Here is a 72,089-nt window from a genome sequence, read left to right as displayed (position 1 = left end):
ATGGCCTCTACCGTTTATTCGACCTCTTTAAGGAGGTCGAATCCGACGAAAACGGGCAGCTTATGCTCATCCAAGTAAGTAACCGCCTCCCTGAATCTCTCACCCACTTCTAGAAGATAGATCCTAACAATCCTATGATAAAGAAACGGTTATCTACCATCAGAAGTGGAACTATTCCAACGGTGGTTATTGGCTCATCTCCTATAAGTACCCTGACACACTCAGAACATTTAAGTTCCAATACACAAAAAACCTGCTAAAACCCTTGCTGACTTAGGCATCGGAATGTTTTACAGGTACCAGTCCCCGCTTTCTCACGAACAACTCGGACAACAGTCACAGGACATGAGACAAGTCGGAACACATTCTATTGAGGATTTGGGCCTCACTTACAAGCCCAAAGACAACTCCATTTCAAGTAACCCTCGGAACAAGGTACCAAAACGAATAAAGTGCTTTACTATTCTCTTGTACTTGGTTAGCTAACAGCAACCCCAAAATCCAAAATTAAAATGTTTCTATGCAATCATACACTATCCTATGCAAAACTCAAATTGAAGATGCTTACATAGAATCGCAACAAAATTTTGAAACAAATTTAATGATTATAATTATTTGTTTCCATCAAGTAATCACATAATTCACATTGACATGGGAAGTACATATCAAATATCCGAGCCTTATATCAGTCTCACCAATAAGGTACTGGATAAGGGTATTTTAGCCTTTTTATAAATAAATTCTAAATATTTTAGTCTTTTTAAATTGAATTCATATTTTATTTCAAATACAATTAAACAACCTTAAATCTAAAATTATATATTTATTTTTTCGAAACAATATTAAGCTTTGATTTTGAATTTCATGCTTATTTATATATTATATATTATGCTTTTATAATTGTAAAATATTCAAATTGTTTCAATTATGATATTTTAAGTGTAACTATGTAATACTAAAAGATTTCAATAAAGAAAACTTTTTACGGAAAAGTTTTAAAATATGAGAGGGTTAGTGCACATTTTATTTCCTAAAATATATATATATATATATATATATAATATATATATAACTCCAAGAGCTAAATCCATAATCTTTTTAATTTTAATATAAAATAATTACTATTTTGCCCAAGTCAAATTTGTTATTAACCACAATTCATAAAAAAAAGTAGATTAAATACACTACTGGCTATTAATACATGAAATGATACCAATACATGAGTTTCATTGGATATAATATCATGTAAAAATAATATAATAGACTCAATAATATAATTAATAATATATTTTAATAAGTAAATCGTTTTTTCAAATGTGATCAACAGAAATAATAAGAAGACCCTTGCATCCTAAAAATAAGTTTATGCTTACTACACCTTTATCGTACCATCGTTGCGCATTAGGCCTAACTTGAAAGTTGTCTCTACAATCAATTTTTAAAGTCAAACAAAGAATAAATTATTATTTCTAATCATAAAATTTTAAAACAGACAATTTAACTACATATAAATAAAATTAATTTTGTACTCACAAAAATAATTTTTATGTGATAAAAATACTCAATTATTAATTTTATTTAATGATAAATTTATTAAAATTTCAAATTTTTATAGGTAAAAATGACAAATCTTTTTCATCTTTTGTGAATACAGAATTTTTTTTATTTATGAATAAATTTGTCAATATTTTTTATTTTTTTTGTATTGGTCAATATTTTAAACTTTAATAGATAAAAATAGTAGTTCACTCTACCTCAATACAATCATTACGATACCAAGGCATATATCTTCCAAATAAAAACATGGCCTGCTTACAACAGATTTATCTTCGATTTGGATGCCTCTAGTTCAACGCTTGAAATCTATTTTCGAAATGAATGTAATAGTGCCTAAACATCCCCGAAAACCGAAACCCCAGAACTCTTGAACGCTTAGAAATAACGATAATTCGGGAAGTCAGGACATGTCTACTTTCAATAAAAACTGGAAGCAAATTACTCAGCAGCTCTCTTTACAAAATATTTTATCAAGGGATTACAACCTCACTCCAATCCAACGCAACCCAACAATCTCCTCAAGTACATTATTACTTTTGTTTACTACTAATGTGTAGGCAACCTTCCTGATCCTTTTTCCTCTAGGAACCATTTGAAGGCCTGAATACAGTATAGCCATTGACACCACTCGTGTTTGAGTAATCTTGATAGTATGAGTAACCATCATTTTGCGTATTTCTCATTCCTAAATAAGACAGATCGGATCCAGCCACCCCCCACTGGTTTGGCATCATCCTATCTACCTTGCCATTTCCATATGGTAGTGTACTCACCTGGGGAAGATAATCCCTCAGTGAGTCAAAATGCCCACCAGATGAGCTATAACCTTGCTGAAACCCAGGATCATGGTAACTATGTGACCGCTCAAACCTACAACTGCTTGACGACCCCAAATCATTTGTACCTAAGTCTCCAGGAAAAGTGAACTGCCGATTTAGCAACTGCGGTCCATCATTGGGTGACTGGAAGACAGAACTTGCACTGGTTGTCTCCCCGAAACTTTGTTCATCATCAAGCAGATCATTTATGATATCAAGATGTGGGAACTCATCCACGAGCAATCCTTGGCTCTGACACCCCGATGTGCAGGCTAGGATCTCACTGGGTATATTTCCCAGAGATCTACTGTGTACCGACCTGTAGAAGTCAAGGTTTTGAACTTCATTAAGTCGTGAAGGTGGTTCATAGTGCATACTCCTGCTGGCTTCCCTTTGTGAGCCGTCAAGCCACTGCAGGCCATTCTGTAAAATATCCTGTGTAATCATGCCAAAGGGAAGAGCAGACTGGCCAGCATTAGAATCCATTTTGTCCGAGCTATGCGACACATATACTGGTGATGATGCCAGGGGGGGTGGTTGTGAGTAACCAGGAGTTTGGTTTACGCCTGAATTGGAGCTGGAATGACTGAGACTAGCAGAGGCCACAGGGTTTCCTATTATTGCATTCCTGTAAGACTGAGGAACATAATTATGAGTTGCAGAAGAGGGATCAGGACCTAAGCAACCAGTTGCACTCACTGAGCGTGCAACTAGTGGAGTTGTTTGCACCATGGAAATAACAGGGGCAGTTGGTCTGGGACCAGGAACTAGAGGAGCACTTGAAGGCCGTGACATCATAGGCAATTGGGACATTGATCTCTCGGTTAATCTAGGGGGTGAAGTCTTCTGGAATTCTCTCTTGGACACAATTGTTACTTGGGATACCGTAGTTAAATATGCATCTTTGTCAGTGTGCTGTGAACCACTTAAAGATGTTTTCCTGACATGAACAGGATCTACAGTAGCACTAGCGTGGTGTTCTGACTTCATTTTAACAGATGAGAGTAAGCTCCCTTGAGGACTGCTTGGTGAGGATGGCACCACTGATGTCTTCTCTTTCTGTAGGCTTTCTATTTCAACAGATCTTTCAACATCAATACATTCTTCAGTGCTCTGCTCGTCTTCCTATCAATTAGAAAAGTAGGAGGGAGTAATATCAGGCTCAAACTGCAACAGTACTATGAAAAGATACTTCAATATAAGATTGGACACATTAAAATCATCTATTAAAAATGAGACTAGTTTGTAGCAGGAAAAAAAAAGATTAAAAAAGCATGGGATGATTACAAAAATTAAGGAAAAGAATTCACCTATCCATTTTTACTACCATTTCAAATCAAGTTTCCTGCTATTTCAACATAAAGCATCTAGGGCATTGCTACATAGATACAAAGGGATTTATCTAAAATTATGGTTTGGAAGCAGTATAAAAAACTATTGTAAAATCACATCTGAATGATGGGAGGGAAAAAAAAATATAAGCATCATTGTTGAGCGTTCAATTCCTGTGTAGATCATTCTCTAGATATGAAAGCTATATTGAAACATCATCAACTTCTTTTGGCCCTAGAGTATCAAATTACTTTGCCAGACTTGGAGCAAAATAAGGCAAACAAGATCAGCAGTCATCTCATATCCAAGATCTTTTAAAATGTCTTTTGAAGTGATTCTCAATGAAGAAACCAATCTGGCTCTCCAAGTAGGAAGTGAGACATCTTGAAAACAATGGGCAAAAACATGACATATCCAGTAATTATAGCAAATTGTACAAGATATCTCGAAACTAAGACCACCTTGCTATCATGCTTCTCAAGCCACTTTAATCGATCCTGCAAGCAAAGAACACCACTCTCGGGCTCAAATTGACCAACTTTACCACTTCCTGATGCATTATTAATGTCCCCAACCTCTGCAGTGGAACCAGATAGCTGACTATCCATTTCAGTTGTCCAACTACCTCCACCGCATGATGTTTTACCTTGGTTCTTACTTCTACAGATACATAGTGCCAAATCAATAACATGCATAAATCATTGAAAATCAAAATCCATCCACATGAAACACACCATGAGCTATATGGTTACCTGCTAGGGGACTTTTGGACTTTGTAATTTGAAAATGAGTTCCGGTCATTCATCACTGCAGATGGCAACGAATCAGTGGAGCATGTTGAAGAACTGTCATCCATCACTAAACTGCTTCTCTTCTCAGCAATTCCATTTTGCATAGATGAAAGGCTGCCTACGCCATTGCTACTAGCCTCAGTTGTAGGATGAATTTCTGATGCATCAGTATCCCAATTAGCAGGACTAGCATCTCTGTCTTCTGAGTCAAGCTGAAGCACTTCACCAACTCCATCAATGGAGTCTGAAGCATCAGACACAACATCCAGGGCTTCAAACTTTTCATCCTGAGTATGAACTTCCTCCATGTTAGAATCCTTTTTCTCATCAGCAGCATTTTCATGGTGCTTGTCAAGTACAGCCATGGTTGGCCTCTCCTCCCTCCCTTTATCCTTTCCTTTTCGATTGTTCCGTTTCTGTTTGGCCTGAAGTGAAAGAACTATTTTCAGAAAACCCAACCAACACAAAAACATGCACATCAGGAAAGCAAGCAATTCAAAAGAATGTGAACATCTGGAAAAATATCATTAGAGTATACTAAAACGGCTTATAAGGTATTAAGGTTGCGTTTAGAAGAGAGACTGAGACTGAGAGACAGAGACTAGGAGACAGAGACTAGAAGACAGAGACAGAGAGACAGAGACTTAATAAGTCTTTATAGCATTTGGTGTAAAGTGTATAGGACTGAGTTATGTCTCAATATCTTGTTTGGTTTAAGATAAAAATAGAGACTTAAATAAGTGAAATTACTAAAATACCCTTATTAATTAAAACCCTAACCCTACCCATGCAGCCACCCACCAAACCCTTTCCCGTTTTCCCATCTCTGTTTTCTTGCTCTCTCTCTCTCTCTCATCTCTTTCTACTATTCCCCTTGAAGCACCCCACATCTTCACCATAACCTACATCCACAAAACCTTTGGAGGAACCCTAAGTTGAACCCAAATCGAAAACACCACTGGAAGACGAAGACGAAGTTGATGAAGAACACAGAAGAAGGATCATACACCAAACCCTTCTTCCTTAAGATCTTTGAATCCTTTTCGGGATCTTTTTCCTCCCTGGATGATAAATTGGAAGTGTTGACGAGATCATTGAAAACGGTGATATTGTTGCCCTCAGCTTCTTGTGGCTGTTCCTCTTCTTCGGATTGGAGAGGTTCCTTCTTTTCGTTGAGCTTCTTTGGTGAAGATTTCTTCTTCCTCAGATCTCCAATTCCGCCCCTTGTTCTTCTCTTTCATTTCTTGATTTTGAAATCCTCTTGTTTATGATTGTTGAATCTGATTTTGACATATGTTTATGAGATTGTTGTTGTTCTTGGTCTTATTGCTGTTGGTGGTGGTGGAATTCGGTAATGGCAGAGATACGGTGGTGGGGGTGAGAGGTGTGCTGAGGTTGGGGGGTGAGAGGTGAGGGATATGAAGTGTTGGCAGTGGGGTGGCAATGGAAGGACTATGAGGGGCAGACTTGGAATATAAAATTCCGAATGAGGGCATTTTAGCAAAGAAATATCAATAAAGTTTCAATCTCCATCCCCAAAAGTTTCAATCCCTTGTGTCCCCACTTTCTAGAGGTACCGAAGGGACTGAGTGTTCCAAGACTGAAATTTTATTTCCAGTCTCTGACCACCAAACATGATATTGAGTTTCAATCCCCTCAGTCTTAGTCTCGGTACCTCAAAACAAACACAGCCTAGTGGCGAAAATAATCCAAGTTTCCAAATCATTATCCCGAAAAAAGATATGTAGAAAAGAATCAAAAGATCTAAGACACGTAGAAAATACATTAATAAAGTTGAATCATGCAAGCCAAGAAATGAACTCATTACAAACCAATATTCAAAGCATGGGATTTAAGATAGAAACTCAATATAATGTCAAAAAATAGTAATGTATTTTGCTGCTGTTCATTACAAATAACAGGATAATGTGATTATTTTATAATACTTGTTATTTATGATTCATTTTCTAAGAAAGATTTAATCTTGACTCGAGTTTTAAAATAAATTATTAACTGGAAATATCAGATGATTGCATATGAATCTCAATCAGATATTCTAGTATAACCAATTTTGTTAAGATGACACAGGATGTAGCATCAGTAAAATCAAATTTATGATATCTGAAGATGAGTGCCAAACCTGTTTCTTCTTATTTTTCTTTTCCCTATCATTAAGTCCACGTTTTGCTTTCTGCTCACTTTCTGCTAACCATGCTGCCTCTTCGCGGATGAGTTCCTCTTGTCTCTTCAGGGCAACAGCTTCCTGGTATGAAACCTCAATCTTATTGCTGCACCAATGAAATAGTTAATTAGTACATCATAATCCATTCGTCTCTTAAAGATACAAGTCAACATAAAACTAAATTATATCAATGAAATGAATGAGCAATACAAACATTGTAAACAGATTATATATTACCAAAACCAGGTGTATACAATCCACACTTCATACATGAAGAACACAAAGCATGCGCTGCCAAATATTTTGACAAGCACTTGCTCACTATTGCATTGATAATTATATTAGACTACAAGACTGTGGACAAGCTTCCACTGAACTCAAGCTTATTGCGAATCATCATATATGAGACTTTAAATATAATGCTAGCTGCGCATCATTTCTTATTGTCTCAAATGGAAGATATAATCAAGTTCCACATACATGTCCCATGGTTATCCATTATCATCAAGTCATAGAGTCATTACTCAATACGGTTCAGAAGATTAGATAGTACACACTTAGTTACAGAGTATCATGTCATCTACTGGAAACAAGGTCAAAAGCCCTCACTTCACAGTTCACATCCTCTGAAATATAATAGATAAGAATTCTCTACTCTGTAGAAGAAACATTCCAGAAGTCTTTGCAGACAACCCTAAACTGCAAATCTGAGGTTATGAATAGACAAACTTATTGGTAATTATAATTGCCATTGTATAGGATCAATAATAGTCTTGGAATTTCCAAAAGATGCCCAAGACAAGTTCTGGCCATTACATCTGAAATAACATAGGAGGCAAGCCATGTACTCTACTTCTCAGAAAAGAAAGTTACTGAACTCTCATAAGAAACTCTAATCCTCTTCAAAAACACAAAATTGTAAAGAACTTTTAAATTTTAAAATGAAAGTAAAACTTGAAAATATATGAAATATGAAATTGGTTAGCATCATAGCTGAGTGATGTCAATTTAAACAGGCCCCTTCAGAATGATCAACAAACCCCTACATGCGGAGCCCTAAAATTTAATTCAGGAGGTAACAGAGCTAAAATAAAGAATAGTAGAGAAACAGTTAATAAAGAATAATTGAAGAATCAATAACTAAGGAAGACACTCCTCCACAACAAATTTCTCTGTAAAGTGAAAACATGAGTATGTATTCACTCTTAATTCAACAGAATGTGCCATGATCATTGCCCATTAAATGATCTTAAGTGTGAATACTCCCTTAAGCTTACTTTAAATATATAAGTAAATTTTAGAGTATCTTTTCTAAGATATAATTGCATTACTACCTGAATATATGAGCAAGGACAAAAATTTCCAAAGTCCTACGACCCAATTCTGTAAGGCGCCTTTCATCACGCTCAATAGAATCTTTATTGAAGTCCTCCCCAGTGTTTCCATCCTGCCAAAAGAGGTGATCCAGGTTTCTTAACACTCAAGAATTACTAAAGTATCAATTGCCCTTTAGGCATTTGGTGCACCTGATGATATAAAACTTCAATAAAGGAATAGGACAACTAATTGTATAAAATACTACCTCCAGTCAAACATAACTATCCTGTTTGGTTAATCTTTTCTGCACATAAATAACAGTCCTGCTGATAAGATCTAGAGAAGATAAATTATTTTTTTCTTATCATATCCCTATTATTATCGAGAAGAAAGAATAGTTGAAAGAAGTAATAAAGACATGAAGATTTGTCAAGTTAGATAATACTGTAAAATGCATCAAAATTACGCAAATCCACATACATAATTAATCATTTATTTAATCTCTCTTCACATTTATAACAGGACAGTTACTTTTACTGGAGGGAATAGCTGATAAGATCTTATACTGTCAATGTTGATAAATACTGCAATGGTAAACTGCTCTATGCAAACATATTTGTCATGAAAAACCAGCAATCTAGCAAAAATCATAAATCCTAAGACCAAGAATACCAAACCAGCAACCTATACACAACACTATAAACAGTGTCTTTGATCAAGATGACAAACTCATAAACAATGGCTGAAATCCAGTCTTTGACATTTTGGATGGTCAATATCTAAAAAGATATCTAGGGTCATAACAGAGAGAATCAGATTATTATACTAACAAAATCAGATCCAGTGCACTTGCTAATTGCTACTATCACCAGCCATCAGCATACTTCCTCAATCACATTTTACAAAAACAAATTATTATTCACCTTTGTACGATTTTGAGGACCCTTCTCATCTTTTGGAGGAAGAGGTTCTATAGCCGCCCTCTCAAGTAGAAGAAGAACATCATCCACCAGAACAAACATATCTTTCTCAACGCGAACAATTGGTGCTGGCAGTTCCTCAACATCCAACAATTTTGCCGTACCTTTCTTTGACGTAGTATGGCCTTCAAGAGCCTTCAGTCCACTATATAAGGAGTCCATTACTAAAGTAGAAGTCACTTCTTTCTCTATAAAGAAATGCTTTACAACTACTTTCAAAATTACATCTGTCTTTTCCTGAGACATGCGGCACCTAGAAGCTTGGTCAATTTCCCGCCAGAATGTACAGAAGCTGCAAATGCAAATTACCATTAGATTCAATAAATCAAAGATATGAAGTTGGATTTGGGTCCTCTAAAGTGAGTTTCTGCTTAATGTGGGAAGTCATTTACCAACTTTGAATCATTAAGGAGGACCCACCATACAATTGAAGTTATTAATCTAACATTGATTACCCCATTACCTTCTCCTTTTCACATTTGCTCAGTTTAGAGGGTCTGAATCCTAGTATGTTATAACTTATATATGATTGAATGGTTCGAGTATTAACTTACAGATGGTCATGGGCTACATAGTTTGATATGCCACCTTTTCAGGAAAAATTTTGGAGCATGATAATAATTACAGGTAAACATAACCAGTTAATAGTTCTAGAGAAGAGCATAGAATACCTCAACCACCTAGCTTTATCCTCTATCAACTTCCCAAGTTTGCCTCTTCTCTCCTCCACAAAACGACGGCAAATCTGTTCCACATTTGTCAAATACACCCTTACAAGTTCTCTCCTATACTGACAATCAAGGCAACGAAAAGGCCTGTCAGCTTTCTCCCTGTGCATAAATAACAAAAAAAATATGGTCACACATCTGAAGCAAAAATTCCAAGGAGCACTGCACCACTGCAGCAAAAGTGCAAAACGACAACATCCAACCTGACGCCAGCATAAGCATTACTTAAAACTCAGTTTAAAACAAACACAAGACAGGACAACCAACATACAAACAAGCAGCAATCAATTTACTTTGCACTTCTGTTAGTACATTATTTCCCAGATTGTCCAGAACAATGCACAGATAGATTCTAGAGATTCATTTGCTACATGTCAATTTGGATTACCATTTTTCAACAAATTCATTCGCTACAGCTAATGCTTCTATACACTCATCCTTCCTCCTATTTTCATGTAAAGATATTCCCTATCTTTATCTCTATGGAATTCTTCATCAATCCAAAAGAGATAATGTAGTAACAAGGTGAAGAACACCCTGGGATCCCCAACCATTAAAGTTCAACTTTGAATTCAAAATAAAAATAAAATATAAAAAATAAAAAATAAAAAAACAATATGAATGTTGCAAAGTTTGGATTCAAGGAAACCAGAATGGTGAAGGAAGCTGAGTCCTGTTAAAATATAACAAGAACTCCATCGAACTTGAAGCAGATTGTAGTTAAATCCAGCCATAAGAACCAAATAGAAAATAACACTGTACTAACATAGAAAAAACAGTTATCCTCTACCTTCAACAGAAAATTCAGAGTTTAACTTAGGTGAAATCAGAAATAATCATTGAAGATATTAAAGGATTAGAAAAGGCAACAAATGCAGTCCATGGGTTACAACCTACTTCAAAAATGATAAGAGAATAAGAATGAAGTTTTTATAGAACCAACTTGACCAAAACTTTTCTTGCCAGCTTTTCATCAATCCAAATAAAACCTATATTTGACAACAACAACAACAACAACAACAACAAAAAGATGACAAGAAGAAGACAATAACAAATCTTGCCGGCTTTCTCATATCCTGTAGTAGGTATTGGAAAGGACCAATCACTGTCACTAGCAGAATTACATTCATTATCTTTTATATTAGATAAGTAAATAAATGGAGTCAAGATTATGCACTATATAATATACATTTATACATAATGATGTATGGCTGTGTGGATCTTTGTAAGATTAGTAAAATAGATCATATGTACCTAATGACTTGAACTTGAGCTTTTATAATCAGATTGTCAGAAGTGTCAACAAATCCATCATACACCTTCGAGAGCTCCATGAATTTTTTCCATCCCCAGTCATGCTCCTTCTTCCAAAATCGGTGCAACGTATCTAGAAAACTCGAGAGAAAACCACTTAACAATGACGTTAGACTAATTGTGAACTCCGACAGCTAAGCCTACTATTAGCAAACATACCAGAATACTTTGATTTCTTTGGGTCTTTATTGACCACAGCTATGGTGAATTGAGCAAAATGACTCCATCCTGTATTACAAATAAAAAAGTGAGAAAGTTTTTTAAAAAAATGCAAAACGAAATCAATTACTATCAGATCGATAGATGATGGTAAAATTAACAATCATCAAAGAAATCAGAAGAGTCTAGAAGACTCCAACCTGGAAGAAGTTTGTCATGATTTGCAACACAAAGAAACAGAGAGAGATGATTGCAGACATCACAACCTTGTGGGTAAATTAAAATATACCTGTCACACCACATCATGATTAGGTTAAAAACTAAACTGATATGTACGCCATACACAGCGACGGCAAGCTTTTTCACGTTATAAGGACTGCCTAAGGAAACAATACATTGCGATCGTAACATGAAAAGGATGAAGAATCAGTAATTGTGAGACATGGAGGCTCTAAGCAGCAAGCAACTTGGTTTTTAATTAATCTATTAATTTACTACGAAAAATATCAGTCATCAACTTATAGGTAAAAAGCAGCGCAAACTAGTATAGTTTTCTTTTCAACGTAGACCTTCCATCAGTGAGGCATGAACTTTCCTGTAGCCTTCTCAACACATGCAGTTGAAATCCCTAGTGCTATACGGGTAGTTCATATCTTTGATTACCTTGTTATAAATATTCGTAGATAGATTTAAATTAAAATGATGTCAAAAAATTTAGATACTTAAGCGCTAAAGCACATTGAGACCAGTAAGTTTATTGAAAGCACCATACCACTTGTAGCCGCCAACCTCAAATGCATTACTGCGAAGTTCCCGTTTGGTAATCTGAGAAAATTTTTCTATCTTCCATGTATATTTTCCATATAACTCAGACGGTTTTGGTCCTGTAAAGAAGGAAAATTTTAAACTTAAATTTCATCAACAATAGAAAAGTAACATTTTTGACAATTATAGATTCACCACCATCGTCATCGTCATCAGTGTCCCAATAAGGGGGTGAAGTCGAGGGGATTCCATTCTCCACCTGCTCAGAAGACCGCCACTCAGCCAGTGCTTCCCCAGTTTGACATCGCTGCCCACTTAACATTCCCTCCACGGACTTCCCAACTCCAGGTTCCTCAATAGCAATCCCAGCCATCCCTATCAAGCACTATTGCCTTAACACTCCTCTTATAACAGCTGTCAGATAAGAACACAAATAATGCATCAAACCTAGCCCCTCAAACCCCAAATCGCATTACAACACAGTGAACCATTCATACATCATTCCGCAATAATTAAATCACTCAAACACGTAAGGCTAATATTTTCAACCACATCAGAGAAAGTCCTACTATATATTAAACGATTATTAAATAACAAATACAGAAGCAAGGCACATTGTCACGATAAACTGAAAGAAGCGTAAAAATTCTAAAACAAAAAAAAATCAAATTCCAATAGTTCATCAATTGACACCAAAGATAAACATCAGTTAATGAAAGGAGTGGTACCTTCCCCCTCATGTCTCAAAGTCCAAAACATAATAATTAAAACTTACATTTCTAATAAACCCAAAAACCCACCTCTAAAAAATTAAACTAAAAAAGAAAAAAAAAAACCCATGAACAAAACCCTAAAACAGAAATTAAAAAGTTGACAATAACTAAAGCGAAAACCAATGAAGAAAAAATAGAAACATGCCCAAAATAAATCGAAAAAACGAACATGACGGCAAGAGCCAGCTCGATGACGCAAATTGCATGAAAAAGCAGAACCCAAATCCCGCAGAGAAAAAATTCGATGTCCGAAATCAAAACCAAGATCTCAGGCAACGGTTTCCCGCGGAGAAACACTGATCGAAATCGAAGAAATGGCTCAGATGAAATGCTCCGAGAACAAACGCAAAATAGATTATTAGGGAAAAAACGGCGTCGTATTAGATGGTTACAAATTAGGGTACACGAACCTGGAACCAAAGAAGGAGATAATAATTAATAGGGCTATGGTGCGTGAAAGGGAGCAATTCGGAGTTCTGAGATTTTAGAGAGAGAAAGGCGAAGAGAGAGATGGAGGTGAGGAGCAACGGAGAGCAAAGGCATAACCCAGAAAATGAATATAGAATTTAATTTTTTTAAAAAGAGTAAAAAACTGAAAAATAAAAAAATACTTGATAAAAACGGAACAAAAACCGAACAAAAATATTCGATATTAAATATGAATTTTTCAAATAATATTTTAGAATTTAAATTTTTATACGATTTTTTATAAATTTGATTAAAAATTAAAACATTTTTATTTTTAAAAATTAGTAATTTTTTATTAATTATATATTTTTTTGTAATTTTTAAAAATATTATTAGTTATAGACAAAAGAATCACAAAAATATATATATTTAGTAAAAAATTACTAAATTTTAAGAATAAAAATATATTATTTTTCTGATCATTCTTAAAAAAAATTGTATCAAAATTCAATTTCTAAAATATTTTATGAGAATACATATTTAATATTGAGTATTTTTGTCACATTTTTAAATTATTTAAAAATATTTTTTGATAAATTTGGGTATATTTTTTTTAACAACAAAATTATTCGGATGTATTTTTTATTTTTTCAAAAATAAAATAAAAAATAATAAGGATTTTCCTCACTATTTAAAGTTTGAAAATAACCAATGTTATTAAGTTTTTAGTTTTTTATCCATTCCAAAAGTAAAATTTTAATATATATTAAGAATTTAATTTTAATTATCTCCCATCACATAATGTCACGAAAATAAAAGAATAAACTAACAAAAATATATTTAAATTATTTAAAAATATAATAAAAATATTCAAAAAAATTATTATTTTATAAATGAAAAATAACTTTTGTATTTGATAAATTGTTTATGTATTTAATCTAAAATTTTATAAGAATATTTAGTTAATTATTTAAAAAATGCACACGAAAAATTTGATAAAATTTTGATCTCTAAAATTTCACTCATTTTTCAAAAATATTATTGGTTGTTAATAAAAAAATTACAAAAAATTATATACTTAACGAAAAATTATCAAATATTAAAGATAAAAATATTTCATTTTTCTAATCATATTTGCGAAAAAAATGCATTAAAATTTAATTTTTAAAACATTTTTTGAGAATACATATTTAATATTAGACATTTTTATCTTGTATTTAAATCATTTGAAGATATTTTTGTTGATAACAAAATTCAGGAGCATTTTTGTTAGCACCAAAATAATTATTGTATTAATAATTATTTAAAAATAGATATAATTAGATAATTATATAAAATATTTTACTCTTTTAATACATCAAAATTAAACTCATATATTTATTTAAAGATAAAATGACATTTTAATTACTCTATTGATTGTTATAGTTTTACTAAATTTATATCTCTATATTTTTTCATTTTAATTGAATTTTTACATTGCTTTTAATTTTGTAATTAGATCATTTTCGTATCAAAAATATTAAATTTAATAGAATATTATTTTCAAAAAATATATACTAAAAGATCTAATTACGTTTTTAATTGTAGGTATCTTCAATTTGTTAAAAAAAAATTCTGTTAATGTTAATATTTTTACACTAAAAAAAATCTAATTATAAAATTAAAAGTGGTATAAAAATTCAATTGAAAAAAATAGTACGAGAATCTAATTACAAATTGAAAAAAAATAAAAGAACTAATTGACTAATCAAACTCAAAATGATATTTTTTTACAATATTTATAAAAAATATGCTAGATATTTTTTAAGATTAAAATAATATATTTTAATTTATTTGAACAAATAATGATCATTAATTATAATTATATACATAAATTAATAATAATTAGGTGAGTTCAAATAAAAATAATGGTAGTAATATAAAATATATATATTATTATTATTGTAATAAATTTTATTTTGTTTTCAATGTTTTAATAGATAATATAAAATATTTCAACTTGTTACAAAAATATTTATTTTATAGTTTTTATATATTTCATGATTTCTAATGTAATAAATTATATTTATTAGTGTTGAAATAAATTTTTTTTATATTTTAATATTTATTATTAATTATGAAATAAATAAAATATTTTAACTTGAATATTTTATAATAAATTAAAATATTTAATATTTTGTGACAAAGTATTGAAAATAATAAAAATTTATTACTAATAAATATATGTTTAATATTATTATTTAAATTAACAAAATAATTATTACTAATTTATATATATAATTATAATTATTATAATTGTTGATAGTTATTTTGATAAAATAGACTACCGTATACTTTTATTTTATATATATATATGAAATGTATTAGATGGAAATGACATTTTTATATGAGAATGTGAGAATGTATTTATAGCTATTAGATTGATTTTAATGATTAAGATTAAACTTATCTAATAAATGGTACTATAAATACATTTAAAACTGTTGTATTTATGGTTATTATGGTTAATGGTTCATCCAACCTAAACAAGTGGTCGTTGAGCCTCGCGAGATAGGCCATACTAGTCATCTACAAGTACGGCATGATTCTATTATCTAACGGCACATCATGCTGCCTCCTCATACTCGTTATACAGCGATGGGCTGCATGATATTGAAAAAATTCTCTTAGAATCATAACACTTTACAAAATAACAATCACCAAAAACAAATAATTTTAATTGAAAAATACTTTAACTAGAATTCCATTAAACTCTAACAGAACATAGTTAACCTAATATTTACGCATAAAACTAAACCTTTTAGTATATACATACAATTGCAGTGCATTGTTAATTTAACAATTAATAATTCAATTTTTTAAATAAATTAAATCATTTTATCCTTCTTTTTTTAGGAATATTTAATAATATCCAAATTTTAAATCAAATTTAGAAAAAATATTAGCATTACTTATTCTTTTAATTAAGTCATTCTTATTTGGTAAAGGATATCTTATCTATTTTTTGGCTTTATTTAGAGGCTTGTAATTAATTATTAACCTGGGAGCTCTTTTTTCTATTTCGAAAGCTTTCATTACATAAAAATCATATATTGCTCTAAAGAGATTTTGATGAACTAATTCAGCCTATTTCTAAGTATTCTTGGATTTCTTTCTTGCAGTAGTCCAAATGTAACATCCTACCACACAAAACCTTATGCTATAGTCGTAAATCAGATGTGGTAAGGCATTACAACATCTAGAAACAAAAATACATACATATAGTTGAAAGATATAAATATATCTAGGAGCCTATAAAGGAAGATGACAGAAAAAAAAGGCGCATCGCACTTAAAACGTAAAAGGTAGAAAGCGTAGGTTATAGAAACAGAGGAGACTATATATATATATATATGATGGTTTTTCAGTGGCTAAGAGAAAGGGGGTTGAATCTTATTCCCTTTTTCGCTTAGTAACACTTGCTGATCTTTGAAACAATTTCTGGAGACTTTTTTATTTTTGTCTCGTACCCAGCCACGAGACTTTTTCTTTTTATCTCGTAACCCGGCACGAGATATTGTCCAGTTTTATCTCCTATGTAGCAGAAACAGAAATGGAGTAGAAGAGAGATAGTAAATCACACCACGAAGTATCCTAGTTCAGCTGCCAAGTGCAATGCAGCCTACATCCAGTCTCCATCACAACAATGATGGAATTTCACTATAATCATCATGATTACATACACCAATTCTCCCTAGGAACTACCCTTCCTATCCGGGACAAGTCCAGAATCTAAACCCCAATCCTGAACTTGACTTGGTTACTGCCAAGCTTTCAACTACTAAGTGCTAACCCAACTTGCAAGAGATTTCCACAGAATCATGAAACACAACACAGATGTACAAAGGACCTCTAAGGACATCTATGGCTTTTTCTTTTAATTTTTCACTCTCTGCCTTTTTCCGCTCTATGACTTTTTCTTACAAACCTCACTGTTTGCCTTTTTCCATGAGACTCAAGACAGACAAAATTAAACAGAAAATTACAAAATAGAAAATATTGAAGGAGAAGAACTTCTTTTAGCTTGGGGAGCTATAGGAACTCTGTGCTCACTCTTTTCCTTGCCTCAAGCCCTGGCTTTTCACCCTTATTTATAGATGGGGAAGCCTCCACGGTTGAAACCAAATGAACTAAGCTAAACTTCTTCTTCTTCATGCAAAACCGGTTCGGCCAGAGAGAGGAGAGATAACCGAATGCTAAAACCAACATGCAATTACCTCTGAGTCTTTCCTTTACACCAAGCTTCATCAATCCGAGCCATCCATCTTGACTTGCACTCCAAGAAGGATTCCTAGCCCTTGATGCTTCTTGATGCATGACAGCTCCTCCTGCTCCAGTTTTGCTTCCTCCTTCACGTAGCCTCTCTAGCTAACTTCTGTGATGAGTGAACACAAAGCAGAGTCGAGCCATCCTCTGAGATCTTCTTCCTCTGACCGAAATATTCTTCAACCATTTTTGGTATGAAGAGCATGAGCTTACTTCACCAAATCTTACCTTATTTTGGTGAAGATCTTAGCCACAACATACTTTTTGTTTTTTTTTCTTGCCTTCATTACAATGGTCTTGTTACTTGCTTCTTCTTCTCTTTGGTAGCTTGCCAATAGCTTCCAAGCTTTCTCTGTAAAGTGACCGAATGAAGAAGAGAAATGAGAGAGAAGAGAGATTAGAAAGAAAGGCATGTAATGGATTTGAGCAAATTAAATCAAGCTGAATTAATTCCTACTCCCCTTTCTTTCTTAGTGGCGTGTAACATTAATGAGGCCATCAAATCAATTGCATATTCTCTCTCATGTTTCCAATGCAAGTTAATTCAAGTTAATTAAATTTGAAATCCACCACATGATGGAAATGAGATCCGTTGGAAGCATGAAGCAAAACATTTGCTTTCTCTCAACATTGGTTTCGGACCAAGCCTTGGATTTCCAACTAAAATTTGAATTGGGCTAATAATAATGTTAATAGAATCTGGCCCATTAACAAAATATTGATTCAGCCAAACAATTTAACCAATGCTAAAAGTAAAATTCATATTTGGGCTTGCAACAATTTTTCTTTTCTTTTCGGCCCAATCAAAACCTGCACAACAAAATTATTTTAATTAACATATATGAATTGAAATCAAATTAATAATTTTACAATTAATTATATTAATAATGTTTGATCATCACTAATTTAATTTGGAGTTTTCCAAACTCATCAATCTCTCCCTTGATGACAAACATTATTAAAAAAAATTGAAATAGAAAGAAATCAAAGATTATAGTACTCCCTTTGAATACTTGGATTCCTTCCTTTCCAATTGTTACATGGCTCCCCCTTAATGTATGCTATTTTACCAAGGGAAGCTTTACCTGTAACTTTTGAAATCAAGCTTATGGCAACTATATTATTCAACATATAAAATTCTGCAATGTTGAATGGCTTAATTTATGAGCAGAGTTGAGGATAAACAAATACTTAATTTGTTATCAAAAAATTTCTGCTCAATCAAAACAATCAAAAAGTAAAGCATGCTTGAGTACTTTCAGAATACTTTTCAACATATATTAAAAACTTAACATACTTTAGATCAAACTAATTCTTGTAAAAAGCAGTTTCTTGTCAAAAGGATTTGCCAAACAATAATTTACAGTCTATGAAACTATTTCAGGTCATCATTCAAAATGAGTAAGATTTGCAGATTATCAAACTAAAATTATCAGAGCTTAAACAAACTTATCACAGACAAAAAAATAGATTATGATAACCATAAACCTGCAAAATTAGTATAAAAAAATAAACATAAATCAGAGCAACACAATCAGAACAACACATGTACAGGGATAATTATAAATCAACTTGATTTCAGCCCCTGTTTTTAGTTCTAGCCACTTTTCTCAAGCAAACTTTTTTCAATTTTTCAGCTTTCCTCCCCCTTTTGTCATCAAAGGGGACACCTGCAAGAAAACACAATGGTATGCAACATATCCAAAATATAACTAGTACCAAAATACTAAGTATCACAGTTCTAAAGTATCCATAATATCTTACAAAGTATCAAAATAAACAAAGCCAGAAATCAATAATAAACATAGTGATCAATCATCAGAGAAATTGTACTCAGAGCCATCTGCATCATCATCATTGGCACCCCCATCTCTTCTTCGAAATTTTGCAGCATTAGGCCAACCCTTTCTTGGCACTTCATCCAAGCCCTTTCATTTTCAAATGCTTGTTTACGAGCAGCCTTGTACGAATCCACCATTAGTTTAGACATATTCGAAAACTAAGTGAGTACTTTTCTGATTGACTCTGTCACTTTGGATGGCTCGGCTGGTCGGCTCTCTAGGTCACTGTCAGAGGGCATTGAGTTTTTTCCTTTGGTGCCTTTCATTATACTTGAAACTCCTCCTCCCTTAATGATTGAGACCTTATTCTCTACAGCTTCATTTGTTAGATCAACTTTAAAATATTCAAAAATATTGGTGAGAAATATGCCATAGGGAAGATTGGTCAAGCAACTTTAATCAGAGGAATGTTCTAGTTGAGCTACGCAGAAATTGAGTTGATATTTGCAGAAACATAAATGGCAGGAAAGTAAATAACAGAAAGTGTAAAGGCTGGAAATAAAGAGCAAAATGTAAATGGCGGAAAGTAAATTGCAGAATCTTAAATGGGGATTTGGGGAAATGAACAGAAAAGTAAATGGCAGGAAGTAAAGAGAATGGGTAAGATAAAAAATGGGGGATTCATTTGGCTCAGGAGATGTTGTATTCTCCGGATCAAGTTCATTCTCATCTCTTCCTCAATCAATGCATTCATTGATCTCCTTGGCAATCATAAGTGATTGGATTCCAATTCCTTGGTAATTCAATCTCTCAAATCTTGATCAATAACCAATTCCTTGGTCTAATTGCTCATGAGAAGAGATGAAATATGGTCACTGATTATACCACATGTATTCCCAAATCAAAGTGTTGGTAGGATTATATGTCACTATATCCATCCAAACCCCAATTTGGTCCAACATGAGAAAGCATTTCTAGCATGATCTCTTCATTCCTCTTCCAAGGTTCCGAAGAGATCCAAGTATGAATAGCTTCTTTTCCAAGACAACTACCCAATTGGATGAAGATTGAAAGCTTTCTAGTAAAATCAAGAGAAAAGAAAGAAGAAGAATAATGAAAACTATTATTGATCCATCAAATTACAACAGAGCTCCCTAACCCAATGAAAGGGGTTTAGTTGTTCATAGCTCTGGGAATGGAAAGCGTAAATGAAAAGTACATTTTGAAAACTAAAACTAGAAGTTACAGAGAAAGTAAAATATACAGAGTGTAGTTCTTCCAAATGCCAAAAGCTCCCTCACTAGTTCAAAACTACTCCTATATATACTACTCTTCTGATCTTCTAGTTGGCTCTTCAAGTCTTGGATATGGGCCTTTGGATCTTTAGTTGAAGCAGTTACAGTCTTCAGTGGGCTCAGCTTTGCTTGCAGAAAAAGTGAGTTAGGCATGGACGTTAGTTAGGACGTTAGTGGTGTTAACGTTAAGTGAAAATGTGGGTTCGAGAATGTTAGTGACGATTATCTTTTTTACTAACGTTCCAAGCCAAAAATGGTCCACGTTAACTTCAACATTAGTGGCACTAACGTGACCACTAACGTTGCCTCTTGGTCCTTCGCAAACGTTATTGGTATTCACCTTTTCCAATAACGTTGCTTATTGCCCCTTTTCCCCACGTTAGAGTTCACGTTAGTATAACTAACGTGACCCTTAACGTGGGCATGCCTAAACTTCGAGAGCGTTAGTAACACTTACCTTTGTCACTAACGCTCCAAACGCCCCTTTTTCCCACATTAGAGTTCACGTTAGTTAGATTAACGTGACCACTAACGTGGTGGTGATTGCCATCTCCAACGTTAGTGACAAAGGTGAGTGTCACTAACATTGGTCCATCAATTCTTCCTCCACGTTAGCTTCCACGTTAATGTAATTAATGTGGCAACTAATGTGGGCAATAGTGGCTTAATCCAACGTTAGTGACAAAGGTGAGTGTCACTAACGTTGGCGATTCCTTGTTCCTTTCACGTTAGTGTTCACGTTAATGTACTTAACGTGACTCTTAACGTGGCCAAGTGTGCCCTTTTTCCAACGTTAGTGGTATTCACTTTTACCACTAACGTTGGAGCTTCCTTTCTCCTCCACGTTAGCTTCCACGTTAATGTAATTAACGTGGCAACTAACATGAGCTATAATGGCTTTCGAAGGCGTTATTGGCGATCACTTTTCTCATTAACGTTGCAAGCTTATGCCCATTCCACGTTAGTGGTCACGTTAATTAGACTAACGTGGCTACTAACATGGTTCTTCCTTGCTTCCTTTGTCCTGAAATCAAGCAATTAAAGTGTATCAAAGCTCTATTCCAAGTCATGAGATCATGCATTATCTAATTTGTCATTCAATTCATGCATAATTCTCATGAAATCATGTAAAGTTCACAATGTTTGCTTGAATCAAGATGTAAGTGAATATCTACCCAAAACTTGCTTATTTACTAGAAAAATGCAAGAAACTACCCTAAAACAGTAAAGAAAAGGTCAGTGAAACTGGCCAAAATGCCCTGGCATCACAACACCAAACTTAAAGCTTGCTTGTCCCTAAGCAAGTACAGAAACATAAGAATGATGAATGAAAGAACAAGAGAAATAAGTTCTTATTATAGAAGTAAAGCTCTTAGTTTATGGGGTTTCATGCATAGCAACTTAGGTTCATTCCTTTACTGGTTTTCAGGTCCTTATCATGCTTTTGAATACTTGCTTGATTGCATCCTATGAAATCCTTATTCTTTGATCCTCCCTTTTTTTTTTCTCGGGGTTTATTGCATCCTTAGGCTAAGTGCTCTGTGAGGGGGCGACTCTTTAAAATAAGCTTTCAGCAACACTCCCGAACCAGTTGGTTCAAGGTGCTAGGTGTTGAAACACCCCTAAGGACTTACTCCCTCAAGTCTCTTTCCCCCATATGGCTTGTTATTTTCCTTCCTTGAGGCCTTGGTGTCCAGCACCTCTTTGGGTTACTAAATGTTCTGTAGCAAGATTGCTCTTGATAGTGGATTTTCAGTTGATAATTCCGGGTTAGTTAACCCAAGTTACCAAGTGATGAAGCACTCCTAAGAACTTATTCATCCAAGCAGATCCTTGGTACAAGAGCACCACAGACACATCCCTCAAGATTCAAGCCCTTGGTGCCCAGCCTTATTTCTTATTACTTTTCTTTCTTTTTCAACTCTTATTGTTCTTTTTCTTTTTCATATTAGGATCTTGTTATTTAGCTGGTCTCATAGAATGTGCTTCAAGCATGTAATTCAATGCATAAGTGTCCTTCTACCTTACAGGTGAACCAACTTAGCTAACCTATTACCACACCACAAACCTTGAGAACTTACTCCACAATATGAACCCCACTCTGGTTTTTCATAACATTCTCTTTCATTAAATTCAAAGGGCAAGCATACAAGTAAGTAGGATGAAGATGAAAACAGGTAACTTGGACCAGCACACATGTGACAAAAGCACAGGAAACAAACATTAAATTCTAGTGATTTAAACTAAAGAGTAACTATTAATCAAAGGCACATTCAGACTTCCAATTTGAGCATTTCCAAGCATATGGAATCAAGTAACAATACAACCTTTTGGTGGTGCCTTCTAGCTATCCCTTTGTTGTCATCATCCATAGCTTTTGCATCCTTCTTCGCCTCCTTGAATGATGGTGCACTGCTTTTCCAAAAGATTGATTAAATTCCTGCAAAGTTATTGGAAGTTGCTTGTTCCCAAAGCACTTGAGAAATAGTTAGCATGCATGTATGCTTGTGAATTTCTGAACTTAATCTGGTGTGTGAACACCAAACTTAGTTCCTTGCCTAATGCAACAGATTGAATATATGCAGAGAACCTCATGTGCTTTTATTAATAAAACGACTATGAACTAGAAACTAAACTATTGTTAAGTGGTTTCCCTGATTGGTTGGGGCTAGCAACTTGCCATTGAAGAGGTGTAATGTGATTCTAACTGAAATCTTTGGTGGAACACCAAACTTAGAATTACACATTCACTCTTGGATTGTTTTGGTGTGCAACACCAAACTTAGCTCCTCACAATACAGGAAAAACTACTTGTAACTTTTATTGAAATGATCATGAAAAGGAAACTACCTTAGGTTGGGTTGCCTCCCAACGAAGCGCTCTTTAGCGTCGTGATGAGCGGATAATTTATACGCTTTTTGGTATGGTTTTTAGGTAGTTTTTAATATGTTTTAGTCACTTTTTATTATATTTTTATTAGTTTTTAAATAAAAATCATATTTCTAGACTTTACTATGAGTTTGTGTATTTTTCTATGATTTCAGGTATTTTCTGGCTGAAATTGAGGGACCTGAGAAAATTCTGATTCAGAGCCTGAAAAAGGATTGCAGATGCTGTTGGATTCTGACCTCCCAGCACTCAAAGTAGATTTTCTGGAGCTACAGAAGTCCAAATGGTGCGCTCTCAATTGCGTTGGAAAGTAGACATCCAGGGCTTTCCAGAAATATATAATAGTCCATACTTTGCTCAAAGATAAACGACGTAAACTGGCGTTTAACGTCAGTTTCATGTTGCATTCTGGCGTAAAACGCCAGAAACAAGTTACAAGTTGGAGTTAAATGCCCAAAACAGGTTACAACCTGGCGTTTAACTCCAAAAATAGCCTAGGCACATGAAAAGCTCAAGTCTCAGCCCTAGCACACACCAAGTGAGCCCCAGAAGTGGATTTCTGCACTATCTATCATAGTTTACTTATTTTCTATAAACCTAGGTTACTAGTTTAGTATTTAAACAACTTTTAGAGATTTATTTTGTACCTCATGACATTTTTAGATCTGAACTTTGTACTCTTTGATGGCATGAGTCTCTAAACTCCATTGTTGGGGGTGAGGAGCTCTGCTGTGTCTCGATGAATTAATGCAATTATTTCTGTTTTCTATTCAAACACGCTTGTTTCTATCTAAGATGTTCATTCGCACTTCAATATGATGAATGTGATGATCCGTGACACTCATCACCATTCTCACTCTATGAACGCGTACTTGACAACCACCTCCATTCTACCTTCGATTGAATGAGTATCTATTGGATTCCTTAATCAGAATCTTCGTGGTATAAGCTAGAATCCATTGGCAGCATTCTTGAGAATCCGGAAAGTCTAAACCTTGTCTGTGGTATTCCGAGTAGGATTCAAGGATTGAATGACTGTGACAAGCTTCAAACTCGCGAGTGTTGGACGTAGTGACAGACGCAAAAGGATCAATAGATCCTATTCCGACATGATCGAGAACCGACAGATGATTAGCCGTGCGGTGACAGCGCACCTGGACCATTTTCACTAAGAGGACGGATGGTAGCCATTGACAACGGTGATCCACCAACACACAGCTTGCCATAGGAGGAAACTTGCGTGCGTGAAGAAGATGAAAGTAGGAAAGTAGAGATTCAGAAGATAAAGCATCTCTAAAACTCCAACACATTCTCCATTACTGCATAACAAGTATTTATTTCATGCTCTTTTATTTTTCGCAGTTCAAACTGATAATCATAATTAATCTCCTGACTAAGATTTACAAGGTAACCATAGATTGCTTCAAGCCAACAATCTCCGTGGGATTCGACCCTTACTCACGTAAGGTATTACTTGGACGACCCAGTGCACTTGCTGGTTAGTTGTGCGGAGTTGTGAAAAGTGTGAATCACAATTTCGTGCACCAAGTTTTTGGCGCCGTTGCCGGGGATTGTTCGAGTTTAGGCAACTGGCGGTTTATTTTGTTGCTTAGATTAGGAAAAAAATTTTTTTTTGGTTTAGAGTCTTCTATTATTGTTTTTGGTTGAATTTTTTTTTAAATCCTTATTTTCTATTTTTAAATTTTTTTTCAAAAATTTTATAAACTGATAATTGAGTTTTTCTGTTTGAGTTTAGTTTCATATTTTAAGTTTGGTGTCAATTGCATGTTTTTTTATTTCTTTTAAATTTTCGAATTTATGTTCATTGTTCTTTCTTAATCTTCAAGTTGTTCTTGTTTATTTCCCTTGTTTGATCTTTAGTTTTCCTTGTTTTGTGATTTTTCTTGTTTTTCTTGTGCAATTTCGAATTATTAGTGTCCAAAATTTTTTTTTAAATATTTTATATATTAAATACCTTTATTAAAATACTTTCAATTTATAGCTCAATTGGCTAGAGCATTGTGCTTATGTTCTTGGTGATTGGGTATCTTCCTTTTAAAACTTTTTCAAAAATAATTTTTCTTTGATTAAATCTTGTGTCAAGTTTTATGTTTGGTGTTTTCTTGTTAGTTCTTATTTAATTTTCAAAAATTTATTTTTGGTTTTCTAAAATTTTAAGTTTGGTGTTCTTTTTTTTATGTTCTTGAGTCCTTTGAGTCTTTGACTTTTTGTTCTTCGTGTTCTTGTGAATCTTCAAGGTGTTCTTGAGTCTTTCTTGTGTTTTGATCTTAAAATTTTTAAGTTTGGTGTTCCTTGGTGTTTTTCCTCCAAATTTTCGAAAATAAGGAGCATTAGATCTAAAAATTTTAAGTCTTGTGTCTTTTTATTGTTTTTCTCTTTCCTCATTAAATTCAAAAATATCTTTTTCTTTTATTTTAATTGATTTTTCGAATTTTTCTTTTAAAAATTCAGATTTTATTTTAAAATTTTTTTATTTTATCTTATTTTAGTTTTAAAATTTCAAAATTCAAAATCTTTTAAAAATTTAAATCTTTTTCAAATCCTTATCTTATATTGTTGACTTTTTCAAAAATTCAAATTTCAATTTCAAAACTTTTTAATTTAAATTCCTTATCTTCTCTTACCTAGCTTATCTTATCTTTTCTAATCTCAAATCTTAAAATCAAATCTTTTTCATATATTTTCTTTTTTTATTTTATTTTATTTTATTTTCTTACAAGTATCTTTAATTTTAACACATACCTTTTTCAAAACTTCCTAACCGATTTCTCTCTCTTCATTTTTTCGAAAATCCTCACCAACATCTTTTTCAAATCTTTTTAATTAATTAATTTAGTTTTCAATTTTCTTTTATTTATTTTTCTTCAAATTTTCGAAATCATAATCAAATTTTCATTTATTTTATTTTATTTTAATTTCGGTTTTCAAAAAAAAAATTATTTGCAATCCGCATCATCTCCCTTTCTCCATCATGGACCTAAGTGGAAATGAACAGTCCAGAAGGACTCTGGGGTCATATGCTAACCCCACTACTGCTTCATATGGGAGCAGTATCTGTATACCCTCCATTGGAGTCAGTAGCTTTGAGTTGAATCCTCAGCTCATTATCATGGTGCAGCAAAGTTGCCAGTATTTCGGTCTTCCACAGGAAGAACCTACAGAGTTTCTGGCACAATTTTTACAAATTGCTGACACAGTACATGATAAGGAAGTAGATCAGGATGTCTACAGATTATTACTGTTTCCATTTGCTGTAAAAGACCAAGCTAAGAGGTGCTTAAATAACCAACCTAAGGCTAGCATAAGGACATGGAAACAGCTGTCAGAAAAATTCCTGAATCAATACTTTCCTCCAAAACGGATGACACAACTAAGGCTGGACATCCAAGGCTTTAAACAAGAAGATAATGAATCTCTTTATGATGCCTGGGAGAGATACAGAGAGATGCTAAGAAAATGCCCCTCTGAAATGTTTTTAAAATGGGTGCAGTTAGACATCTTCTATTATGGGCTTACCGAGAAAGCTCAAATTTCTCTAGATTACTCAGCTGGTGGATCTATACACATGAGAAAGACAATTGAAGAGGCTCAAGAGCTTATTGATACAGTTGCCAGAAATCAGCATCTGTACCTAAGCAGTGAATCTTCCATGAAAGAAGAGGCTAAAACAGTAACTGCTGAACTCAGTCCTGCAGAACAAATTACTGAATTCAATCAGCAATTAGACTTTCTAACAAAACAGCTGGCCAAATTCAAGGAGATACTACAAGACACAAGAATGGCTAATCTGAATATGGAAGTACAGTTGAAGCAAACAGAACAGCAGTTATCAAAACAAATAACGGAAGAGTGCCAAGCAATTCAATTAAGAAGTGGGAAAACATTAAATACCTCACTTCAAGGCAGCAGGAAGCCAAGAAATGAACAACCTGCTATCCAAAATCCCTCTGAGGACAGTAAGAGCCCAGAGAGGAATAACTCTGGCGTTCAAACGCCAGAAATAGGCAAGGAGTTGGCGTCAAACACCCAATGGAAGCTCAGTTCTGGCGTTCAAACGCCAGGAACAAGTAAGGAGTTGGCGTCCAACACCAATCCAGCTTTTAACCCTGGCATTCAAATGCCAGTGAGGGATCAGACAGACACAAGTGCTGATAACAAACCCTCTAAAAAGGCTTTCCCAACCACTTCTGTAGGAAATAAACCTTCAGCAACCAAGGTTGAGGAGTACAAAGCCAAGATACCTTATCCTCAAAAACTCCGCCAAGAGGAGTAGGATAAGCAATTTGCTTGCTTTGCAAACTATCTCAGGACTCTTGAAATAAAGATTCCATTTGCAGAGGCACTTGAGCAAATACCCTCTTATGCCAAGTTCATGAAAGATATCTTGAGTCATAAGAAGGATTGGAGAGAAACTGAAAGAGTTCTCCTCACTGAAGAATGCAGTGCAGTCATTCTGAAAAGCTTCCCAGAAAAGCTTAAAGATCCCGGGAGCTTTATGATACCATGCATATTAGAGGGTAATTGCACCAAGACAGCTTTATGTGATCTTGGGGCAAGCATCAACCTAATCCCTGCATCCACTATCAGAAAGCTTGGCTTGACTGAAGAGGTCAAACCAACCCGAATCTGTCTTCAACTTGCTGATGGCTCCATTAAATACCCATCAGGCATAATTGAGGACATGATTGTCAAGGTTGGGCCATTTGCCTTCCCTACTGACTTTGTAGTGCTGGAAATGGAGGAGCACAAGAGTGCAACTCTCATTCTAGGAAGACCATTCCTAGCAACTAGACGAACCCTCATTGACGTCCAAAAAGGGGAGATAACCCTGAGAGTCAATGAGGATGAGTTTAAGTTGAATGTTATCAAAGCTATGCAACATCCAGACACATCAGACGACTGCTTGAGCGTGATATTATTGACTCCCTGGTAGAAGAGGTCAATATGAATGAGAGTCTCGAATCAGAGCTAGAGGACATTTTTAAAGATGTTCAACCTGATCTGGAGGATTCAGAGGAATTGAAAGAGCCTCTGAAACTTCCTCAGAAAGAGGAAAAACCTCCTAAACCCCAGCTCAAACCATTACCACCATCCCTGAAATATGCATTTCTAGGATAAGGTGACACTTTTCCGGTGATCATAAGCTCTGCTTTAAATCCCCTGGAAGAGGAAGCGCTACTTCAAGTGCTAAGGACACACAAGAGAGCTCTTGGGTGGTCCATAAGTGACCTTAAGGGCATCAGCCCAGCAAGATGCATGCACAAGATCCTATTGGAGGATGATGCTAAGCCAGTGGTTCAACCACAGAGGCAGCTAAATCCAGCCATGAAGGAAGTGGTGCAGAAAGAGGTCACTAAGTTACTAGAGGCTGGGATTATTTATCCTATTTAAATTTTGAAAATTAAATTTTAAAATTTTGAATTTTAAATTTTTGAATTTTGAATTTTTTGAAATTTGAAGTTTGAAAATTTTTAAATTTGAATTTTGAAAATTTTTAAATTTGAATTTTTGAAATTTGATAAGATAAAATAAAAATTTTAAAATAAAAACCAATAACCTCTTAACTTAAGAAAAAGTAAAAATAAAAACAAAAATAAAAACAAATAAACAAGCAAAAATAAAAAAATATTTACAATAACCAATAATAAGGCACACGTTTGCAATTTCCTGGCAACGGCGCCATTTTGACGTTAGGATTTTTGCCAGTAAAGAATGTCATAAAAACAGTCGCGTTGTAGATATAGTCTCTAAACTGACAAAAATCCCTTCGGACAAACGTTTTGGTTGTCACAAGTAACAAACCCCTTTTAAAATTGTTAATCGAGTATTTAAACCTCGGGTCGTCTTCTCAAGGAATTGCAGGGAGGTATGTTCTTATTATTGGTTATGAGTTTGTAAATTGGGAGTTTTGGATCAAGGTAAAAAGTTAGTTAAGTAACAAGTAAAATAAAATAATAATAATAAAATCTCTTGGCAAGATATGAAAACTGGAAGTCCTATCCTAGTTACCCTTATCAATTGTAATGAGAATTGGATTTTTCTCCCACTTTGTTAACCTCTAACTATGAAGGTAAGTTAAGTGGATGAATTAATTCCGATTCCTCAAGTCCTAGTCTTTCCTTGGGAAAAGTCAGAGTTAGTAGAACTCGAATTAATTCTTGAAGAATTCCAATTTTCAATTAACAATGAGTTTGATAACTCAAGAGTCTCCAATGACTCAACCAAAGCCAAAAGGGAAAGATCTAAATTATTTATATAAATAAAAGAAAGCAATCATAAATCTGAAATACCTCAATTAACTCTAATAAAGATATCAAATGTAACATGGAAGAGTTCATAAATTAAATTAAGAAAATAAATAAAAATAAAGAACCTGGGATTGAGAGTCACTCCTAAAACTAAGAGAAGTCCTAAATCCTAATCCTAAGAGAGAGGAGAGAACCTCTCTCTCTAAAAACTACATCTACTCCTAAAATTGTGAATGTGAGAGCCTCCTGATGAATGGATGCATTCCCCCACTTTATAGCCTCTAATCTGTATTTTCTGGGTCGCAAACTGGGTCAAAAACAGCCCAGAAATCGCCCCCAGCATATTCTGGTACGTTCAGGTCGCGGGCAAGTGACGCGGAGGCGTCGTCCATGCGGCCGCGCGGATTGAAGTTCGCAGATGCGACGCGTCCGCGTGGATCACGTGTTCGCGTCACTTAGCGTCAGGGAAACTATAGCATATTATATATCAAATCAAAGCCCCGGACGTTAGCTTTCTAACGCAACTGGAAACGCATCGTTTGGATCTCTGTAGCTAAAGTTATAGCCGTTTGAGTGCGAAGAGGTCAGGCTGGACAGCTTAGCAATTTCTCTAACTTCTTGTATTCCTTCCACTTTTGCATGCTTCCTTTCCATCCCCTGAGCCATTCCTGCCCTGTAATATCTGAAATCACTTAACACACATATCAAAGCATCTAATGGTGATAAGAGAGGATTAATATTAGCAATATAAAGGCCAAAGAAGCATGTTTTCAATCAAAGTACATAGTTAGGAAGGCAAATATAAAACCATGCAAATAGTATGAATGAGTGGGTAAAGAGTTGATAAAACCCACTAAATTGAGTACAAGATAAACCATGAAATAGCGGTTTATCAACCTTCCCACACTTAAACACTAGCATGTCCTCATGCTAAGCTAAAGAGAAACTATAAAGATGAAGAGGAATTCTAGAATGTATGAAATGCAATCCTATCTATATGGATGAAACTAAATGTGAAATGCTTCTTCCTACTTGGTTTAAAAGTAAATAAATTCTCCAAGAATAAATATGAACTGGATTTCACTAATTCAAATCATGAAAATGAAGTACAAATAGACTTGCAAGAAGAAAATAGCTCATGAAAGCAGGGAACAAAGAATCGAGCATCGAACCCTCACTGGTAGTGTATACACTCTAATCACTCATGTGTTTAAGGTTCGATTCTCTCAATCCTCTACTAATCTTGCTTTCTAAGGCTTGCTCTTCATCTAACAATCAACATAAATTTAATGCAGAGATACACATATCAAGAGGTCTTTTAAGGGTTGTAATGGGATTAGGGTCAAGGTAGGATTGTATTTGGCCAAGTGGACTAAAATCTGAATCCTTAATTAACTTAAACTTTCCACCTAACTTTAGACAATCCATGTAATCACAATACAAAAATCTAACTATCCATCAACCATGTTTTCCACATATTCATGCATTCTAATTTCAAGTACAACTCATATGCATTGTTTTCACTACTTACTTTGGGGCATTTTGTCCCCTTTTATTAATTGCTCTTTTTCTTTTCTTTTTCTCTCTCTTTTTCTTCTTCTTCTTTTATATATATTTATTTTTTTTGTTTTTTTTTTTGTTTTTCTCAATGCATATGATTAATTTATTGAATGCATGAACATGTCCTATTTCTTTCACATTTTCATAAAGATATATAACACCCAATTCTTAAACCAAACATTTTCAAACCCACTTTTCCCCACACTTAATTCATGAGCACTTTCACTAGTCTAAGCTAACCAAGGATTCAAATTAAAGACATTATTGTTTTTCACTTAGAGTTAATGATGTGCTAAAGTAAAGAACAAAGGGGTAAAATAGGCTCAAGTTGGTTTGCAAAGGATAATGAAAGGTAAGGCCATATGGGTATGTAAGCTCAGTGAAACAAAGGCCTCAATCATGTAAGTGAATGCATACATCAAACCATGGAAATATAGAATTAAGCAAGACAAAGATTACAATTTTAGAGAGAAAAATACACACTAAAACAGAATTTTGGTTGATAAAATGCAACCAATTCAAATAGGCTCAAAAATCTCACAGGTTTTGTGTGTTGGAGTTCTAAACCATGTTCTAGTATAATATCTCTTCAAACAAGTGTAACATTAAATTTTTATTCAAATTAGTGAAATTCTCTAAAAATTTTCTTGAAAAAGAAAATATTACTTCAACCAAGTGGTAAAATATGCAAAAAATTAAACAAATATGCAATCAAACATGCAAATGCAACAATGAATAAGGAAAATAAATCATTGGTGTTGACATAGAGGAGTAACTAACCCATGGAGATCGGTATCGACCTCCCCACACTTAAAGATTGCACCGTCCTCGGTGCATGCTGAGATTTGCAAGTGGACGGGGGTTGTGGTTCCTCAGCTGGGGCTCTTTTTGTTCCTTTCCTTGCCGGTAGTTTGGGAGTAGCTTTCTCTTTACCCTTCTTGGTGGCCATCCTGAAAAAGGAAAAAGGAAGTGACTTATAAAGCTAAGGGTTAGAGCAAGGAAGAGAGCGGGAAGGGTGGTGATGGATGCACATTAAGATATAACTAACATTAACACATGCTCGCGAGTACATGTGAAAAGCCATCAATGGAAAATAGCTAGTGCATATAAGGACAAGTGAATGCAAGGTGTTTATTGGCATGCCAGCAAAGGGCATGAGTAGCATAGATCAAGCATTACTCGTAACAAACCATCATGTTTGTATTGACAATTAATTTCAATTAATACAATAGTAAATGGAGTTTATGAAAAGCAAGCATTGAATAGTATAAAGTAAAATAGAGAAGTGCATAATGCCATACCGGCGTTTTCACAAACACATAGCATGCATGGTAAATAATCTAATGAAAATAATAAATTGAACATGCAAGCAACCCTTTAAAAATATATATATAATTGTCAAATAATTCTTCTAATAATCCACAAGTAAAATATAGAAATAATGACCCAAATAGATTTCTAACACCAATGAAAATAATGCAATGAATGAAAGTATGCAAATAAATTAAAATAAAATAAAAAGAAAAATAAGAAGAATGAGAAGGGAAAGAAGATAAGAAGGGAAGAAGAAAGAAATAAGAAAAGATAAGAAAAATAAGGATTAGAGAAGAAAAGATAAGAAAATTGGCTGATCTGGATATTCTGTGCGCCGCTTATGACGCGGACGCGTGAGTGACGCGGTCGCGTGGTGCGTGATAAGGTCAGGTGACGCGGACGCGTGGGTCACGCGATTGCGTGGCCTGTTTTGTGCGATTGGCGCAAGTGCAGCCTCGCGGTCGCGCAACTCTCTGTTCGAAACTCTTTTGCCAAAAATCTGGGTGACGCGATCGCGTGGGGCATGCGATCGCGTGAATGGCCATCTTTTAAAAACGACGCGGACAGGTGGGGCACGCGTTCGCGTGGTGAGGCTTGGGCTTCCAGCACGAGTCCAGCCCAACTCCAGCTCAACTTTCTGCCATGCACCCTGTTTACGCCAATTTCAGGTCACGCGGCCGCGTGGGTGACGCGGTCGCGTGGGAGGCCATTATTCCCATATGACGCGGTCGCGTCAGCAACACGGTCGCGTGGGGTGATTTGTGCCATTGGCACGCCTCCAGCGCTGCTCCTGCGAAACTCTCTGTTCATATTAATATTGTCTCCCATCTCCTTGCGACGCGGACGCGTCACTGATGCGGTCGCGTCGCGTGCTCGCTTTTTTTTTTTGATAATCTGAAAAAAAATGCAGAATGCAGTGTTAATATGAATGTGATGCAAAACTCCAGGTTCAATATAATAAAATAAAATGAAACTCAAAAACAAATAAAATTAAATAAAAATGAAAAAGGACGATCATACCATGGTGGGTTGTCTCCCACCTAGCACTTTTAGTTAGAGTCCTTAAGTTGGACATTTGGTGAGCTTCCTGTTATGGTGGCTTGTGCTTGAATTCATCCAGGAATCTCCACCAATGTTTGTATCTCCAGTAACCTCCGGGATCCCAAACTAGGCGCAGAAAGCCTTCAAGTAAGTTAAAGCAAGTGACCAGGCCCCAAGAGTGGTTATTGATAGAATGGATTCCGGGGTCCCAGACCTTGCCCTTGCACCCGTCTTTTGGTTGAGCAATATTGTTCCATCTGGGTGGTAAGCAGTCTGAATTCTCACGTAAGCGGCCAAACAACTTCCTAGACCCATTCAGTTGAACTTTACACCAACCTTTGCATTTAAACTTAAAGCTTCCAACCATGATGAACCTTGCAAGACAATTCTTACCACTGACCATCTTTCTCTTACTCTTAATGCCACAAAGAGCTCTAAGTTGACCATCCGTCTCTAGTAGCCCATATTCAAGTGGGATTAGAAAGCTAAGAGATATGAAATTTACCCACTTGAATGTTGTGAAGGATGATGGCAACTTAGGAGGAGGTATTTTCAATGAAATTGCAAGCTCCACTCCCTTGTGCTCTTCTCTGATAATTACCACCTCCTTGCAAGCTTCTTCAATTTCAACCTCTTCCTCTTGGTAGCTTTCTTCCAATTCAATCTCCTCTTCATTGCTTTCCAAGGGCATGGGAGGTTGTGCTTCTTCTTCTTGAATCTCCATCTCTTGATCAACCTCTTCCAAGTCTTTAACTGTCATATGCTTTGGAGGTTGTATACCCTCCTTAGCATCAATTTCAAACGTCTTGGAAGGGGGTTTTATGACTGGACTTTCCCATGGAGGTTCTGCATCTCCTAAGTCTTCAACCAATTCTTCTTCTTCAATAATCCCGGCTTCCTCTACTTGTTCCAGTATAAAGTCATGCTCCGTACTGTTCACTGGAGTTTCTAGTATCTCCTTCATACTACGTTCTTCATTAGATTGTCCATATGAAGCCATGGAGATTCCTTGAGTGTCCGAACGTCGGGAAGCTAATTGACTCATTATTGCTTGCCCCAATTGATGAATGGTTGCCTGACATCGATCCACTATTTCCTTGAGACGATCCTTTGCCTCTTGATGCACTCGGCTTTCATAAATAGGATCATAGTGCTCTTGGATTGATGGATATGGAGATGGTGAATATTGAAGTGGTGGTTCTTGTGAGTAATTGAGTTGGAATTGGGGTGGTTCTATATATGGTTCATATGGCTCATAAGGTGGTTGGTATGGTGGTTAAGGGTTGGGGTTATATGGAGGTGAATGGCGGAAAGGGGGCTTGTGAGTGTGGTGGTCCAAAGTTATGTTGAAGAAAGGGTTCATAGGCATATGGTGGTGGTTGTTGATAGTCCATTGGAGGTGGTTGTTGCCATAAGGGTTGATCAAATCCTTGTGGCTCCTCCCATCTTTGATTGTTCCAACCTTGATGCCTGTTCTCGTTGTAATTTCTTCTTCCTGCAACATAATTATAACCAGACTCATAGCCAAAGGGGTGAGAGTTCATAGTAGCAAATAAAAAATAAAAACAAATTTAAATTAAGAGGTTATTTAAATTTTGAAAATTAAATTTTGAAATTTTGAATTTTAAATTTTTGAATTTTGAAAATTTTTAAATTTGAATTTTTGAAATTTGATAAGATAAAATAAAAATTTTAAAATAAAAACCAATAACCTCTTAACTTAAGAAAAAGCAAAAATAAAAACAAAAAAACAAGCAAAAATAAAAAAAATATTTACAATAACCAATAATAAGGCACACATTTGCAATTCCCCAGCAACGACGCCATTTTGACGTTAGGATTTTTGCCAGTAAAGAATGTCATAAAAATAGTCGCGTTGTAGATATAGTCTCTAAACTGACAAAAATCCCTTCGTACAAACGTTTTGGTTGTCACAAGTAACAAACCCCTTTTAAAATTGATAACCGAGTATTTAAACCTCGGGTCGTCTTCTCAAGGAATTGCAGGGAGGTATGTTCTTATTATTGGTTATGAGTTTGTAAATTGGGGGTTTTGGATCAAGGTAAAAAGTTAGTTAAGTAACAAGTAAAATAAAATAATAATAATAAAATCTCTTGGCAAGATATGAAAACTGGAAGTCCTATCCTAGTTACCATTATCAATTGTAATGAGAATTGGATTTTTCTCCCACTTTGTTAACCTCTAACTATGAAGGTAAGTTAAGTGGATGAATTAATTTTGATTCCTCAAGTCCTAGTCTTTCCTTGGGAAAAGTCAGAGTTAGTGGAACTCGAATTAATTCTTAAAGAATTCTAATTTTCAATTAACAATGAGTTTGATAACTCAAGAGTCTCGAATGACTCAACCAAAGCCAAAAGGAAAAGATCTAAATTATTTATATAAATAAAAGAAAGCAATCATAAATCTGAAATACCTCAATTAACTCTAATAAAGATATCAAATGTAACATGGAAGAGTTCATAAATTAAATTAAGAAAATAAATAAAAATAAAGAACCTGGGATTGAGAGTCACTCCTAAAACTAAGAGAAGTCCTAAATCCTAATCCTAAGAGAGAGGAGAGAACCTCTCTCTTTAAAAACTACATCTACTCCTAAAATTGTGAATGTGAGAGCCTCCTGATGAATGGATGTATTCCCCCATTTTATAGCCTCTAATCTGTATTTTCTAGGCCGCAAACTGGGTCAAAAACAGCCCAAAAATTGCTCCCAGCGTATTCTGGTACGTTCAGGTCGCGGGCAAGTGACGCGGAGGCGTCGCCCATGCGGCCGCGCGGATTGAAGTTCGCAGATGCGACGCGTCTGCGTGGATCATGCGTTTGCGTCGCCTAGAATCAGGGCAACTATAGCATATTATATATCAAATCGAAGCCCCGGACGTTAGCTTTCCAACGCAACTGAAACCGCATTGTTTGGATCTGTGTAGCTAAAGTTATAGCCGTTTGAGTGCGAAGAGGTCAGGCTAGACAACTTTGCAATTTCTCCAACTTCTTGTATTCCTTCCACTTTTGCATGCTTCCTTTCCATCCCCTGAGCCATTCCTGCCTGTAATATCTGAAATCACTTAACACACATATCAAGGCATCTAATGGTGATAAGAGAGGATTAATATTAGCAATATAAAGGCCAAAGAAGCATGTTTTCAATCAAAGCACATAGTTAGGAAGGCAAATGTAAAACCATGCAAATAGTATAAATAAGTGGGTAAAGAGTTGATAAAATCCACTCAATTGAGCACAAGATAAACCATGAAATAGCGGTTTATCAAGCATTCACATGTCCATATGGAGTATTTGCCTACAGAAGGATGCCATTTGGGCTGTGTAATGCACCTGCAACCTTTCAGAGATGCATGCTCTCTATTTTCTCTGATATGGTGGAAAAATTTCTGGAAGTCTTCATGGATGACTTCTCAGTATATGGAGACTCATTCAGCTCTTGTCTTGATCACCTGACACTGGTTCTGAAAAGATGCCAAGAGACTAACCTGGTTTTAAACTGGGAAAAATGTCACTTTATGGGGACTGAAGGGATTGTCCTTGGGCACAAGATTTCGAACAAGGGAATAGAGGTGGATCAAGCTAAGGTAGAGGTAATTGAAAAATTACCACCACCTGTCAATGTTAAGGCAATCAGAAGCTTTCTGGGGCATGCAGGATTCTATAGGAGGTTTATAAAGGATTTTTCAAAAATTGCAAAACCTCTGAGCAATCTGCTAGCTGCTGACACGCCATTTATGTTTGACACAGAGTGTCTGCAGGCGTTTGAAACTCTGAAAGCTAAGCTGGTCACAGCACCAGTTATTTCTGCACCAGACTGGACATTACCATTTGAACTAATGTGTGATGCCAGTGACCATGCCATTGGTGCAGTACTGGGACAGAGGCATAACAAGCTTCTGCATGTCATTTATTATGCTAGCCGTGTTTTAAATGATGCCCAGAAAAGTTACACAACCACAGAAAAAGAGCTGCTTGCAGTGGTTTATGCCATTGACAAGTTTAGATCATACTTAGTAGGATCAAAAGTGATTGTGTACACTGACCATGCTGCTCTTAAATATCTACTCACAAAGCAGGATTCAAAGCCCAGGCTCATACGATGGGTGTTGCTTCTGCAAGAGTTTGATATAGAAATAAGAGACAGAAAAGGGACAGAAAATCAAGTAGCTGATCACCTGTCCCGGATAGAACCAGTTGCAGGAGCATCCCTCCCTCCTACTGAGATCTCTGAAACCTTTCCGGATGAGCAATTATTTGCTATTCAGGAAGCTCTGTGGTTTGCAGACATTGCAAACTATAAGACATAAGGTTCTCCTTCTGTAACCATGGAGAGGAAGCATGAAAAGCTTCTTTCACTGCAAAGTCAACCAAAGCCCCCACAGTCAAACTGTAAGTTTGGTGTTGAACCCCCACATTCAAACTCTAAGTTTGGTGTCACTACAACAAATAAGGGTTTTCGCAACGGTCAAAAACCGTTGCCATAGATCAGAAAACCGTTCCTAAAACTTTAGGCAACGCTTTGGCAACGGTTTTTCACCTGTGGTATATGCGGCCGTTACCAATGCTCAAAGGCAACGGTTTTTTATCTAAGGCAACGGCAACTAAAAAACCGTTGCCATAGTTACTAACATAGACAACGGTTTTGACAACAAGTTTTAAAGAACGGTTTAGAACCGTTACTGAATAGGCAACAGTTTAAAACCATTGTCTTTTATGATGTAACGGTTTAAAACCATAACTGAATAGGCAACGGTTTTAAGCTGTTGTAGTTTTATTATTCACAAAGACAACGGTTTAAAAGCATTGCCTTTGGTGTTTCTTTTTGCAACAGTTTTAATTGCATGCCATTTTGTAGTTGTCTTTGACAATGCTTTTAACACCATTGTCTTTTGTGACTTTTCACAACGGTTTTTTGTAATTATATAATTCTTTATTTACAATAGTTTTCTCATGTTGCATTGAAATTAGTTCTAACTATTTTAATTTACTGTCAATAAATAAGTTTAACTATTTGAATCAAATCACTAAAAAAACTAATTGAACATTTACCATTAAATTTGATTTACAGACAAATTTTTGTGTCACTGAAGTTTGATTAAAGAAAAATATACATAATAAAGAAAAGTAATACTCATTGCTTTGCATCATTTTACAACTTAAAATGTACCAAACTAAATTCAAATCCAAATTAGAATCAATTAATTCATTGTTTGCACACTCAAAAAATTTAAAAGTTTAAAATCTATACACGTTGACACTAGCTAAGCCATTACCGACTAAGAACTTGCTGCAGCAAGTAGCATTCTCAATCAACATGTAACTGCGAAAGTAATTAAAAGAACATTGATTAGCATCAAACAAAATGCAAACTACAAGAAGCAAAGAAGAGAAACATGCAACACAAAGCATACCACAACTTTGATATTCAGCAACATCGTTTGCTCTCTCTTTATCTATTGAGGAACTCCTAAGGACTTGGCTCTTAGAAGAGTCGTAGAATTTGTTTCCAAGTCTGCTGCCACCGAGAATGTCCTCAGCCAAGTCATCAAACAAATTTTGTCCCTAAATATTTACCATGATTTAAATACTCATTTTGTGAAACACTAAGACATCCATTGAGATAATCAACCAATTAGAAATTAAACCAACTAGCAATTAAGAAACAAAATAAACCAACTAGCAATTAAGAAACAACCATTAACATTAACATTATACTCAATAAAACAACTTAGCTTAATTTCAAACTAAATTGAATTAAAACAAAACTTCTAGCTTAACTTTTTACACAGAGAGAACATGTTCAACTAAATGACTCTTTTAATTTCAAACTAAATTGAATTAAAACAAAAGTTCTATGCTTAACTTTTTACACAAAGAGAACATATTCAGCTAAATGACTCTTTGATTTATAATAGAAAATAAGCTTAATCCAAACGCATACCGTAACCGAACCTCAGCAGACCAAGTGGGGGACATCGTAGCGGACGCAAGCGGAGAGGAGAGCACGGAACAGCAATGGATTACAGAGCAGTAACCGATGACGACACAAAACTATTTTCTCCTAACATTGCTTAGAACAAAATCTCATTAAAGAGAAAAAAATCAATCAACAAAGTAACTAATGACAAAACAAGGTCTACCTGTTTTGTTCTCAATTGCAAATGACAGGATTTAACATACCTAACCTAACCCAACCCTCTTTTCATGAATTGAAAGAGATGTTGGAGACTTGGGAGTACATAATGGTTTTAATATCACATCAAGATGATTATGTACATAGGAATTCTACAGCCACTGTAGTTCATACCAAAGACATAGGCAAACTAAAGCGAACCATCGCACAGACCAAGTTGCAAATCATAATGGTAGGAAATGTATAAAATATCCAAAATAAAATAAAGTGAACCATCAATACTAACTGCATTTTGTTTTTGGGGATAAAATAACTGGATTTTTTTGTTAACATGCTATACTCATGTATCTTATTTTCATGTAGCCATCAACATTTGACTAGAGTAGAGAAAGCATCACCTCAGTCACAAGAGTAACTTTTGTCACATGTGAGCATAACTCCAAAGGGTCATCTTTTGATGCACAGGCCTTTGCTTTTTGAACATCAATTAATCTCCGTAAGACCTATCAGTACACGCAAATCCATATCAAAATGCCATATATCTACATGAAAGATTTAACATGATAGACTATTAAATTATCAAGTAAATGTTTCTAATTTATAACCATTACTATGTACTTGGAAGTATCATAACAATACCTGCTCTAATTTGAAGTTTGAAACAATAGCACATTCAAAAAATTCTCAAAGTAATTCCTTTGTAATCAGTTAAGCTAAAATCAAATAACTAGAAAAGCTAAATGATATCCTTAAAAAGAATCGTGCATTTGGTTCCAAACAGCAGTAAAAAGCTTTTAAGAGTAAACTACAAACCAGCTTAACTTTATCAAGATGAAGCGCAACCCTTTCATACTCTTTCATCAATGTCCTAAAAGGAGAAGATCAATTGAATATGTTCAGCATAGTACTTAAAATAAAATGTTTTATCTGACCCCTAGAATATCAAAATATATACTTGCACGTTCCAACTACAAATCTTCTTAAACTCTAGTTGAATTGGAAACTTAAAAGAAAACAATGAATACTACTAGTAATTCACAAAATAGGCACCTTCTACACATAGCAGAAATAGTTATAGGCAGAATATAACTCAATTTAACAGTACTTACTATAATAAGATCTATAATCCTTATGAGAGGACTCGAATCCATTTACAAACTCCAAAGTGGGGTAAACATGAATTGGAAGCCACAAAAAATATAACGTAGCCCATAATTCTTTAAGTTAAGTCTGATACCTTACATCATAATAAAGAAAAGTTTAATCCATGAACTATCTTCAAAGAAATAAAAAATAAAAAAGGCATGGTAAATTTGGCAAAGATGTCATCAATATAGAAGTCATAGTATTATACATAACCAAGCCTTAAAATTATCATACTTCACATCGGAAGAATAAAGTAAGAAGTCTAGTTTCTTTTGATTACCTTCAGCTCCTTTTCAGAAGCAATGTCATGAGCCAATAATAGCTTCCTCACTCTCTCAATTAGATCACGCTCCTATAATCATATTAACCAAGAGACAAATTTGAGAAAGAACTCCATGATATTAAAATAACAGCACATTATATGCTTTGCTCAGTAGTGTGACAAACTTGTCTCTCATTGGAAATCTCGTCACATGTACAGTATGTGCTGCCAGGATCAGACATAGAGTGCCCGTGGTATCTATAGGTGTCCATTTCAAGAATCTTTACAAAATAATCAAGAATACAAGAAAGCAATCAGAGTAAAGCAAATACCAAACTTTGATAATTTAATCAAAACTACACAAATGCTAGAAAGTATTAAAGTTAATGCAATCCTATATGCAGCACTTGGGTTGAGAAAGCCCAATCTTACCTTATATACACAAGTAAGCTTTAATTCAGAGATCTATACGTACATCCATGTCTGATGGCTACAAAATTTTCATGGTTAATTCGATACCACTTATAAGTTCTTTCAGAGATCTAGTTAGCAAATCAAAATCATAACAGTATTATAACAAATTAATATTAAAATCAAAACAAAATCAAAGCAGCATTGCCAGAGAACTAGTTACATACTAAATCAATATTAAAATCAAAATAAAATCACAACAGCATTTCCAAATTACTAGTTACCAAATCAACATCAGAACAACATTATACCAAATCAACATTAAAATCAATATTAGGCAACAGCAAAGTAACTCACAGCAACAGCTTCAGTTAACATAAACACTTTAACAATAACCCTCACAGCAACAACGGGATAACTTAGGCGAGCAAAGAGAAATCAGAAACAGGGTAAAGCTCACCATTACAGTGGCGAGTTGCAGCTGAAACAGAGTGGCGATCCAAATACCAACGGCGGCGCACAGCTCAACAGCGACGGCGAACCCAACCCCGCCAGCGACGGCTTGGCAGCAACAGAGGCAACCTCCTCCTCCCTCATCGTGTTTCTCTCTCCGCGCGAACCCTTTCTTTCTCTTCGAGCTCTTTAGTGGCAGCAGTGATGGGAAGTACGACGGCGACGACGAGCTCGACGGTCAGGACCTTCAGTGGCGGTGATGGAGTCCTCGACGAAGGTGGCTACTCCTCTCTCGCGCACACTCTTCTCCATCTCCACACCCTCCGGTTCGCGCGACAATGGCGGCGGCTCCATGGAACGGCGGCGGCAGGCGGGCAGGGTGCAGTGACGGCGCGCTCTTCTCCCTTTCCTTCCCTTCTTCTTCCCCGATTCCCCCTTCTTCTCTCTTTTCCCTTTCTTTCTTTTCCTCTTTTCCTTCTGTTTTCTTTTCTGTATGTGTGTCTAGGGATTTAAGATAACAAAGTTAGGAATTTTGTGAAATTGGGGCTTTATTTGATAATTCTAGAATTAGGATAAAATATATACTAATAATATAAGAATTTTAAAAAATATTTGAGATAAAATAATAATATAGAATTTAAATTTAATATTGTAAAGATTACTTTAAAATGCATAAAATTTTATTCATTAATTTATCAATGAGCTAAAATAATTATTTATAATTTAAATTATAAATAAATATATTAATCACATTTTATAAAATACATTTTTAAACTCAAAAATATTAATTATTTAAATTAAATGATATAATTTTTTATCATTTTCTGTCACCAGAATTTTAATTTCAAATTATATGAAATAATCAATTATAAAAATTACACAAGAATATTAATTGAATAAACTCCAAATATTAATAAAACTAATTTAATTACTCTTAATAAATTAGTTTATAAAATAAGGAGTTCAAATTAATAATAAATCATCACTTTTTCAAAATAAAAGTTACTTAAATTAAATTGTACAATTCTTTCTTATTTTTCAATTACTAAAATTATACAAAATATTCCATTATAATAAAATTACTTAAGAATATTAATTTATTCAAAATGAATTTATCTCCTAATCTCTTTAATTATTTTCTAATAGAATAATTTTTTAAATTATAAAGTTTAAACTTAATAAGATAAAATCACAATTTATTCATATTTTAGATTTTCAAAAATATATAATATTTATTATAAATTTATTTTAATTTTATTTTTTCTAAAAATAATATTTGTTATATATTTATAACAATAGTTTTTGAGTATTTTATAAATTTAGTATTTATAGAAAAAATTATTTGAATTTGTATGATTATTTATAATTATTTTTATATGTATCTTTTAATTTGTATAATTATTTAAATAATATTAGAAAATTATTGTTTGATAAACAATTGTTGTAATGGTTATAAAATTGTTCTTTAAAATAGTCAAAGAGAACGATTTTATTTTGTTGCTATAACGTAATGAAAAATTGAACTTCAACAGCAACACTGTAAAAATCGTTGTCTAAGACCATCTAATAGAACGGTTTTAAAGTGTAGCATTTTAGCAACGGTTTTTATGCGTTCTTTTTGTACAATTATTTAAACAACAATAAAAAACCGTTGCTTAAAAACAAATCATGGTAACGGTTATAAAACCGTTCTTTAAAATAGTCAAAGAGAACGGTTTTAATTTGTTGCTATAAAATAATGAAAAATTGAATTTAATAGTAACACTACAAAAAACCGTTGTCTAAAACTATCTAAGAGAACAGTTTTAAGGCATTGCAAAATTTGGCGTTGCTAAAGGCCATATTTGTTGTAGTGTGTTGGGAGGTCCCAACATTGCTCTGAATATCTGTGAGGCTCCATGAGAGCTCACTGTCAAGTTATTGACACTAAAGAAGCGCTTGTTAGGAGGCAACCCAATGTTATTTAATTAATTATTTTCTATTGTTATGTTATTTTTTTAGGTTGATGATCATGTGGAGTCACAAAAACTACTGAAAAATCAAAAACAGGATGAAAAATAGTTTTAAAAATAGCACACCCTGGAGGAGGAGCATTCTGGCGTTTAAACGCCAGAAACAAGCATCTATCTGGCGTTTAACGCCAGAAACAAGCATCAACCTGGCGTTAAACGCCAGAAACAGGCAGCAGTCTGGCGTTAAACGCCAGGATTGTATACAGAGGGCATTTTACATGCCTAATTGGAGCAGGGATGTTAAGTCCTTGTTCCCTTTGGATCTGTGGATCCCACAGGATCCCCACCTACCCCACCTCTTCTTCTCTCCTCTTCACACCTTTTCATAACACTCTTCCCCAAAATAACCTCCACCAATCACCTCCATTACTCCTCCAAACCCACCTACACCCACCCACTCAAATTCAAACCATTCACACACCTCTATCTTCTCTATCTCTTCTTCTTCTCATCCTTTCTTTCTTCTTTTGCTCGAGGACGAGCAAACCTTTTAAGTTTGGTGTGGTAAAAGCATTGCTTTTTGTTTTTCCATAACCACTAATGCCTCAAGGGATGCACTTCACTCCACAAAACTATTGGGAGCAAATCAACACTTCCCTAGGAGAGTTAAGTTCTAACATGGGACAACTAAGGATGGAACATCAAGAGCATTCCATCATCCTCCATGAGATTAGAGAAGATCAAAGAGCTATGAGGGAGGAGCAATAAAGACAAGGAAGAGACATAGAGGAGCTCAAGAGCACCATTAGTTCTTCAAGAAGAGGAAGACGTCACCCTCACCAAGGTGGACCCGTTCCTTAATCTCCTTGTTCTTATTTTCCTGTTTTTCATTTACTATGCTTTATGTTTATTTATGTTTGGGTCTTATTACATGATCACTAGTATCTAAGTGTCTATGTCTTAAAGATATGAATGTCCTATGAATCCATCACCTTTCTTAAATGAAAAATGTTTTCTGAAAAAGAAAAAGAAGTACATGAATTTTGAATTTTAAAATAGTTAAATTATTTTAATGTGGTGGCAATACTTTTTGTTTTCTGAATGAATGCTTGAAAAATGCATATGTCTTTTGAATTTGTTGTTTATGAATGTTAAAATTGTTGGCTCTTGAAAGAATGATGAAAAAGGAGAAATGTTATTTGATAATCTGAAAAATCATAAAAATGATTCTTGAAGCAAGAAAAAGCAGTGAAGAACAAAGCTTGCAGAAAAAAATGCGAAAAAAAAAGAGAGCAAGAAAAAGAAAAAGCAAGCAGAAAAAGCCAAAAGCTCTTTAAACCAAAAGGCAAGAGCAAAAAGCCAATAGCCCTTAAAACCAAAAGGCAAGGGCAATAAAAAGGATCAAAGGCTTTGAGCATCAGTGGATAGGAGGGCCTAAAGGAATAAAATCCTGGCCTAAGCGGCTAAACCAAGCTGTCCCTAACCATGTGCTTGTGGCGTGAAGGTGTCAAGTGAAAACTTGAGACTGAGCGGTTAAAGTCGAGGTCTAAAGCAAAAACAGAGTGTGCTTAAAAACCCTGGACACCTCTAATTGGGGACTTTAGCAAAGGCTTAGTCACAATCTGAAAAGGTTCACCCAGTTATGTGTCTGTGTCATGTATGTATCCGGTGGTAATACTGGAAAACAGAGTACTTAGGGCCACGACCAAGACTCATAAAGTAGCTGTGTTCAAGAATCAACATACTGAACTAGGAGAATCAATAACACTATCTGAATTCTGAGTTCCTATAGATGCCAATCATTCTGAACTTCAAAGGATAAAGTGAGACGCCAAAACTGTTCAGAAGCAAAAAGCTAATAGCCCCGCTCATCTAATTAAGACTGATCTTCATAGATGTTTTTGGAATTCATTGTATATTCTCTTCTTTTTATCCTACTTTGTTTTTAGTTGCTTGGGTACAAGCAACAATTTAAGTTTGGTGTTGTGATGAGCGGATAATTTATACGCTTTTTGGCATGGTTTTTAGGTAGTTTTTAATATGTTTTAGTCACTTTTTATTATATTTTTATTAGTTTTTAAATAAAAATCACATTTCTGGACTTTACTATGAGTTTGTGTATTTTTCTGTGATTTCAGGTATTTTCTGGCTAAAATTGAGGGACCTGAGAAAATTCTGATTCAGAGGTTGAAAAAGGACTGCAGATGTTGTTGGATTCTGACCTCCCAGCACTCAAAGTGGATTTTCTGGAGCTACAGAAGTCCAAATGGTGCGCTCTCAATTGCGTTGGAAAGTAGACATCTAGGGCTTTCCAGAAATATATAATAGTCCATATTTTGCTCAAGGATAAATGACGTAAACTGGCGTTCAACGCCAGTTCCATGTTGCATTATGGCGTAAAATGCCAGAAACAGGTTACAAGTTGGAGTTAAACGCCCAAAACAGGTTACAACCTGACGTTTAACTCCAGAAACAGCCTAGGCACGTGAAAATCTCAAGTCTCAGCCCCAGCACATACCAAGTGAGCCCCAGAAGTGGATTTCTGCACTATCTATCATAGTTTACTTATTTTCTGTAAACCTAGGTTACTAGTTTAGTATTTAAACAACTTTTAGAGATTTATTTTGTACCTCATGACATTTTTAGATCTGAACTTTGTACTCTTTGATGGCATGAGTCTCTAAACTCCATTGTTGGGGGTGAGGAGCTCTGCTGTGTCTCGATGAATTAATGCAATTATTTCTGTTTTCTATTCAAACACGCTTGTTTCTATCTAAGATGTTCATTCGCACTTCAATATGATGAATGTGATGATCCGTGACACTCATCACCATTCTCACTCTATGAACGCGTGCCTGACAACCACCTCCATTCTACCTTCGATTGAATGAGTATCTCTTAGGATCCTTAATCAGAATCTTCGTGGTATAAGCTAGAATCCATTGGCAGCATTCTTGAGAATCCGAAAAGTCTAAACCTTGTCTGTGGTATTCCGAGTAGGATTCAAGGATTGAATGACTGTGACGAGCTTCAAACTCGCGAGTGTTGGGCGTAGTGACAGACGCAAAAGGATCAATGGATCCTATTCCGACATGATCGAGAACCGACAGATGATTAGCCGTGCGGTGACAGCGCACCTGGACCATTTTCACTAAGAGGACGGATGATAGCCATTGACAACGGTGATCCACCAACACACAGCTTGCCATAGGAGAAAACTTGCGTGCGAGAAGAAGATGACAGTAGGAAAGCAGAGATTCAGAAGATAAAGTATCTCCAAAACTCCAACACATTCTCCATTACTGCATAACAAGTATTTATTTCATGCTCTTTTATTTTTCGCAGTTCAAACTGATAATCATAATTAATCTCCTGACTAAGATTTACAAGGTAACCATAGATTGCTTCAAGCCAACAATCTCCGTGGGATTCGACCCTTACTCACGTAAGGTATTACTTGGACGACCCAGTGCACTTGCTGGTTAGTTGTGCGGAGTTGTGAAAAGTGTGAATCACAATTTCGTGCACCACGTCGCTAGCTCGACGATTTCTCCATTAGTTGAGATGATACTTCATTTTGGGGTTTTCCCCCATGTTACCCATGTAGTGTTTGAGCCTTTGTCCGTTCACAGTGAAAGCCCTCTTTGAACTTTTTTCTATGATTTCTATGTGTCCATATGGCGAGACCTTTGTGACAAGAAAGGGTCCTGACCACCTTGATTTGAGTTTCCCAGGGAAAAATCTCAATTTGGAGTTGTAGAGGAGCACTTGCTGTCCTTTTTCGAAGCTCCTGGGTGTCAGATTGAGGTCATGTCTTCTCTTCGCCTTTTCTTTATAGATCTTGGCATTTTCATAGGCTTGAGATCTAAACTCCTCCATTTATTGGAGCTGCAAGACCCTCTTTTCACCAGCAGCAATGCTATCAAACTTTAGTAGCTTGAGAGCCCAGAGGGCTTTGTGTTCCAGCTCCAATGGTAAATGACAGGCCTTTCCATACACCAGTTGATATGGGGACATCCCGATGGTGTTTTGAATGCCGTTCTGTATGCCCAAAGGGCATCATCTAGCTTCTTCGACCAGTCCTTTCTTGATGCTCCTACAGTCTTCTCCAGAATCCTTTTTAATTCTCTGTTAGATATCTCGGTTTGCCCACTTGTTTGGAGATGGTAGGGCGTGGCAACCTTGTGTTTCACCCCGTGTTGTAAGAGGAGAGCTTCTAGTGGTCTGTTACAAAAATGGCTCCCTCCATCACTGATGAGTGCTCGGGAGACTCCGAACCGGCTAAAGATATTCTTTCTGAGGAAGTTCATGACCACCTTGTTATCATTTGTTGGGGTTGCAATAGCCTCTACCCACTTGGAAACGTAATCCACTGCTACCAAGATATACTTGTTTGAATATGAGGTTGGAAATGGTCCCATGAAATTGATTCCCCACACATCAAACAGTTCCAGTTCTAAGATGAAATTCTGTGGCATCTCATTTTTTTTGGATAAGTTTCTAGCTCTTTGGCATTCATTGCAGTTCTTTACTAGTTCTTTGGCATCTTTGAAAAGGGTGGGCCAAAAGAATCCACTTTGTAACAACTTTGCTGCAGTTCTTTTCCCTCCAAAATGGCCTCCATAGCACGAGTCGTGGCAGTTCCACAGGACCTCTCGTCCCTCTTCTTTTGAGACACATCTTCTCAGGATTCCATTTGAACACTTCTTGAAGAGATATGGCTCATCCCAGACAAAATATTTTGCGTCATTGATGAGCTTTCTTTTTTTATGTTTGTTGATCTCTGGAGGTAAAGCCCCAGTTGCCTTGAAATTGGCAATGTTTGCAAACCAGGGTGCTTTGTGAACCATCATTAACTGCTCATCTGGGAAGTACACATTTACACTGGCATCGTGTGTTCCACTTTTGTCCTGAGGGATTCTGGATAGGTGATTGGCTACCTTGTTCTCCACTCTTTTCTTGTCTCTGATCTCAATGTTGAATTCCTGCAACAACAAGATCCATCTTATCAGTCTTGGTTTTGATTCCTACTTGGCAAATAAATATTTAAGTGCTGTGTGATCTGTGAAAATGATCACTTTGACACCAATGAGGTATGATCTAAACTTGTCAAATGCAAAAACTATTGCCAGCAACTCTTTTTCAGTAGTGGTATAATTTCTTTGAGTGTCATTGAGGACTTTGCTGGCATAGTATATCACATGGACCAAGTTATCTTTTCTCTGTCCTAACACTGCCCCAACTGCAAAATCAGATGCATCGCACATCAGTTCAAATGGTAAGTTCCAATCAGGTAGGGAAATGATAGGGGTAGAGGACAGCCTCTTTTTCAAGTTTTCGAATGCTAGCATGCACTTTTCATCAAAGACAAATGGTGTATCAGATACAAGGAGATTGCTTAAGGGCTTGGCTATCTTTGAAAAATATTTGATAAATCTTCTATAAAAGCCAGCATGCCCTAAAAAGCTCCTAATTGCCTTGACATCACTTGGTGGGGGTAATTTTTCAATGAGTTTCACTTTAGCTCTGTCTATCTCAATGCCTTTGTTAGAAACCTTATGGCCAAGAACTATTCCTCCTGTCACCATAAAGTGACATTTTTCCCAATTCAAGACCAGATTGGTTTCTTGACATCTTTTTAACACCAGGGCAAGGTGATTTAGGCAATTGGAAAAGGAATCCCCGAATACTGAAAAGTCATCCATAAAGACTTCAATGAATTTTTCTATCATATCTGAGAAGATAGAAAGCATGCAGCGTTAAAACGTTGCAGGAGCATTACATAGCCCAAATAGCATGCGCCTGTATGCAAACACTCCATATGGGCAAGTAAATGACGTTTTCTCCTGGTTTCTCGGATCAACCACTATTTGATTATATCCTGAGTAACCATCTAGAAAACAGTAATATGCGTGTCCTGCAAGTCTTTCCAACATCTGATCCATGAAGGGGAGTGGGAAGTGATATTTTCTTGTAGCTTCATTGAGTTTTCTGTAGTCAATGCACATCCTCCATCTTGTGATCGTTCTTGTAGGGATGAGTTCGTTCCTCTCATTGGGTACTACAGTGATTTCTCCTTTCTTGAGGACCACTTGGACGGGGCTGACCCATGGGCTATCCGAAATTGGGTAGATCACCCCTCCTTGCCACAGCTTCATGACTTCCTTCTGTACCACTTCTTTCATGACTGGATTTAGCCTCCTTTGGGGTTGGATGGATGGTTTGGCATCATCTTCCAGTAGTATCTTATGCATGCATATGGTCGAACTGATTCCCTTCAAGTCAGCAAGGGTCCATCCAATGGCATCCTTATGCTTTTGTAATACTTGGAGTAGTTCCTCCTCTTGTTCTTGGCTGAGGGCTGAGTTTATGATCACTGGGTAACTTTTATTCTCCCCTAAATATGCATATTTGAGAGTGGGCAGCAGTGCTTTGAGTTCAAGTTTGGGTGCTTCTTTTCTTTCATTCTCCTCTTCTAGTGTGCCCTGAACATGAATCTCCGCTGTTGCAGCCTCTTCGCTTGATGCTGATTCCTCCTCTGTTAACCCCTCAAGTTCTTCTTCTTCAAAAATCTCTTGTACTGCATCTTCCAGTGAATCCAACCTCATACATTCTCCCAATGGTTCTTGTGGGTAACTCATGGCCTTGAACACATTGAATGTCATCTTCTCATTGTGTAATCTCAGGGTAAGTTCACCCTTTTGGACATCAATGATAGCTCCAGCAGTGGCCAAGAATGGTCTTCGCAGGATGATAGAGGCCTTGGCTCCCTCTTTCATATCCAACACTACAAAGTCTGCTGGAAAGATAAAATCTCCTACCTTCACCAGCAAGTCCTTTACTATGCCGTGAGGAAACTTGAATGATCGATCTGCCAGTTGTAGGGCCATTTTTGTTAGCTTGGCCTCTTCAATCCTCATTTTTTTCATCATAGCTACGGACATCAGATTTATGCTGGCTCCTAAATCACATAGGGCCTTTTCCACTGTGATTTCCCCTATAATACAAGGAATTTGGAAACTCCCAGGATCCTTCAATTTCTGGGGTAGCTTGTGCTGAATGATGGCACTATATTCTTCGGTTAGTATCACAGTCTCGTTGCTCTTCCAGCTTCTCTTCTTGGTCATTAATTCCTTCAAGAACTTGGCATAGAGCGGCATTTGCTCTATTACTTCAGCAAAGGGTATGTTAATCTGTAGTTTCTTGAAGATTTCCAAAAATCTTGAGAATTAGTTGTCATCCCCCTTCTTTTTTAATTGCTGAGGGTATGGAGCTTTTGGAACGTCTGGCTTCAGCATTTCTCCTTTTTGATGTGAATTGGGAGTGGGAACTTGGACTTCATCTTGTTCCTCTTCCCCTTCATTTGAGTTCTTCTCTTGTGGTTTCTTGGAAGTTTCCTTCAATTCCTTCCCACTTCTGACGGTGATAGCCTGACATTCCTCCCTTGGGTTTGAATCAGTGCTGCTGCAAAGGTTATGGCCAGGAATTTGCTTAAATAAGTAGCCAATTTGTGTCTCAAGTTTCTTGATGGCAACATCTTGATTCTGCATATTGGACCGCACTTCCTCTCAGAATATTTTACTGTCTTGAACTTCTTTGCATATACGTTCAAGTAGAGTCTCAATCCTTGAGAGTCTATCTTTGGATGATGGTGAGTTGAGATTGGAGGGGTGAGAAGGGCCATTTTGGTTTTGATATAGATATTGAGAGGTGTTGTTAGGTGGGTGCTGATATGATCTCTATGTGGAATGTTGGTGAGCTGCATTATTGTTGGGGTTGTGACGTCTCTGATCTTGGCCTTGATCTTGTTGATTTCCCCACCCAAAGTTTGGGTGGTTCCTCCAACCAGGGTTATAAGTTTTGGAGTATGGATCATGGGTCTGCCTAGGTGAGTTCCCAATATAGTTGGCTTGTTCCTGATCATCCTCTGCCTCTGCATTCACTCCTTCTTGAGCTGTTGATGAGGCAGTGATTGCTGCTACTTGGTTCCTGATGAGCGGATAATTTATATGCTTTTTGGCATTGTTTTTAGTATTTTTAGGATCTAGTTACTTTTAGGGATGTTTTCATTAGTTTTTATGTTAAATTCACATTTCTAGATTTTACTATGAGTTTGTGTGTTTTTCTGTGATTTCAGGTATTTTCTGGCTGAAATTGAGGGACTTGAGCAAAAATCAGATTCAGAGGTTGAAGAAGGACAGCTGATGCTGTTGGATTTTGACCTCCCTGCACTCAAAGTGGATTTTCTGGAGCTACAAAATTCAAAATGGCGTGCTTCCAATTGCGTTGAAAAGTAGACATCCAGGGCTTTCCAGCAATATATAATAGTCCATACTTTGGCCGAGTTTAGATGACGTAAATGGGCGTTGAACGCCAGTTCTATGCTGCAGTCTGGAGTTAAACGCCAGAAACACGTTACATGCCAGAGTTGAACGCCAGAAACACGTTACAACCCGGCGTTCAACTCCAGAAAGAGCCTCTGCCCGTGTAACATTCAAGCTCAACCCAAGCACACACCAAGTGGGCCCCGGAAGTGGATTTATACATCAATTACTTACTTCTGTAAACCCTAGTAGCTAGTTTATTATAAATAGAACTTTTTACTATTGTATTAGACATCTTGGGAACATCTTTGGATTATCTTTTGATCTATTGATCACGTTTGGGGGCTGGCCATTCGGCCATGCCTGGACCTTCATTACTTATGTATTTTCAACGGTAGAGTTTCTGCACTCCATAGATTAAGGTGTGGAGCTCTGCTGTTCCTCAAAGATTAATGCAAAGTACTACTGTTTTCTATTCAATTCATCTTATTTCGCTTCTAAAATATTCATTCGCACTTCAACCTGAATGTGATGAACGTGACAATCATCATCATTCCCTATGAACGCGTGCCTGACAACCACTTCTGTTCTACATTAGATTGAATGAATATCTCTTAGATCTCTTAATCAGAATCTTCGTGGTATAAGCTAGATTGATGGCGGCATTCATGAGAGTTCGGAAAGTCTAAACCTTGTCCGTGGTATTCCGAGTAGGACTCTGGGATTGAATGACTGTGACGAGCTCCAAACTCGCGAGTGCTGGGCGTAGTGATAGACGCAAAAAGGATAGTAAATTCTATTCCAGTATGATCGAGAACCTCCAAGATGATTAGCCATGCAGTGACAGCGCATCAGACCATTTTCACAGAGAGGAATAGGATGCAACCAACGACAAGGGTGATGCCTCCAGACGATTAGCCGTGCTGTGACAGAGCATTTGGACCATTTTCCCGAGAGGATTGAAAGTAGCCATTGGCATCGGTGACATCCATACACAAAGCCAGCCATAGAAAGGAGTAAGACTGATTGGATGAAGACAGCAGGAAAGCAGAGGTTCAGAGGAATGAATGCATCTCCATATGCTTATCTGAAATTCTCACCAATGATTTACATAAGTATTTCTATCCTTATTTTAGTATTAATTTTGAAAACTCCATAACTATTTTATATCCGCCTGACTGAGATTTACAAGGTGACCATAGCTTGCTTCATACCAACAATCTCCGTGGGATCGACCCTTACTCACGTAAGGTTTATTACTTGGACGACCCAGTGCACTTGCTGGTTAGTTATGCGAAGTTGTGAAGATATGTTTAGACCATGGTTCTGTGCATCCATTTTTGGTGCCATCGCCAGGGAATCAATTTCGAACAATAATTCACAACCTGAGTAACAATTTCGCATACCAAGTTTTTGGCGCCGTTGCCGGGGATTGTTCGAGTTTGGACAACTGACGGTACATCTTGTTGCTCAGATTAGGTAATTTTCTTATTGTTTTATTTTCAAAAATTTTTCAAAAACCTTTCAAAAATTTCTCATTTGTTTTCGAAAAAAAAATTTTAAAATAAAAATGTTTTCAAAAATATATTTTTCTTCAGAATTTTTAAGAATGAATTCTAGAGTTTCATGAAGCATGTTGAAGCATGCTGGCTATAAATCCATGTCTAAATTCTTTTGGACAGAGGTTTTGGCTTAAAAATTGAATGAATTACACTCATATTTTTACTAAAGCTTGGCTGGCTATTAAGCCATACCTGACCCTTTGATTGGAGCTTTAGACTAAAGAGCATAAGATTCCTGGAATTCATATTAAAAATTTTGGAATCCTTATTTTTCTTTCTCAAATGATTTTCAAAAAATATAAAATAAAAAAAATTTAATAAAATCATAAAAATTAAAAATATTTTGTGTTTCTTGTTTGAGTCTTGAGTCAATTGTAAGTTTGGTGTCAATTGCATACTCATCTTGCATTTTTCGAAAATTGCATTCATGCATTGCATTCATCATAATCTTCAAGTTGTTCTTGATAACCCTTCTTGATTGATCTTCATATTATATGGTTTTGTGTTGCATGTTGTTTTTCATATGCATTCTTGCATTCATAGTGTCTATACATTAAAGATTTCTAAGTTTGGTGTCTTGCATGTTTTCTTTGCATCAAAAATTTTTTCAAAAATAAGTTCTTGGTGTTCATCTTGACATTCAAAGTGTTCTTGGTGTTCATCTTGACATTCATAGTATTCTTGCATGCATTCATTGTTTTGATCCAAAATTTTCATGCATTGCATCATTTTCATGTTTTTCTCTTTCATCATTAAAAATTCAAAAATTAAAAAAATATCTTTCCCTTTTTCTTCTCATAAATTCGAAAATTTGAGTTGACTTTTTCAAAACTTTTTAAAATTTAGTTGTTTCTTATGAGTCAAATCAAATTTTCAATTTAAAAATCTTATCTTTTTCAAAATCTTTTTCAAAAAAAATCAAATCTTTTTCATTTTTCTTATTTATTTTCGAAAATTTTAAAAAATATTTTTCAAAAAAATCTTTTCTTAATCTTATATCATAATTTTCGAAAATAACATCATCAATTAATGTTTTGGATTCAAAAATTTCAAGTTTGTTACTTGCTTGTTAAGAAAGATTCAAACTTTAAGTTCTAGAATCATATCTTGTGATTTCTTGTGAATCAAGTCATTAATTGTGATTTTAAAAATCAAATCTTTTTCAAAATTAATTTCAATCATATCTTTTCAAAAATATCTTTCTATCTTATCTTTTTCAAAATCATATCTTTTTAATCATATCTTTTTAAAAATCATATCTTTTTCAAAAATTTGATTTTAAAATATCTTCTCTAACTTCTTATCTTCTTGTCTTTTCAAAATTGATTTTCAATTTTGTTTCAACTAACTAACTAACTTCTTGTTTGTTTCTTATCTTTTTCAAAACTACCTAACTAACTCTCTCTCTCTCTCTCTCTCTAATTTTCGAAAATCCCTCCCTTCTTTTTCAAAATTTCTTTTTAATTAACTAATTATTTTAATTTTTGATTTTAGTTTTCGAAAATTACTAACCTTTTTCAAAAACAATTTTCGAAAATCACTAACTCATTTTCAAAAATAATTTTCAAAAATTCTCCTTCTATTTATTTATTCATTTACTAACATCTCTTCCCCACTCACCAAAAATCCGAACCCTCCCTCTCTCTCTGAGTTCAGATTTTCTCTTCTTCTTTTCTTCTACTCTTCCTTTCTTCCACTCACCTAAAGGGAACTTCTATACCTGGGTAAAAAGGATCCCTATTATTATTATTTTTCTGTTCCCTCTTTTTATATGAGCAGGAGCAAGGACAAGAATATTCTTGTTGAAGCAGATCCAGAACCTGAAAGGACTCTGAAGAGAAAACTAAGAGAAGCTAAATTACAACAAAAATTTTCGAACAAAAAGAGGAGATGGCAGCCGAAAATAATAATAATAATGCAAGGAGGATGCTTGGTGACTTTACTGCACCTAATTCCAATTTACATGGAAGAAGCATCTCCATCCCTACCATTGGAGCAAACAATTTTGAGCTGAAACCTCAATTAGTTTCTCTGATGCAGCAGAACTGCAAGTTTCATGGACTTCCATCTGAAGATCCTTTTCAGTTCTTAACTGAATTCTTGCAGATCTGTGATACTGTTAAGACTAATGGAGTAGATCCTGAAGTCTACAGGCTCATGCTTTTCCCCTTTGCTGTAAGAGACAGAGCTAGACTGTGGTTGGACTCTCAACCCAAAGATAGCCTGAACTCTTGGGATAAGCTGGTCACGACTTTCTTAGCCAAGTTCTTTCCTCCTCAAAAGCTTAGTAAGCTTAGAGTGGATGTTCAAACCTTCAGACAGAAAGAAGGTGAATCCCTCTATGAAGCTTGGGAGAGATACAAGCAACTGACCAAAAAGTGTCCTTCTGACATGCTTTCAGAATGAACCATCCTGGATATATTCTATGATGGTCTGTCTGAATTAGTTAAGATGTCATTGGATACTTCTGCAGGTGGATCCATTCACCTAAAGAAAACGCCTACAGAAGCTCAAGAACTTATTGACATGGTTGCTAATAACCAGTTCATGTACACTTCTGAGAGAAATCCTGTGAGTAATGGGATGCCTCAGAAGAAGGGAGTTCTTGAAATTGATACTCTGAATGCCATATTGGCTCAGAACAAACTATTGACTCAGCAGGTCAATATGATTTCTCAGAGTCTGAATGGAATGCAAGCTGCACCCAACAGTACTCAAGAGGCACCTCCTGAAGAAGAGGCTTATGATCCTGAGAACCCTGCAATAGCAGAGGTAAATTACTTAGGTGAACCTTATGGAAACACCTATAACTCATCATGGAGAAATCATCCAAATTTCTCATGGAAGGATCAACAAAAGCCTCAACAAGGCTTTAATAATGGTGGAAGAAATAGGTTTAACAATAGTAAACCTTTTCCATCCTCTACTCAGCAACAGACAGAGAATTCTGAACAAAATGCTTCTAATTTAGCAAACTTAGTCTCTGATTTGTTTAAAGCCACTGTAAGTTTCATGAATAAAACAAGGTCCTCCATTAGAAATTTGGAGGCACAAGTGGGCCAGCTGAGTAAAAAGGATCACTGAAATCCCTCCTAGTACTCTCCCAAGTAATACAGAGGAAAATCCAAAAGGAGAGTGCAAGGCCATTGATATAACCATCATAGCCGAATCCAAAGAGGAAGGGGAGGACGTGAATCCCAAGGAGGAAGACCTCCTGGGACGTCCAGTGATCAATAAGGAGCTTCCCTCTGAGGAACCAAAGGAATCTGAGGCTCATCTAGAGACCATAGAGATTCCATTAAACCTCCTTACGCCCTTCATGAGCTCTGATGAGTATTCTTCTTCTGAAGAGAAGGAGGATATTACTGAAGAGCAAGTTGCCAAGTTCCTTGGTGCAATCATGAAGCTGAATGCCAATTCATTTGGTAATGAGACTTGGGGAGATGAACCTCCCCTGTTTACCAATGAATTAAATGCATTGGGTCAACTGAGATTGCCTAAGAAGAAACAGGATCCTGGAAAGTTCCTAATACCTTGTACCATAGGCACCGTGACTTTTGAGAAGGCTCTATGTGACCTTGGGTCAGGGATAAATCTCATGCTACTCTCTGTAATAGAGAAGCTGGGAATCTTTGAGGTACAAGCTGCTAGAATCTCATTAGAGATGGCAGATAACTCAAGAAAAGAGGCTTATGGACAAGTAGAGGACATGTTAGTAAAGGTTGAAGGCCTTTACATCCCTGTTGATTTCATAATCCTAGATACTAGGAAGGATGAGGATGAATTCATCATCCTTGGAAGACCCTTCCTAGCCACAGCAAGAGCTGTGATTGATGTTGACAGAGGTGAACTAGTCCTTCAAGTGAATGAGGACTCCCTTGTGTTTCAAACTCAAGGTTATCCTTCTGTGAACATGGAAAAGAGGCACAGTAAACTTCTCTCAAAACAGAGTCAACCAGAGCCCCCACAGTCAAACTCTAAGTTTGGTGTTGGGAGGCCACAACCAAACTCTAAGTTTGGTGTTGAACTCCCATATCCAAACTCTAAGTTTGGTGTTGGGGAGTCTCAACAATGCTCTGAACATCTGTGAGGCTCCATGAGAGCCCACTGTCAAGCTATTGACATTAAAGAAGCACTTGTTGGGAGGCAACCCAATGTTTATTTATCTAATTTTATTTTTGTTTTTCATGTTTTCTTAGGTTCATGATCATGTGGAGTCACAAAATAAACGAAAAATTTAGAAACAGAATCGAAAACAGCGGAAGAAAAATCACACCCTGGAGGAAGCACCTGCCTGGCGTTCAACGCCAGAACAGAGCATGGTTCTGGCGCTGAACGCCCAAAATGGGCACCAACCTGGCGCTGAACGCCCAGAGTTGTGTGCAAGGGCATTTTACATGCCTAATTTGGTGCAAGGTTGTAAATCCTTGAACACCTCAGGATCTGTGGACCCCACAGGATCCCCACCTACCTCCACTCACTCTCTTCTCTCTTCTCAATCATCCTCTATTCCCAATAAACACTCTTCCCCATAAACCTACCCAATAAAGTCCACCTACCTTCAAAATTCAAATCAATTTCCCACCCAAACCCACCCATATGGCCGAATCTTAACCCCCTCCCTTCCCTATATAAAGCCTTCCATTCTTCCTCATTTTCACACAACACAACCCTCTCTTCTCTTCTTGGCCGAAACACACCTCCCCCCTCTTCTCCATCTTTTCTTCTTCTTCTTCATCTAATTCTTTATTTTCTTGCTCGAGGGCGAGCAATATTCTAAGTTTGGTGTGGTAAAAGCATAAGCTTTTTGTTTTTCCATTACCATTGATGGCACCTAAGACCGGAGAATCCTCTAGAAAAGGGAAAAGGAAGACAAAAACTTCCACCTCCGAGTCATGGGAGATGGAAAGATTCATCTCCAAAGCTCATCAAGACCACTTCTATGATGTTATGGCCAAGAAGAAGGTGATCCCCGAGGTCCCTTTCAAACTCAAAAGAAATGAGTATCCGGAGATCCGACATGAAATTCAAAGAAAAGGTTGGGAAGTTCTAACAAATCCCATCCAACAAGTCGGCATCCTAATGGTTCAAGAGTTCTATGCCAATGCATGGATCACCAAGAACCATGATCAAAGTAAGAACCCGGATCCAAAGAACTATATTACAATAGTTCGGGGGAAATACTTGGATTTTAGTCCGGAAAATGTGAGGTTGGTGTTTAACTTGCCTATGATGCAAGGAGATGAACGCCCCTACACTAGAAGGGTCAACTTTAATCAAAGGTTGGACCAAGTCCTCATGGACATATGTGTGGAAGGAGCTCAATGGAAGATTGAATCCAAAGGCAAGCCGGTTCAACTAAGAAGATTGAACCTCAAGCCTGTGGCTAGAGGATGGTTGGAGTTCATCCAACGCTCCATCATCCCCACTAGCAACCGATCTGAAGTTACTGTGGATCGGGCCATCATGATCCATAGCATCATGATTGGAGAAGAAGTAGAGGTTCATGAAGTCATCTCCCTTGAACTCTACAAAATAGCCGAAAAGCCCTCTCTTGGGGCAAGGCTAGCTTTTCCTCATCTTATCTGCCATCTATGTTACTCAGCTGGAGCTTCCATAGAAGGAGACATTCACATTGAGAAAGAGAAGCCCATCACTAAGAAAAAGATGGAGCAAGCAAGAGAGCCCATTCATGGAGCTCAAGAGGCGCAGGAAGCTCATCACCATGAGATCCCGGAGATGCCTCATATGCATTTTCCTCCATAAAACTATTGGAAGCAAATCAACACCTCCCTAGGAGAATTAAGTTCCAACATGGGACAACTAAGGGTGGAATATCAAGAGCACTCCATCATCCTTCATGAAATAAGAGAAGATCAAAAAGCAATGAGGGAGGAGCAACAAAGACAAGGAAGAGATATAGAAGAGCTCAAGGACATCATTGGTTCCTCAAGAAGGAAATGCCACCATCACTAAGGTGGACTCATTCCTTGTTCTTACTTTCTCTGTTTTTCGTTTTCTCTATGTTAAGTGCTTATCTATGTTTGTGTCTTCATTACATGATCATTAGTAGTTAGTAACTTTGTCTTAAAGTTATGAATGTCCTATGAATCCATCACCTCTCTTAAATGAAAAATGTTTTAATTCAAAAGAACAAGAAGTACATGAGTTTTGAATTTATCCTTGAACTTAGTTTAATTATATTGATGTGGTGACAATGCTTCTTGTTTTCTGAATGTATGCTTGAACAGTGCATATGTCTTTTGAAGTTGTTGTTTAAGAATGTTAAATATGTTGGCTCTTGAAAGAATGATGACTAGGAGACATGTTATTTGATAATCTGAAAAATCATAAAAATGATTCTTGAAGCAAGAAAAAGCAGCAAAGAACAAAGCTTGCAGAAAAAAAAAGGCAAAAAAAAAAAGCAAGCAGAAAAAGCCAAAAGCTCTTAAAACCAAGAGGCAAGAGCAAAAAGCCAATAACCCTTAAAACCAAAAGGCAAGGGCAAATAAAAAGGATCCCAAGGCTTTGAGCATCAGTGGATAGGAGGGCCTAAAGGAATAAAATCCTGGTCTAAGCGGCTAAACCGAGCTGTCCCTAACCATGTGCTTGTGGCGTGTAGGTGTCAAGTGAAAACTTGAGACTGAGCGGTTAAAGTCAAGGTCCAAAGCAAAAAAAAAAGAGTGTGCTTAAGAACCCTGGACACCTCTAATTGGGGACTTTAGCAAAGCTGAGTCACAATCTGAAAAGGTTCACCCAATTATGTGTCTGTGGCATTTATGTATCCGGCGGTAATACTGGAAAACAAAGTGCTTAGGGCCACGGCCAAGACTCATAAAATAGCTGTGTTCAAGAATCATCATACTGAACTAGGAGAGTCAATAACACTATCTAAACTCTGAGTTCCTATAGAAGCCAATCATTCTGAACTTCAATGGATAAAGTGAGATGCCAAAACTATTCAAGAGGCAAAAAGCTACAAGTCCCGCTCATTTGATTGAAGCTATGTTTCATTGATAGTTTGGAATTTATAGTATATTCTCTTCTTTTTATCCTAATTGATTTTCAGTTGCTTGGGGACAAGCAACAATTTAAGTTTGGTGTTGTGATGAGCGGATAATTTATACGCTTTTTGGCATTGTTTTTAGTATGTTTTTAGTAGGATCTAGTTACTTTTAGGGATGTTTTCATTAGTTTTTATGTTAAATTCACATTTCTGGACTTTACTATGAGTTTGTGTGTTTTTCTGTGATTTCAGGTATTTTCTGGCTGAAATTGAGGGACTTGAGCAAAAATCAGATTCAGAGGTTGAAGAAAGACTGCTGATGCTGTTGGATTCTGACCTCCCTGCACTCAAAGTGGATTTTCTGGAGCTACATAATCAAAATGGCGCGCTTTCAATTGCGTTGGAAAGTAGACATCCAGGGATTTCCAGCAATATATAATAGTCCATACTTTGGCCGAGTTTAGACGATGTAAATGGGCGTTGAACGCCAGTTCTACGCTGCAGTCTGGAGTTAAACGCCAGAAACACGTTACAAGCCAGAGTTGAACGCCAGAAACACGTTACAACCTGGCGTTCAACTCCAGAAAGAGCCTCTGCACGTGTAACATTCAAGCTCAACCCAAGCACACACCAAGTGGGCCCCGGAAGTGGATTTATGCATCAATTACTTACTTCTGTAAACCCTAGTAGCTAGTTTATTATAAATAAAACTTTTTACTATTGTATTAGACATCTTGGGAACATCTTTCGATTATCTTTTGATCTATTGATCACGTTTGGAGGCTGGCCATTCGGCCATGCCTGGACCTTCATTACTTATGTATTTCAACGGTAGAGTTTCTGCACTCCATAGATTAAGGTGTGGAGCTTTGCTGTTCCTCAAAGATTAATACAAAGTACTACTGTTTTCTATTCAATTCATCTTATTTCGCTTCTAAAATATTCATTCGCACTTCAACCTGAATGTGATGAACGTGACAATCATCATCATTCCCTATGAATGCGTGCCTGACAACCACTTCCGTTCTACATTAGATTGAATGAGTATCTCTTAGATCTCTTAATCAGAATCTTCGTGGTATAAGCTAGATTGATGGCGGCATTCATGAGAGTCCGGAAAGTCTAAACCTTGTCCGTGGTATTCCGAGCAGGACTCTGGGATTGAATGACTGTGATGAACTCCAAACTCGCGAGTGCTGGGCATAGTGACAGACGCAAAAGGATAGTAAATTCTATTCCAGTATGATTGAGAACCTCCAAGATGATTAGCCATGCAGTGATAGCGCATCTGGACTATTTTCCCGAGAGGATTGAAAGTAGCCATTGGCACCGGTGACATCCTTACACAAAGCCAGCCATAGAAAGGAGTAAGACTGATTGGATGAAGACAGCAAGAAAGCAGAGGTTCAGAGGAATGAATGCATCTCCATACGCTTATCTGAAATTCTCACCAATGATTTACATAAGTATTTCTATCCTTATTTTAGTATTAATTTCGAAAGCTCCATAACTATTTTATATCCGCCTGACTGAGATTTACAAGGTGACCATAGCTTGCTTCATACCAACAATCTCCGTGGGATCGACCCTTACTCACGTAAGGTTTATTACTTGGACGACCCAGTGCACTTGCTGGTTAGTTATGCGAAGTTGTGAAGATATGTTTAGACCATGGTTCTGTGCATCCGTTTTTGGTGCCATCGTCAGGATGAACACCATTAGACTTCACAGTATCACATATCCTCAGGAAGGTGGTTAGATATTGATTGGGGTCTTCTTGGACACTTCCTCCAAATGAACAGTTGTTCTGAACAAGGGTGATGAGCTGTGGCTTTAGTTCAAAGTTATTGGTATGTATGGTTGGCTTTTGGATGCTACTTCCACAGTTTCCTAGGTTTGGATTGATGTAAGAGCCTAGAACTCTTCTCTCTTGTCCAGCATGATGCACTGGACCTTCTCTGCCATGGTTGTGAGCCTCTTCTTCATGATGGTTCTCCATATTCTCATCCATGTCTGGTTCAAAATACTCCTCCTCTTCCTCAGCACTAACAACTCTCTTTCCTCTTGCTTCCCTCCTTAGTCTAAGGAAGGTCCTCTCAGGTTCAGAATCAAAGGAAGTTGAAGCCCCGCTTCTTCTACCTATCACACAACCAACGAGGCACAAGCAAGAAGGAGATAAATGCAGGAAGTATTCTTGTCAAAAATGCTGTTAGTGTGAGTGATGCAATATATCAAATAGTTAGTGGGTTATGGAACTGAATTGTAACAAATAAGAGAATACCACAAACGGGTAAGGGATAAAGGAAAGAAGATAACTAAAACTGAAAGTAAATCACTCAAACAGAATTTAAACAAAACAAAAGAAAAATGCTCAATCTAGTTATCCACCAATTTAATCATTGTTGATACAAAATCAATCCCCGGCAACGGCGCCATAAACTTGATGCACGGAAACTTGTCTCTCAACAAAATTTCCTTCGGCAAGTATACCGAATTATCGTCAAGTAAAAACTCACAATAGAGTGAGGTCGAATACCACAGGGATTGATTGGTCAATCAACTTTAATAAGAGGAATGTTCTAGTTGAGCTACGCAGAAATTGAGTTGATATTTGCAGAAACATAAATGGTGGAAAAGTAAATAACAGAAAGTGTAAAGGATGGAAATAAAGAGCAAAATGTAAATGGCGGAAAGTAAATTGAAGAATCTTAAATGGGGATTTGGGGAAATGAACAGAAAAGTAAATGGCAGAAAGTAAAGAGAATGGGTAAGATTAGAAATGGAGGATTCATTGGGCTCAGGAGATGTTGTATTCTCCGGATCAAGTTCATTCTCATCTCTTCCTCAATCAATGCATTTATTGATCTCCTTGGCAATCATAAGTGATTGGATTCCAATTCCTTGATAATTCATCTCTCAAATCTTGATCAATAGCCAATTCCTTGGTCTAATTGCTCATGAGAAGAGATGGAGTATGGTCACTGATTATACCACATGTATTCCCAAATCAAAGTGTTGGTAGGATTATATGTCACTATATCCATCCAAACCCCAATTTGGTCCAACATGAGAAAGCATTTCTAGCATGATCTCTTCATTCCTCTTCCAAGGTTCCGAAGAGATCCAAGTATGAATAGCTTCTTTTCCAAGACAACTACCCAAGTGGATGAAGATTGAAAGCTTTCTAGTAAAATCAAGAGAAAAGAAAGAAGAAGAATAATGAAAACTATTATTGATCCATCAAATTACAACAGAGCTCCCTAACCCAATGAAAGGGGTTTAGTTATTCATAGCTCTGGGAATGGAAAGCGTAAATGAAAAGTACATTTTGAAAACTAAAACTAGAAGTTGCAGAGAAAGTAAAATATACAAAGTGTAGTTCTTCCAAATGCCAAAAGCTCCCTCACTAGTTCAAAAATACTCCTATATATACTACTCTTCTGATCTTCTAGTTGGCTCTTCAAGTCTTGGATATGGGCCTTTGGATTTTTAGTTGAAGCAGTTACAGTCTTCAGTGGGCTCAGCTTTGCTTGCAGAAAAAGTGAGTTGGGCATGGACGTTAGTTAGGACGTTAGTGGTGTTAACGTTAAGTGCAAATGTGGGTTCGAGAACGTTAGTGACGATTATCTTTTTTACTAACGTTCCAAGCCAAAAATGGTCCACGTTAACTTCAACGTTAGTGGCACTAATGTGACCACTAACGTTGCCTCTTGGTCCTTTGCAAACGTTATTGGTATTCACCTTTTCCAATAACGTTGCTTATTGCCCCTTTTTCCCACGTTAGAGTTCACGTTAGTATAACTAACGTGACCCTTAACGTGGGCATGCCTAAACTTCGAGAGCGTTAGTGACACTTACCTTTGTCACTAACGCTCCAAACGCCCCTCTTTCCCACGTTAGAGTTCACGTTAGTTAGATTAACGTGACCACTAACGTGGTGGTGATTGCCATCTCCAACGTTAGTGACAAAGGTGAGTGTCACTAACGTTGGTCCATCAATTATTCCTCCACGTTAGCTTCCACGTTAATGTAATTAATGTGGCAACTAACATGGGCAATAGTGGCTTAATCCAACGTTAGTGACAAAGGTGAGTGTCACTAACTTTGGCGATTCCTTGTTCCTTTCATGTTAGAGTTCACGTTAATGTACTTAACGTGACTCTTAACGTGGCCAAGTGTGCCCTTTTTCCAACGTTAGTGGTATTCACTTTTACCACTAACGTTGGAGCTTCCTTTCTCCTCCACGTTAGCTTCCACGTTATTGTAATTAACGTGGCAACTAACGTGAGCTATAATGGCTTTCGAAGGCGTTATTGGCGATCACTTTTCTCATTAACGTTGCAAGCTTATGCCCATTCCACGTTAGTGGTCACGTTAATTAGACTAACGTGGCTACTAACATGGTTCTTCCTTGCTTCCTTTGTCCTGAAATCAAGCAATTAAAGTGCATCAAAGCTTTATTCCAAGTCATGAGATCATGCATTATCTAATTTGTCATTCAATTCATGCATAATTCTCATGAAATCATGTAAAGTTCACAATGTTTGCTTGAATCAAGATGTAAGTGAATATCTACCCAAAACTTGCTTATTTACTAGAAAAATGCATGAAACTACCCTAAAACAGTAAAGAAAAGGTCAGTGAAACTGGCCAAAATGCCCTGGCATCAGAGTCAAAAACAATTACTCTGTTATGTGAGCCACTCTGTGGAGTCAGAATATGAGTAATAATTCTGTGCAGTATTAAGTTTTCGGGACCGAGGGCCTTGTGAGTAGGGATGGTGCCATCCAAGCCAGACAAGTTCTCACAGATTTGTTGCAGGGCAATCTTGTATATGACTCCAACCTGAGAGTCCCATTTTTCAGACATTTACGCTCTTGGTCCCTCATCAGTGTAGCCTAGGACAGCTCTGATCGTCTCCGAGCTCAGAGTCATATATACCCGCTTTACGTAGGAATGAATGGTACCATCGATTAGCCTCATATTAGTATAAAATTCTCGTACTAATTCAGGGTGAATGGGTTTCTGAATATGGAGCAGAGGGGTCCATTTCAGATTCTCAAATAGAGGAGAGAAGTTGATTCCTTTGACTGTAAGTGGGTCCAGATTCACCAAGTGTGAGACACACAAGTGACGTTTCTCCAATACTTCCTTGTGGAACTCATAGGAGGCACACGAATTGAATCTAGCAGGATCAAAGTGTGAATGAGGTTTGTTGAATTTATTTTTGAATTTCAATGATTCCAGATTGGCTAGTTCCCTCGTGTCATGTAACACAAAGCTTTTGGTCTTATGTGAACTCCGTCCAGGGGTTGCCTTCTTCGGTGGTGAGGGAGGCGGTGAGGTGTGAGACTCTTCTTCCTCTTCAACCACGGGTTCCTTCTTTTTTCTTGATGAAGTCTTTTTTGCTATCACTTTTCTCCTCATGGTGTCCGTTTGCTTGGATGATGGTGAGAGAAATGATGAAGATGTAGAATGAATGTGTATATGAGTGTGGGTTTGAGGGGTGGAGGATTTTTCGGAGAGAAGAATTCGTTCACTTTTCCTTGGAGCAATTTTCTTTTTCATGATATTAAAAATGGAGAAGTGGAGAGGGGAAGGTGAAGGGAGAACCGAAGTGAGTGAAGAGATGTGGGAGGTTAAGGAAGCATTAAATACTAATTGGAGAGAGAAGTAGGGTAGTTATTACCCATTATGGCACGGTTATTAACCAAGGGAAGTTTTTTTTTAAAAATAAAACTGAAGAATTAGCTCCTAGAATCAAGGGATGAGGGAAGGATAAAAGATTTTATTTGACAATAGCCTCTCCCCAATAAGATTTGATACAACAACTTAAAAAAATGTGATTAACACAAAGAGAAACTTAAAACAGGTTAGAGTAAGGTCAAAGTGATTTGGTGGGGCCCAACACAATTAACATTAGTTCAGTCTCCCCCTGAATTATGGCTCATTCCTCACGTCCCAAAAAATGTCTCCTGCCTTCCTACGAGACAAAACCAGACAGTGTCAAAAAAATTTCACAAATTATCAACAGAACTTAATTCTGTCATTCCCAAACTTTTTCTCAAAGAGCAGAATCTGTCTTCACACAAGGGTTTAGTAAAAATGTCTGCAAGTTGATCTTCAGATTTTACAAATTGAATATCAATAGTTCCCTTTTGCACATGTTCTCTAATAAAATGATATTTAATTTCAATGTGCTTTGTTCTTGAGTGCAGAACAGGATTTTTAGAAATGTTTATAGCACTCATATTGTCACAGAACAAGGGTATACTATTGATTTTTAATTTGTAATCTTCCAATTGAGTTTTCAACCAAATTAATTGTGAACAACATGCAGATGCAGAAATATATTCAGCTTCGGCTGTGGATAGAGCTACGGTGGCTTGTTTTTTGCTTGACCACATGTTGAGTGAGCTTCCAAGGAAGCAACACATGCTGGATGTACTTCTTCTATCCACTCTATCTCCCGTATAATCTGCATCACAAAACCCTATTGCACAAAAATTATCAGATTTTGGATACCATAAGCCATAATCACTAGTTCCCTTAATGTATCTAATGATGTGTTTAACGGCCGAAAGATGAGATTCTTTTGGGTGAGATTAAAATCTTGAACATACACCAACACTTTGTACAATATCCAGTCTAGAGGAGGTTAGATACATGAGTGAACCTATCATTCCTCTATACTTTGTTTCATCCACATCTTTACCATTATCATCCTTTTCAAGTTTAGTATTTTGATGCATTAGTGTTCCCATTGGTTTGGAATTTTCTAGGCCAAATTTCTTGATTAGTTCTTTTGCATACTTTCCTTGGTGAATGAAAGTGCCACTAGGAGTTTGTTTAATTTGGAGGCTAAGAAAGAATGTTAGCTCTCCCATTAAACTCATTTCAAACTCACTAGTCATGAGTTTTCCAAACTCTTCACACAAGGATTCATTGGCCGACCCAAACACAATGTCATCCACATAAACTTGAACTAAGAGAATATCATCATTAGATGCTTTTATAAATAAAGTAGTGTCGATGGTACCCCTTTGAAATTGATTTTCCAACAAGAAGGCACTAAACCTTTCATACCAAGCTCTTGGAGCTTGTCTAAGGGCATAAAGAGCCTTTGAAAGTTTGAAAATATGGTTTGGAAATTCGTTATCTTTAAAACCGGGGGGTTGTGCCACAAACACTTCTCTATCAATAAAGTCATTAAGGAAAACACATTTGACATTCATTTGAAACATTTTAAAACCTTTATGGGCAGCATAGGCAAGAAGCAACCTAATGGCTTCTATTCTTGCTACCGGAGTAAAAGACTCATCAAAATATATACCCTCTTCTTGATCGTAACCTTGGGCCACTAATCTAGCCTTGTGACGAACAACTTTTCCATCCTCACCAAATTTATTTTTGAAAATCCACTTATTACCTGTTACCTTCTTACCATCCGGATGAGGTACTAGTATCCAAACCTCATTCTTGTCGAATTAAGCTAGCTCTTCTTGCATGGCTTTGACCCATGATGGATCTTCAAGAGCTTACTTTACATTGTTGGGCTCTATTTGTGACAAGAGGGCAAAATTGCTTAGTTCGGATTGCCTTTTGGTTGAGGATCTTGTTGTTACACCTTGAGAGGGATCACCAATGATAAAGTCATGGGGATAACCCCTCATGTACTTCCATTCTCTTGGCTTTTGGAGTGGTGTTGAGCTTTGATGAGCTTCTGTGGGTTGTTCTATTCCAGATTCTGTTGCTGGCTCTGGAGACAAAATGGAAATGTCTTCTCCATTCTAACGAGACAAAACTGGACAGACAGACTCTTCATTTTGAGCAGACTTGGGATTTTCTTCATTGGTTTCCTTGTTGACAGCATCTTCACAATCTGTATCATCTTCTATCACAGCACTAGGAATTGAATTAGAATCACAAAAAGAAACATGTATGGATTCCTCTATGGTCCTATGTTCTTTGAGGTAAATTCTATAGGCTTTGCTAGTGGTGAAGTATCCAACAAACATCCCCTCATAGGATTTTGGATCAAATTTACCAAGGGTTTCTTTATTGTTAAGTACAAAGCATTTGCATCCAAAAACATAAAAATACTTAAGATTTGGAGGGGTTCCTTTCCATAGCTCATAAGGTGTTTTCTTCAACACTTTTCTAATAATGGTCCTATTCAAAATGTAACAAGCTGTGTTCACAGCTTCAGCCCATAGAAATTTTGGAATCTCATTTTCACATAACATAGCCCTAGTCATTTCTTGAAGGCTTCTATTCCTTTCCTCAATCACCCCATTTTGTTGGGGGGTTCTAGGGCATGAAAAATTATGAGCAATTCCAAAATCATCACAAAATTTTTCAAAGTCTTGGTTTTCAAATTCTTTTCTGTGATCACTTCTCAAATGGGCAACTTTTAAATCTTTTTCATTTTAAATTCTTTTGCAAAGGGTTGAGAAAGCATGGAAAGCATCATTTTTATGAGCAAGGAAAAGTACCCAACCAAATCTAGAGTAATCATCTACCACTACTAGACCATAGTGTTTACCTCCTAAACTTTGAGTTCTTGTTGGACCAAAAAGATCAATGTGTAACATCTCTAAAGGTCTCTTGGTTGAAATTCCATCTTTTGGTTTAAAAGAGGATTTTACTTGTTTGCCTAGTTGGCAAGTATCACAAGTAAGATCCTTATCAAATTTGATATTTGGAATTCCTCTAACCAAATTTTTCTTGACTAGCTTAGAAATTTGGTACATGCTAGCATGACCCAATTTTCTATGCCATAGCCATTTTTCAGATTCAAGAGAGGTGAAACATGTTACTCTTTGATCTTTTAAGTCTTCAAGAGTCAATCCATACACATTATTGCACCTTTCAGCCTCAAACAAAATATCCCTAGATTTTTCACACATAACTAAGCATACATACTTTCTAAATATAACTTCATATCCTAAATCACACAATTGGCTTACACTAAGTAAATTATGTTTCAAACTGATGTGTATTTTTGTGGAAAAACGAATTTCTCCAAAACACACAAAACTAACCGGCAAGTGCACCGGGTCGCATCAAGTAATAATAACTCACAGGAGTGAGGTCGATCCCACAGGGATTGAAGGATTGAGCAATTTTAGTTTAGTGGTTGATTTAGTCAAGCGAATCAAGATTTGGTTGAGAGATTTGTGATTTGCAGAATTTAAATTGCATAGAAAGTAAAGGGAATGGGTAATTGGCATGAAATTAAAGAGAACTGAAATTTAAAGTGCTGAATCTTAAAGAACAAGAAATTAAATGGCAGAAACTTAGAACGCAAGAAATGTAAATTGCAGAATCTTAAAGTGCAAGAAATGTAAATGACTTGAATTGTAAAGGGAATTGGGAATTGGATTTGCAGAAATTAAACAAGGTAAAGTAAAATTGCAACAAGCAGAGAAGTAAAGGATGACTGGAATTGAACCGGATCTTAAAACAGAAATGTAAATGAGCTTGAAAGCAGTAAACAGAGAATTGAAAATGGGAAATCCGGATCTCAGGACCCAAGAGACTAGTAACCAAGTCTAGATCTCAATGCCTTCCTAGATCCAACAAGAACAATTGCAAAGGAAACGAAGAAAATAGATGAAGAAGCAATTAACCAAAATTGAAATTCAATTAAGCAGAGAATTAAACAAGATCCCAAGGTGAGATTGAAACAGAAGTTCTTCAATTCTCCACCCAAGATCCGAAGCAAGAAAATTAAAGAGTGCTGGGCAAGAACAAGGAAGAAGAGAGATCAATTCTCCTCCCCAATTCTCTTGAATTAAAACAACAATGCTAGAATGTAAAATGAGCTCTGCACTAAGTGCACTAATCAAACTGAAAAGAAAACTCTCTACTGCATGTATTGAAAAATTCTAAAAAGGAAGCTCTCCTAAAAACTTAAATCCTATGCTATTTATACACTTTCTTCAAATGGTCTTCAAGCCTTCAATTGGGCCTTTGCTCTTGATGGGATTGGGTTGATAGAGGCCTTGGTTGATTGCTCTTGGAGTTTGGAGAAGAACCGAATTGAACCGGGTTTGGAATCATGAAAGCTTGAGTAAAAGTTTGAGTAAAAGTTTGAGGCAAACTTTTACTCCAACTTTTCACATCAGCCACCCTCTTTTGCTGATATCAACGTTGGGGCAAAAGTTTGGGGTCAAACTTTTGCTCCAACGTTGGCCCCCCTTGCATACTCATGGCGCCAACGTTAGCAAAAAAGTTAGAGGCTAACGTTGGCGCAAACTTTTGCTCTCCAGGGTGTGTTGTTCATGCGCCAACGTTTGCCAAAAAGTTAGGGGCTAACGTTGGCGCAAACTTTTTCTCTCCAGGGTGTTGATTTGTGATGCCAAAAGTTTGCCAAAAAGTTTGAGGCTAACTTTTGCTCCAGCTTTTTGTCCAAAAGTTTGCACAAAATTTTGAGGCTAACTTTTGCTCCAGCTTTTTGCTCCCTGGTTCATTTTCACTTATTCCAAAAGTTTGAGCTAAAGTTTGAGGCAAACTTTTGCTCAAACTTTTTGTCCTCTCTTCCTCCTAACCATTCCTTCTTGCTTCAACCTTTCTCCAAGCTTTCTTCACCTATCATTAATTAACCAAACACATCAAAGCTATGCTCAAAATCATGAGATATTCATTCTTTTATAATATGTGACAATTATAGCATAAAACCTCATGAAATAGCATGAATTCATACATGGTTGATTAAATCAAAGGAAGCATGAAAATCTACCCAATTGGCTTGCTTATGGCTCAAGAAAGTGCATAATTCAATTGAAAACAAAAGAAAAAGGCTAGTGAAACTAGGCTAAGATGACTTGTCATCACAAACCATTTACAAGAAGAACATCATTTATACAAGATGAGAAACTTTTACCAACTTTTCCAACGGCCACTATTTTTCCTTTACCATCATCACCGAAAGTGACAAACCCTCCATCATACTCATCAAGCTTTATGAAGAAGGTTATCTTTCCGGTCATATGCCTAGAGCATCCGCTGTCCATATACCACATATTGTCCTTCCGCTTGGATGCTAGGCATACCTACAAAATGAGCTCAAGTGACCTTAGGTATCCAAATCTTCTTGGATCCTTTCACTTTAAACCATCTCCTTTGTCCCAATCCATTATATTCAAAAACAACTTTGTAAACTTTGTCACCAATCATTCTTTCACCAAAGAAGCATTGAATGGGAAAGTGTCCATTTTGGTTACATAGTCTACAAAA

The 72,089-nt window shown here is 36.3% G+C and overlaps 2 protein-coding genes and 1 non-coding gene across 4 annotated transcripts; all 3 read right to left on the bottom strand.

The window, feature by feature from the left end:
• Window positions 1-1,948: 1,948 nt before the first annotated feature.
• On the bottom strand, window positions 1,949-13,326 carry LOC107625277 (TNF receptor-associated factor homolog 1a). 2 transcript variants are annotated; one of them, XM_016327883.3, is made up of 13 exons: window positions 13,127-13,326; window positions 12,142-12,357; window positions 11,951-12,062; window positions 11,379-11,467; window positions 11,179-11,247; window positions 10,960-11,092; window positions 9,649-9,807; window positions 8,921-9,269; window positions 8,015-8,127; window positions 6,639-6,786; window positions 4,460-4,923; window positions 4,169-4,367; window positions 1,949-3,500 (listed from the first exon to the last, which is right to left on the bottom strand). In XM_016327883.3, exons 2-13 carry the CDS (start codon window positions 12,314-12,316, stop codon window positions 2,139-2,141), a joined length of 3,372 nt encoding a protein of 1,123 aa, XP_016183369.1. In that variant the 5' UTR covers window positions 12,317-12,357; window positions 13,127-13,326; the 3' UTR covers window positions 1,949-2,138. The 2 variants fall into 2 exon arrangements, with proteins under 2 accessions (XP_016183369.1, XP_016183370.1); XM_016327884.3 differs by having other exon boundaries at window positions 12,886-13,264.
• Window positions 13,327-38,908: 25,582 nt separating this feature from the next.
• Window positions 38,909-41,412, bottom strand: LOC107628320 (pyruvate dehydrogenase E1 component subunit alpha, mitochondrial-like). Its single transcript, XM_021115810.2, has 4 exons — window positions 41,326-41,412; window positions 41,159-41,230; window positions 39,011-39,161; window positions 38,909-38,919 (listed from the first exon to the last, which is right to left on the bottom strand). Exons 1-4 carry the CDS (start codon window positions 41,410-41,412, stop codon window positions 38,909-38,911), a joined length of 321 nt encoding a protein of 106 aa, XP_020971469.1.
• A 14,719-nt stretch (window positions 41,413-56,131) lies between these two features.
• Window positions 56,132-56,239, bottom strand: LOC148573932 (small nucleolar RNA R71). The gene has a single exon (XR_015905597.1). It is a non-coding gene; the product is annotated as a small nucleolar RNA R71 (small nucleolar RNA).
• Between the last annotated feature and the right edge of the window lie 15,850 nt (window positions 56,240-72,089).

The sequence above is a fragment of the Arachis ipaensis genome, chromosome B2 (genome assembly GCF_059453495.1).
Source record: "Arachis ipaensis isolate K30076 ecotype BB chromosome B2, ASM5945349v1, whole genome shotgun sequence".
Taxonomy (NCBI): domain Eukaryota; kingdom Viridiplantae; phylum Streptophyta; class Magnoliopsida; order Fabales; family Fabaceae; genus Arachis; species Arachis ipaensis.
Note: the sequence above shows the minus strand (reverse complement) of the source record. Positions and strands in the feature narration are given on the sequence as shown.

Coding starts and splice junctions, on each gene's coding strand:
- LOC107628320 (XM_021115810.2), bottom strand. CDS start 41,412: ATGGACACCTATAGATACCACGGGCACTCTATGTCTGATCCTGGCAGC. Junction 41,231..41,325: donor AGATTTCCAATGAGAGACAA/GTTTGTCACACT, acceptor ATATGATTATAG/GAGCGTGATCTAATTGAGAG. Junction 39,162..41,158: donor CTTCTGAAAAGGAGCTGAAG/GTAATCAAAAGA, acceptor GTAAATATTTAG/GGACAAAATTTGTTTGATGA.
- LOC107625277 (XM_016327883.3), bottom strand. CDS start 12,316: ATGGCTGGGATTGCTATTGAGGAACCTGGAGTTGGGAAGTCCGTGGAG. Junction 11,093..11,178: donor AAAGAAATCAAAGTATTCTG/GTATGTTTGCTA, acceptor CGAGTTTTCTAG/ATACGTTGCACCGATTTTGG. Junction 4,368..4,459: donor GTCCAAAAGTCCCCTAGCAG/GTAACCATATAG, acceptor ATGTATCTGTAG/AAGTAAGAACCAAGGTAAAA.